The 61,091-nt window shown below is 45.5% G+C and overlaps 2 protein-coding genes across 3 annotated transcripts; one reads left to right on the plus strand and one right to left on the minus strand.

Moving 5' to 3' along the window:
- The first annotated feature begins 20,400 nt into the window (after positions 1 to 20,400).
- Positions 20,401 to 38,273, plus strand: GRM2 (glutamate metabotropic receptor 2). Of its 2 annotated transcripts, XM_066594670.1 has the most exons (5): positions 20,401 to 20,850; positions 22,540 to 23,377; positions 28,486 to 29,549; positions 34,702 to 34,870; positions 38,200 to 38,273. In XM_066594670.1, exons 1-5 carry the CDS (start codon positions 20,401 to 20,403, stop codon positions 38,271 to 38,273), a joined length of 2,595 nt encoding a protein of 864 aa, XP_066450767.1. The 2 variants fall into 2 exon arrangements, with proteins under 2 accessions (XP_066450767.1, XP_066450768.1); XM_066594671.1 differs by lacking the exon at positions 20,401 to 20,850 and having other exon boundaries at positions 22,672 to 23,377; positions 34,702 to 34,882.
- An 8,256-nt stretch (positions 38,274 to 46,529) lies between these two features.
- On the minus strand, positions 46,530 to 57,805 carry RRP9 (ribosomal RNA processing 9, U3 small nucleolar RNA binding protein). The gene is made up of 15 exons (XM_066596913.1): positions 57,698 to 57,805; positions 56,192 to 56,271; positions 55,992 to 56,101; positions 55,849 to 55,910; positions 55,295 to 55,336; positions 52,831 to 52,957; positions 51,931 to 52,055; positions 51,756 to 51,848; positions 51,573 to 51,673; positions 51,341 to 51,475; positions 49,848 to 49,910; positions 49,575 to 49,720; positions 49,403 to 49,482; positions 47,646 to 47,719; positions 46,530 to 47,556 (listed from the first exon to the last, which is right to left on the minus strand). Exons 1-15 carry the CDS (start codon positions 57,755 to 57,757, stop codon positions 47,466 to 47,468), a joined length of 1,389 nt encoding a protein of 462 aa, XP_066453010.1. The 5' UTR covers positions 57,758 to 57,805; the 3' UTR covers positions 46,530 to 47,465.
- Positions 57,806 to 61,091: the final 3,286 nt, after the last annotated feature.

A 61,091-nucleotide genomic window follows, 5' to 3' on the forward strand; every position in this document is an offset into this window, starting at 1 on the left:
AAACCCACTTATTTATCGCAAAGTGCCAACACGTCAGGGGGCTGGGCTTATCACGACGTTTGACTTTACACCGTCGTTCTAAAAAGAACAGGGCCGCTTCAAAATAGACAGGGTGCAGAGTTTGACTGCTTTTAGGATGCGGAAATACTGCAGAATGTCCTCAGCGGAAATTTCTGTGGGGAATTCTGCAGCATTTCCGCATCCAAAAAGCAGTCAAAATCTGCACCCTGTCTATTTTGAAGTAGCCCTGCCCATTTCCACCACATGTAAACATACCTCAGTGGTAATAGTGACCCCCTCCCCCAGCAATAATAGTGACCCCCCCCAGAAATAATAGTGACACCCCCCCAGCGATAATAGTGACCCCCTCCAGCAGCCCCATTGATAATAGTGACCCCCCCCCACAGCAGCTCCGGGGGTAATAGTGACCCCCCACCACAGCAGCCACTGCGGTAATAATGACCCCCCCCCCCCACACCAGCCTCTGCGGTAATAGTGCCGAACGCCTCCTCCCCTGCTCTCGCGGATCAAAGTAGTAGGAGTCGTCAGGGGAGGGGGGAGGAGGATCCCTGCTGCACACTGATGTCACAGGGTGGCTGGGATCAATGCTGCTAGCAGTGCAGCTGAGTGAATACCAGCAGGGGAGACACGGCCCCTGCAGTATTCACTAACGTGATGAGCGGTCAACGGCGATGCGTGCCAGCAGGGAGGGCTCTGCGCGCCGCCTCTGGCACGCGTGCCATAGGTTCGCCACCACTGGTCTAGTCTGTGGATGCAAGTTAGTGCAAGAAGTTCTGCTTGCAAGTCTGTCAGTGAGCTACACAGACATTGATTGGTCTGTGTATGGAAGGAATGGAGGAAGCTGAGCGATTCCATTCTGCTTAGCCTGGGACCAGTCTACCCAGGATATGCCAGTGCTACCACTAAGTACTGAGTGAGAGACAAGGACCGTTGCTTAGCTAGAAGAAAGGCACCAGAAGCGTAAGTGTTGACCGATAGGGGGTTGGAGAGAGAGAGTCGCCGAGAATCACACAGATAACTAGGACTGTGGATTGTCCGGAATACCCCGAGAATCCTCCGTCACACCACCTTCTCTTGTTGTAATTGTGCCAAACCATTATTGTAAAGTGGACTTTGTTGCACTTACAGTAAGCGGACATTACTGACCGTTCCCGGTTTTTCCATAATGTTTCCCTGTGTGTGGACTGTTTATTCTACTGTCAAGGTTCACTGCAGAGGATTGAACGGTGGCACACGAGTGACAAAGAAGACTACTGGTAACCTCTGATTACTTTTCCCTGTGACCTTCCCCAGCAGTAACTTGGTCGGACCCAGAGCTACCCCCAGGGGAGGAGATGGTAGAGCCCCTTGACAAGGCCTCAATCTACCCTGCTATCTCCTTGGCTGTGGACTCCTTGAACACTGCACATCCACACTTTAATACAGTCTTTACAATCTTGTAGGACTTTTAGCTTTAGCTTTATTCTCCTCAAAGGCTGCCTGGTCTTTTTGTAGCCTAGCAGACCGCAGATTCTCCCTTTGCAAAACTATTTGCTTTTCTGCAGTCTCAAATTCATTCAGGTTTCTTGCTAGCCGGCTCTACTACAGACTCTTCCTCCTGTCTGTCACTCCATTTTTCCAATTTTGGAAGTGCCCGCAACCTACCTTCTTTATTGCAAGCCCAGCTGCAAGTCACCATCTCGCTCCCTGCGCTGTCGGATGTGCAGCTGCACTGACAGATTGGGCCATGTCACTGCACCCCAACCTAACTCCATGTAACCGAGATCGAAGGGAGGAGGCTCAGGACTCCATTACAAGCAAACACCTAGAACAGGGCAATCTTCCTGGGATCCCAGCAAGAGCTTTACCTGAGCCTCATCACACCCTGGATCCTGTAAAGCTCTCCAATACACAACCTTCTCCAGAGCTGCACTGACTATTCTGCTGGTGGAGTCACTGTGTACATACATTACATACCCTGTGCTGATCCTGAGTTACTTGCTGTATTATATTCCAGAGCTGCACTCACTATTTTGCTGGAACAGTCACTGTGTACATACATTACTTATCCTGTACTGATCCTGAGTTACATCCTGTATTATACTCCAGAGCTGCACTCACTCTTCTGCTGGAACAGTCACTGTGTACATGCATTACTTATCCTGTACTGATCCTGAGTTACTTCTTGTATTATACTCCAGAGCTGAACTCACTATTTTGCTGGTGGAGTCACTGTGTACATACATTACCCTGTACTGATCCTGAGTTACTTCTTGTATTATACTCCAGAGCTGCACTCACTCTTCTGCTGGAACAGTCACTGTGTACATACATTACTTATCCTGTACTGATCGTGAGTTACTTCTTGTATTATACTCCAGAGCTGAACTCGCTATTCTGCTGGTGGAGTCACTATGTACATATATTACTTATCCTGTACTGATCCTGACTTACATCCTGTATTATACTCCAGAGCGGCACTCATTATTCTGCTGGGGGGATCACTGTTTACATACATTACTTTTCCCCCAGAATTCAATGTTTCTCAGCAAACTATGCTCTCCTGGAGACATGTTGGTTTTCCTGACAAGTCTGGTTTAGTAAATAATTGTATTACCCATAGGGCACTAATTTTTGAGCATCTGAGAACTCTGTATTGTTTTGTACTTTTGTTACTCTTCCTGGAAATATATGAATAAATTATTGACATGTTAGCACTAATTGAACAATGTCAGGCTGTGTAGGGACACACCACTTTGAATAGGAGAATGGTGGCACTCAGTTGTCAGTTTCTTCATACATTTCCAAGAAGAGTAACAGAGGAACAGCATAGTGCAGATTTTAAAAAACATTGTGGCATTGATTGATGGGCATGTGCCCACCTGCAGGAAAGTCTGGGGATAATTCTGAATGAGGTTATAAAAATTCACCTGATATCCTGTAAATTATCTAATGAATCCCATCCCCATCCTGGATGCAAGTAAGAGGAGATGCAGCAGCTGTGGCCGCAGGTGGCTGTGTTGTAGAAGGAGCATATTATGGCAGTCACGAGCAGGAGCTGATGGTAGACTTGATGCCACCGCAGGGTCTTCCACATGACAGCACAGATCCGGCCACTTATAGAGTCGCATCCATTCCCTGCATGACAAAGACACGTCGCAGCCTGCACCAGCTTGTCCCCGCGGCGCCCCCCAGTGCTGAGTTGCAGCAATTCCCAAATTCATTAACACTTTTCACAGAGAGCAGCTAGAACAAGAGGACATCCAGAGAGGTGACAGCCGGGGACATGAGACCCCCAGCCTGTGACTGATGGACAGGGAGATAGAAAGAGACAGGGACACAAAGGTAATACAGGCAAAGGAGGGAGCAGAAAGAGGTGACATCAGAAAGAGACACAGGGCAATAGCCGACTGAGGAGGATCCACTGGGTCAAGATGGGGTATTATGGTAGATTAGATCAGATAGATAGATAGGAGATAGATAGATAGATAGATAGATAGATATGAGATAGATAGATAGATAGATAGATAGATAGAACATAGATAGATATGAGATAGATAGATAGATAGATAGATAGATAGATAGATAGATAGATAGATAGATAGATAGATAGATAGATAGATAGATAGATAGATAGAATAAGAAAGAAAAGGAAAGATAGAGACATACATAGAAAGAGACAGGGACACAAAGGTAATACAGGCAAAGGAGGGAGCAGAAAGAGGTGACAACAGAAAGAGACACAGGGCAATAGCCGACTGAGGAGAATCCACTGGGTCAAGATGGGGTATTATGGTAGATTAGATCAGATAGATAGATAGGAGATAGATAGATAGATAGATAGATAGATAGATAGATAGATAGATAGATAGATAGATAGATAGATGATAGAGAGAACATAGATAGATATGAGATAGATAGATAGATAGAATAAGAAAGAAAAGGAAAGATAGAGACATACATAGAATCAGACGTGTAACTTGAAGCTCCTGGGCCCCAATGCAAAACCTGTAACAGGGCCCCCAACTATAATACTTTATTCATAGTACTTGGCTCCCTATATGGAGAAGAGAGGCCTTATGAGCCCTCTAAGGCTCATGGGCCCGGGTACAACCGCATCCCCTATAGTTACGCCCCTGCATAGTATAAGAAACAAAGAAAAAAATAAAGAAAGAGTCATAGACAAGAAGAAAAAAGGTAAAGAGACAGAAGAAGAAAGAAAGAAAGAAAGAAAGAAAGAAAGAAATATAGAATAGGAAAGAAAGATACAGATAAATAGACAGATAGATGGATGGATAGAATAAAAAAGAAAGATAGACCAAGAAAGAAAAAGAAAACAGATATATAAATGGAATAAAAAAGAACAAAAATAAAGAAAGCAACAGAGAATAAGAAAGAAAGAAAGAAAGAAAGAGAGACATACACAGACGCATGGACGGATAAATAGATAGATAATAAATAGATAGATAGATAGATAGATAGATAATAAATAGATAGATAGAAGAGTAAAGAAAGAAACCTGAATAGATAAGAAAAAAGTGAGGAAAGAAAGAAAGAAAGAGAGAAAGACCTAGATAGATAAGAAATAAAGAGAAAGAAAGAAAGAATTAAAAAAGAAAGAGACCTAGAAAAAAAAAGAAAAGAAAGAAGCAGACAGATAGAAGAATAAGAAAGATAGATGGACAGGCATGAGTTCTATGGATACAGGTAATTAGGTAGCAGTGGGTTGGGAGGATTTGCATTGGAATATCAGCAGGAGGCAGAGGAAGAGACGTTACATAGAAACAAATAGATATTGATCGGTGTGTGAGCTCCAGAGAAGAGACGGATAGGAAATATGTACAAAAGAGCCTACAATCTACACACAGAATTCTCACCAGGAAGAATATATCCTTTAGAAAATGTTAGCTACACCATACACATATCCAATGCATACTGTATATCACATATTACAGTCACATGCACTATTCAGTATACACGACAATCATATCCATTGATCAGTATCCACTCCTCAATATATACTACAGTTATATCTACTTCTCAGTGTACACTACAGTCATATCCTCTCCTCAGCATACACACTGCAGTCATATCTACTCCTCATACACTACAGTAATATCCACTACTCGGTATACACACTATAGCCACACGCCCTCATCTGTATATACATTGCAGTGATACTCACTGTTCATTATACAGCATAGGCATATCCACTCCTCAATATAGTGTATGTACTTATCTAGTTACACACTACAGTCATATCCATTCCTCAGTATACCTTACAGTTATATCCACTCTTCAGTATACATTACAGTCATATCTATTCAAATGTATACAGCCTATGGCCATATCCACTCCTCAGTACACACTACAGTCATATCCTCTCCATGGTGTATATTACAGTCATATCCACTCCTCAGTATACACTACAGTCATATCCACTCATCTATATAGACATTAGGGCTTCAACACACGAGCGTGTAATGTAATACACTCACTCATGCACAATACGGAGAGAATTTACGCAGACAACACTTGTTCACTTGGGGGTGGATAAATCACCCTACCCTGATCTAAAGGGCTCATTTGTCTACCAATGTGCCGGTGATCTCGGGTATGTGGTGCGTTTAGCACATACCTGTGTGGGCAGATGTGCATGTTTGCACACCTCCCATAGACCTCCATGGGGCTCTTTGGTGCGCGAACACGCACAAGATAGGAAGGTCCTATTTTTTTGCAAAAAAACAAAAAGTGTGAATGAACCCATTGAAATCAATGTGTTCTATTCTTCTGCATAATCACAGCATATCACACTAATTTGTTTAAGCCCTTAGGCATGCGTATCAACCTGCAAAAAAAAAACGAGACATGATTTATTTTTGTGCGCATTTGCACACCAAAGGTTCCCAGGTACTGTTGTACCTTGATGCCACCGTAAGCTAGACGTCTGTCCAGGCTTATATGGCGGAACGCCCCTGTCATGCTCCTAGCTTCTGATTGCCTGCGACCCAGCACAGCTCAGAGGCTGAGAGCAGCGTGGAAGGAGTTTGTGCTGGGATGGAGGATTAGGGTTAGGGCTTCTTTAACAGTTAGGCTTACATTATTAGCTGTAAATGCTTCCATGTGAGTGTTGGCCGTAGAGATGAGCGAGCGTACTCGGAAAAGCACTACTCGCTCGAGTAATTTGCTTTATCCGAGTATCGCTGTGCTCGTCCCTGAAGATTCGGGTGCCGGCACGGAGCGGGGAGCTGCAGGGGAGAGCGGGGAGGAACGGAGGGGAGATCTTTCTCTCCCTCTCTCCCGCCCGCTCCCCCCCGCTGCAACTCACCTGTCAGCCGCAGCGGCACCCGAATCTTCAGGGACGAGCACAGCGATACTCGGATAAAGCAAATTACTCGAGCGAGTAGTGCTTTTCCAAGTATGCTCGCTCATCTCTAGTTGGCCAGCATTTACATGGAAGCATTGACACCTAATAATGTAAGGCTAACTATAAAACTAACCCTAACCCTCTAGCCCAGGCAAAGGTCAGTGCACACTCCTAGGACCTTGCCGCCGGTGTCCCCTGTGGTGAGAACCGCAGGCCCCCATCTGTCGCCAGCAGGACCTTGCTGCCCATGTTCCCTACAGTCAGAACCCCACTTCCCCCGCCACTGCCAGCAGGACCTTGCTGCCCTGGTCACCTAAGTTCCCCACCACCAGCGCAGCTGCCACCTCAGCAACTATGGCAGAAAGGGGGGCTAAGTGGTAGCAGTTTAAAGGGGAGAGAGCAGGAGCCAATGACAAGGCACAGCGAGTGTCAGGTGGGGAGAGAGCACGAGCCGAGGACATGCCACAACAAGCGCCGGGGTTGGGAGAGAGCAAGAACCAAAGACAAGCCACTGCAAGCGCCACAGTTACTCACCGCAGCCCAGCAGAAGACACAGTGCCGGAGGGTTGAGTGCACCTTATCAGCGTCGGAGGGGTGAGTGCAGCCAATCAGGCACTGGGGGTTTGACCTAACTGTCAAGCTCCCTAAAACTTGGCCACACCCACCACTTCCAGTGGCGTCAAGGTACAACAGTACCAGGTTCCCATAGGAGTCTATGGGGGGTGTGCACATGTCTACCCCCATTTTCAACAGGACAAAATCACGATCGTCTAAAAAAGCTTTCACTGCACAACTAGTGCTTAAACAGACAAACATCTTTGTGCACGTTTTTGCGCACATGAAACTCACGCCCACAAAACATGACTAAGTGAACCTAGTGATTTCAATGGGCTAATTTTCATGAGCATGTTTCTTGCACGCAATTCCTGCACACGAAAAAAGATAGGACCTCCCCAATCTTTCTGCGTACTACACAGAAAGCTGCCATAGAAGTCTATGGCAGGTTAAAAAGACCAATGGCGGGAGTGTGACCCTACGGACAATGGAGGGAAAAGGAGACAGCTGCCCTTATTAGGCTTTAAATGGCCATTCTATTCCACGGAAAGGGAGTATCATGCGTGCGTATGAACTGGCATTGCGAGCGCAAAATTCACAGTATTATGAGTTGACATGCGCGTATCCGCTTTATTATTGGCATCTCCAAACCTTGTTTATGTGCAAATAAACTCCATTGTTGTGAGCGTATTTGCACATATGCTCAACTGTCAATAGTGTACAGTTTTAAATAGTCCAAAAATTTTTTTTAAAAACCCGGTTCATGCGCTTATACACTCTGCAAGGGTGAGCATATTAGCGCATGCCCCCTTGTGTTTTTTTCCCGTACAGAGATAATTACTGTTCATTATACAGTAAAGACATATCTACTCCTCAGTATACATTAGGGCTAAGAAAGATAAGGGTGTTAGCGCACGTTTTTGCGCACGTGAAACCGATGTCCATAAAACCCAATGAAATGAAGCCATTGATTTCAATAGGTTGGTTCTCATAAGCGTGTTTCTCACATGCCCTATCTTTATCACATGTTTTTTTTTTATACGTGAGAGAAAAGATAGGACTTTCTTTGTCTTTCTGTATTTTACGCAGAAAACTGCCATAGAAGTCAATGGCAAGTTAAAAAAAACGAAGGGGCCGAGTGTAACCCTGCGGACAACGGAGGAGAAAAAGATAGCTGTCCCAAATTTGGTTTTAAATAACCATTCTATTCCACAGAAAGGGAGTAACACACGCGTCTGAACTGGCATTTAGAGCGCAAAAAAGACATTACTGTGTGCTGGCATGCGGGTATCAACCGGATTATTGCCATCTTAACGAGCAAAAACACGCTCTTTTGAAGGAGCCCTCACAAGGACACATGTGCGCACACAATATGCCAAGAATAGAACCCATTGATGGATTCTTTCACATTCTGAGTTTTTGGACATTTTGCGGACGCAAAAATAAATAAACGCAACATGCTTTATCTTTGTGCACATTTGCGCACCAAAGGACCCATAGAGGCTCATTACACAACGCAATTTGCGGGAGATCTAACACATCTAGTACCAATTAGGCAGCACAGCCTTTTAAATCGTGACGTGGGTGTGTTCTGTGCCAATGTAAAGGTCCCCAGCAGTGCAAAAAGTACAGTCTAATGCACTAAAATGCATTCAAAAAGACCATGTGCATTTTTACGCTTGTGTGACGCTGCCATTAGGGCTTAAGCTAAAGAGCATATTTGAAGGTGTGATTCGTTTTCACTAGTGTGATTCTCGCATGTAGGTCTTGCCCTATCTTTCTCACACGTAGTTTTTTATACGTGCGAGAAAAGACATGTCTGGCCCTATCTTTCATCTTTTTCTTTTCAGCGTGCAATAGTGCAAAGTTTACACAGGAAAAAAAAGACTTTTGACTGGTTCATGTGCAAATACGCGCCATAGCGGTAAGCGTATTTGCGCATGTGATCATCGGAAGAAGCCAATAGCAGTACGGAATTAAAGCCTCTGCTCCTGCAATAAAGCAGAAACAGGTTGGGTCCTTGGCTGTCAGTCACAGCAGAGGACCCAGAAGAGAAGGGAGAAGTGGTTTTTAACCACTTCTGCCTTCTCCTTTCCAGGGTATATAGCGCTCAATAAGCGCTATGTACTAAAGAGTAACCCCCAGAGGCCGTGTGTTATGTCATGTAGGATATAGATGGTGAAAAAAATAGTTACAAAAATAAGTGAAAAAAATTACAAAATAAAATAAAAATATATATACCCCGAATAAAATAAAAAAATGGGGAAAAAAGGTCAGTGAGAAAAGATATAAAATAATAGCCTTATATGTCAAAAGAAAAAAATGCTGCAAAAATAATTTTGGTAGCTGAAGGAGAAAAAAATAGTACAGTAAAACCACCATATGTGTAAAATCCCTATAAAGTGTCTGTTCCTTTAGGACCAAAACGGCCTGGGCCTTGAGGGGTTAAAATCATATCCATTCATCAGTTTATATACACACTACAGTCATATCCATTCCTCAGTAAACGCTACAGTCACTTCTAGTCATCAGAATACACAGTGCAGTCATATACACTCATTTGTATACATACTACCGCCATATCTACTGCTCAATATCCTTACTACAGTTATGGGTTTAAACAGACGAACATATGCGCAAATGTGCTTGCTGCAACAGAGCGTATTTACGCATAAACAACCTGGAAGTCTTCGTCGATGTGGCAGATTCTTTTACTGCTCAAACCCAGCGCCATTGCGCTCAAAATTTTAAAAAAGCAGAAAGATAGGGCAAGACCTTTGTTATCTCGCATGTATAAAAAATATGTGAGAAAGACAGCGCAAGGTATAGCTTTTTATCGCACATAAAAATTGTGCACGAGAAACACACTCATGAGAACAAACCCATTGGAATCAATGGCTTTGTCGCATGTTGTTGGCGTGATTTTCACATGTGCAAAAAACTCTGCAAACACTTTCGACTGTTTAAGCCCTAAATCCTCCCCTCAGTATGCACACTACAACATATGCACTCATCTGTACTCACACTGCAGTCTTTGGTATACTCTACAGCCATATATATGCACACTTCAGTGTACAGTCATATCTGCTCAAATGTATACACTCTACAGTCATATGCACTCCTCAGTATACTCTATTCCCACCATTATACACACTGCAGTCCTATGGAGTCATGTATATGCAAACCACATTCATATCCATTTATCAGTATGCACACTACAGTCATATCCACTCCTCAGTATACACTACAGTCATATCCACTCCTCAGTATACACTACAGTCATATCCACTCCTCAGTATACACTACAGCCATATCCTCTCCTCAGTATACACTGTAGTCAATACTACTCAAATATATACACACTACAGCCATATCCTCTCCATAGTATACACTACAGTCAATACTACTCAAATGTATACTCTATGCACCCCTGTGACTATAGGCAATTTAGCTATATCCACTCATTCCTACACACTACAGTTATATCCCCTCTTCATATCTGCACATCTGCCTGTAGCTTCTCTCATACCAGATTCCGCCCAATTTCTGTTTCCTAGCAGTCTGTTGCCCGGGTGCAGGTATATGTGACTCTATAGAGGCTCAGGACCCCTCCTCCCCAATATTCTCTGATAAAGCCCCCTCTGCACAGGATGACTTGCTATGAGAACCTCAGTGCTGCCCCCTTCCCGCGGGACCGCATTCCTTAATGAGACAGGAGCCCCTCTCTGAATTATCATTCCGCTCCAGTGCAAGAAGCCGGAGCACCGGCAGAACAGAGGGAGCCGGGAGAGCAGCACCGGCAGAACAGAGGGAGCCGGGAGAGCAGCACCGGCAGAACAGAGGGAGCCGGGAGAGCAGCACCGGTAGATCAGTAACCGGGAGACCAGCATCGGGGACAAAAGAGGAATCAGCTCCTTGAACAGGGAAAACCGGGAGATCAGCACCTTGGACAGCGGGATCAGGTGACTATGCTGCAGGGAGCCCCGGTCTCAGAGACCTGCAGGAATCTCTTACGTGTAGAGGAAAAGTTAGAGAGAGGAGACGGCAGCACAGAGCAGGACTGAGAAGTTCGGGTGATAGATGACGGGTAATGTGGGAGCTGCGGGTGTTGGCATACAGGATATAGGTGCAGTATGCAGGTCTATATGTGTCCTCCGAGTGTTGTATACAGCTGCTGCAGACGGAGACAGTAAGGTGAGGACGGATTTGAGGGTCATATAAGTGTAATGTGTGCGTGGACGTGTAGACTCAGTGATACTATAGATAGCAGCGACTCTGAGAGGATCCAGGGGTTAATACATTACAAAGTATGGAGAGATCATAGCATGCACCCCGCAGTCTACTGATCGTACAGTACTTGCACCCCGAAATCTACTGATCATGACATGCACCCCACAATGTGCTGATCATATAGTGCACAGACTCCACAATGCACTATCACACAGTACATGCACCCCATAATTTACTGATCATACATTACATACCCCCCACAATCTACTGTTCATGCAGTACACGCTCCTCAAAATCTACTGATCATACAGTACATGTACCCCACAATGTGCTAATCATACAGTACACAGACTCCACAATGCACTTATCACACAGTACATGCACCGCACAATGTGCTGATCATACATTACATACACCCCACAATCTACTGTTCATGCAGTACATGCACCCCAAAATCTACTGATCATACAGTACATGCACCCCACAATCTACCAATCACACAGTGCATACACCCCACAATCATACATTGCATGAACCCCACAATCTACTGATCATATTGTGTACACCCAGCAGAAACTATAGAGTACCTAGTACATATACTTCACAATCTGCTGTCCATACACTCCAAAATTTACTGATCATGCAATACATAGATTTCACAATCTACTGATTATACAGTACATACACCCCACAATCTACTGATCATACAGTACATACACTTACACTTCACAATCTACTGATCATACAGTACATACACCCCACAATCTACTGATCATACAGTACATACACTTACACTTCACAATCTACTGATCATACAGTACATATACCCCACATTCTACTGATCACACATTACATACACCCCGCAATCTACTGATCATACAATCCTTACACCCTACAATTTACTGATTATAATGTAAACACACTCCACAATCTACTGATCATACAGTGTCCACCCAGCAGAAGCTACAGGAGTATCTAGTACATACACCCCACAATCTATTGATCACACAGTGCATACACCCCATAAATGACTGATTACAGCATATATATACCCTACAATGCATTAAGCACACAGTGTAGATCCTGCCGGCTGCCATCTGTCTCCCTCATAGAGGAGCATTAGTGTGGGCACAGGACTGCAGCTCTCTGTGGGATACAGCACATCTGGTTGTGTTGCTCTATTTTTCTCTTCATGTAGAAGTTCCTTCTCAGTGTTGCTTCTCTTTTGCTTCCGACAGAGTTTTTGCTTTATAATATATAATGTTTGGAGTTGGGGGTTGAGATGGGGGGGGGGGGGGGGGGGGGTTGCTCCATCTGTTTGTCACTAATTGCAGCCTCCACCTATCAAGAATCACTGAGTCTTGTAGATTCTTCTTAAACTTATGGGAAGAATGTCTCCAGTGTAATGTGAGGGGGAAGACCCCAAAGAATGAATGATCCTGTCCTGTGAATGTCTTACAATGGGCACAATCAGAACAGTACATCATGCACTGCGATGGAGCCACTAGAAGCAGCTCCCATGGTATGCTTGGACTTTTAGTCCCTAAACAGACTGAATATTAGTACAGTACGACACTATGTCAATTTCTCCATTCTCAGTCTCATGGCTGCCCCTGTAGTGTCTGCAGAGTCCTGTGTATTAGTGCACACAGGTGTCATGTTTTATCCGAGATGCACTGGAATCTTTTCCCACCCTAGATTGCAGAAGATCCCCCCTCCTGCATGCTGCTTCCAGGATCTGGTTTCCATGGCTACTCTGCGATTGCAGCCCCCTACCCCAGACACTGATCTGAGCGCTGAGCTGTTGTATCTATGGGAAAAGTCACACAGGATCCACCAGATGAGCACAGGAGTTGACTATCTAATAGTCACATGTCACCTAACACAGTTCATCAGCCCCAGCAGATGATATTTGTCCTCATCCTCTTGATACTTTGTTGCATCAATAACAATGTAACCTTAGCTGCAGTGACACAATTACATACTGCTGTCAGTATATGGGAGGATTTGCCTGTAGTTACATACAATACATGGACAACAGTGTCAGTGTCACCAATGGCAGGAAGCTACAAGTTAGAGGGTCAGGAGAGGAGTCAATCATTTTGCAAGATTCCTCGATCAATAAGATACAGTGTGAGAAATGACTCCTGTTATTATCTTATAGCCAATTTCAAACCTGTTAATCACCGCCATTACAGCCCAAAAACTGCGGAATCACAAACCAAGTGGCGAATTAGCATAACGTACATCAGGCAAAATGATTCATTGTTCTTGGGGTGAGCAGAGGGGGAACATACACTACGTTGACAAAAGTATTGGCTCCCCACAAATCCTGTGCTGTCCGGTGATGTGTGAGCAATAGGTATAAAGGAGAGGATCACACATCATATCCCAGTACACAAACCATCAGATGCCCACAGGTGTAGAGCTGACAACGGGGTCTGGTGGTGGGATGTCACCAACCAATCAGTACGGGACATCACAGCGCTCTGGGACCTTCCAGAGTCCACTGTTAGCCATGTTATTGGGAGATGGAAGCCATCTGGTGTGTGCAGTGCAGCCACGTTCAGGGAGACCTGGTAGACTGACAGAACGTGGACAACGAAGCCTTGTACCAGCTGTGAAGGCATCACGCACATAGTCTGCCCTCGTCAGGAGGTCTCACAGCCCATTGGAACATCCATTAGCACCAGAACCATCTGTAGGGCTGCACACAAGCCTGACATTACAGCAGTGAATGACCAGAGGTGCCTGTGATGGTGCTCGGAGCGTCAGACTGTAAGTGAGTAGAAGCAGGTGTTGTGGACAGATGAATCACAGTACACGATCTTCTGATCGGATGGCGGCACTTGGGTGTTGCGGTTGCCTGGAGAGCGGTTTCTACGTGACTGCATTGTCCCAACAGTGAAGTTTGGAGGAGGTTCTGTTATGGTGTGGGGGTGTTTCAGCTGGGAAGGACTAGGGCATTGGTTATAGTGATATCCACCATTAATGCCAATGGGTACAGAGACATTCCGGACAATGTGGCAACACCTACCCTGTGGCAAAAGTTTGGTACAGCTCCATGTCTCTACCAACATGACCGAGCCACATGTCATAGAGCACGAGGTGTTGAGGCTTAGTTTGAGGAGCAGAAGGTCTGCAGACTTCATTGGCCAGCCCGAAGAAAAGATCTCAATACCATTGAGCATCTTTGGGACAAACACACACCCAACACTCTCATCATCCTACACGTCACTATCTGAAGCTCTCCTCGAGGAATGAAGGCAAATCTCTCCACACATCGATGGGAATTTGGAGGAAAGCAGCCTAGGAGGGTTACTGCAGACTTTGAGGTCAAAGGCGGCCCAACACTGGACTGAAAAATGTGAATTAAATAAAATTTTATTACCTTCCATGAGCGTCCAGTACGTTTGACAACATGGTGTAAGTGTGTGTTTAGGCTGAGGACACCTCCATGCTACCATAATGTGGGATAAGAGGTAGAAGGATTTGGTGGCTGCTTAGGGTGTCAAGCAGCGGAGAACTATACACTTGATGGTGGGGTGGTCAGCAGACTCTACTCTGACGCCTGAACTCCTAAGGAGAGTAACGGGTGTATTAGCAGTGATAACGCCTGAGATTACTGGGGGCTATTAAATGTTTGATTGTCCATCCGACAGCCATCATATTAAACCTTAGAGGCTGAGGGTGACGGATCGGCTTCTGAACCCTGTTCTTGGGCACCAGAAGAGTTTGTTCCAGCTCAGCCATCTTTTCTGCCACTTTTCTTGACATCATAAATTGTTCCTCAGGCCAAAAAGCAAGTGAAATGTGTCACTAATGGGTTAACTGTTCTTTGGTTCGATAATGACTCTCTGGGGGTTACTAACAGACAGAAGACCCCTGACAGGTCATAGTGACCTCAGACTTCATCATATGGCTGCAATATGTCTTGGCTCCATCTTCTAACCCCATATTACTATAGGATCAAACATCATGTACTGAATAATGTCTTCTTGATTTTTTGTCAGGAGCCATAGCATCACCAAATCTCCTGCACAGACAGTTACATAATAACATTCTATCTATCTGCAGCCATCCACTAGAGGGAGCTCACTAAATACAGATATATATAGCCACCATTAAGGAAAAAAACACTGTATACAGACTTATACAACCACCACTAGGCGGAGCTCACTGCATACAGATATATTCAACCTCCCCACTGGGAGGAGCTCTCTATCTGTATATATATGTAGGTAGTGAGCTCCCCCTAATGATGGCTGTATATATCTGTACAGAGTAAGCTCTCCCTAGTGGGGGCTGTATATATCTATATGTAGAGAGCTCCCCTCAAGTGGTGGTTGTATATATCTGTATAAAGTGACCTTCCCTAGTGGTGGCTGTAAAAATCTATATACAGTGAGCTCCCCCTAGTCCTGGCTGTGTGTATATATATATATATATATATATATATATAGAGAGAGAGAGAGAGAGAGAGAGCTCCCTCTAGTGGTGGCTGTGTATATCTGTATACAGTGAGCTCTCCTTAGTGGTGGTTGTATAAGTCTGTATACAGTGTTTTTTCCTTAATGGTGGCTGCATATATCTGTATATAATGAGCTCCCCAAGTCCTGGCTGTATATATCTGTATACAGTGAACTCCCCCTAGTGGTGGCTACAGACAAGGAGAATGTTAGCATGTATCTATGTCTATGCAGGGGATTTGGAGCTTTCATGGGGCAGTTTTGGAGGTTCAGATGTTTATCTAGAGTCGGTCTTAGACATAGATGTCAGTTAGTGTAGATTGATCCCGCCGGTTAGCGTCATTTGGCATTGCTGATCTCTGGGTGATAAATGAGAGAATATCTGAGGAGTCGATTGACGTGCTGGTATATAAAACAGGTGCCACGAAGTGAATATTCTGTTGAGCCATTTAGTGGAAGTAATTGCCCCCATTCACGAGTTCAGTTATTCTATCTCCACAGAAGCTTTGTCTGCTTGCTGACAAGTTCCCTTTAAAATAACTTTGTGGAGCGATGAAGTTAAGAGTCACGGTTGGCAATCCTGTAACATATTACACATTCAGACTTGAGGAAATATACAGAGGGGATAATGATGGAGAGCAAGATGTGCAGTAGGTGGAGAGCAGCGGATTACTGCTCTTTATATAGGGTGGGTGTTGGGTTGCTCCATATTGTACAGGACAAAGACGTCCATGCTGCAGGGGTCCCTGGGTCCAGCCTCAAAGGCATTGCAGGGCATTCTTGGAAATTTGAGTCCAGCTGAACCTGGGGGTGATGTGTGGGAGAAGGAGAAACAGAGGCCTTCTGCAATGTAAGATTCCTGCCAAAAACAGAACAAATGTGGATTTTGTCAGTAAGCTGTTCACAGGGGATGGCCGATGCTGCCCCAGATGTGCCCAGGAGGCGAATTCCAATTCTGTAGAAAGTTCTGTGACACTGATCGGCGGATCTCTGCACTATGTGTGTGTAAGTCACTCTTGGTCATTTGTGATTTCACACAGCTATACGACATTTGTACTCGCATATACAAGTCTGACCCAACTGAGCTTTAACAGGGTTCACAGCAGCAGGGAGCTCCCTATCAGAATGAGAAATGGGCCAAAGGGGAGCCTCAACCTTTGGTGGGTACATGGTTCCCCTTCAGTAGCGTGGCAGTTGGTTGGCTCGATTTTCAGACTACTGGAGCTATAGAGCTACAGGGAGGCGCCCACCCATCTTATTTTGGCCATAGGACCAGTAAAAGACCACTGCGCAAGCCAATGCATAGGGTCTCTCTGAGGCCAAAAAGTTATTAATTCCAAACCACATCCTGTTCTTAAAGGGGTTTTCTACCCTTTTTTCAATTGATGATCTTTCCTCTGGATAGGCCATTAGTACTTGATGGATGGGGATCCTCATTAGCGGACAGGGGAGGAAGTGCGGGCGCCAGCCTTATTCCCATTGAAATCAATGGGAGCGCCACACTGCTCTTCCTCTTCCAGCCCAGGACAGGATGTTAATAACAGGAAGTAGATCAGCAGTGCAGTGCTCCCATAAAATTCAATGAGAGTGCAGCCGGCACCCACACGTATTCCCCTGTCCGCTGATGACAACATTCGGCCCGCTAGATTGGGAGGCCGGATGATCAGCTGATGGATGGGGATCCCGAGCAGCGGACCCCCATCATCAACTACTGATGACCTATTAATGGCAACTCACAGCTGTACTGGTGGTGCAGATGGCTCGATGAAATACCGGACAGTTGGGCGAACAATTTGCTGTCGCTGCCCCACAGACACTCCATTTACGATTTCTGGTCTTTAACTGTAGCCTGCAGTAGCAGAGTTGGATGGCCTTTGTGTCCTTCTACTGATGGGGGTCAGAGCCTAGTGCGAAGCGTCCTCTCCCGCTCTCGCTCACGCGTCATTACAAGATGGCGCTGCCTGTCCTCACTTCCGGTATACAGGCCCTCTACAGATCCATCACTGGTGTAGAGCCCTGCTTAGTGCTACGATTCTCCCGGATAATCCAGTGGCACTGAGTATTTCTGGATAGGTGGGCACTAACTGAATGAGAGGTCATAGACTGAGAGCATATGAAGGATTTTTCCATCCTGTTTCTGGACTGAGAAAATTGGACCGAAATTAGACAGAAATAAAGCATAATATTTTAAATGGTTTAATTCACACCTGAGTTGTTTTAATCAGATGAACAGTCCAAAGAGCAGCACAGAGTGTTTCAGGAGAAGAGAGTGCTGATCTCATGGGAGGTCACAGGCCGAGAGATACATAGTGGAAGAAAAAGGGTCGCAGTATCACAGAGTGTTTCAGGAAAGGAGCGTACTGATAGAATGTTACAGACTGAGAGTTACTGTACAGAGTAGATGGAGCAGGGTCCTCATGAGATGGGTCATAAAAAGAGACTCCCAAATGTTCTTTGCGGCAAAACAGGGAATTGCTGTATGAACCAGCAATAAGTAAAAGATTCAGGAGCAACCTGTATATAACTACATACATTGCTGCCAATCTATTTCTATATCTGACCAAACGCATTCAACTTAGAAAGAGTTATATAGGAACTGATGGTGCTGCTTTCCTGTTTCTCTCTGTAGATGATGTAGGCACAGATAGTAATGCCTCCCTGTCTCTCCTTGTAAATGATATTGGTACAGCTAGTACTGCCTTTCTGTCTCTTTTTGTAAATGATGTAAATACAGATAGTACTGCCTCTCTGTCTCTCCCTGTAGATGTGTAAGTACAGTAAGTACTTCCACCCTGTCTCTACCTGTAAATGCTGTGGGCACAGATAGTACTACCTCATTGTCTCTCCCTGTAAATGATGTAGGTATAGACAGTACTGCCTCCCTGTCTCATTCTGTAAATGATATAGGTACAGATAGTACTGTTTCCCTGTAAACGATGTAGGTACAGACAGTACTGCCTCCCTGTCTCTCCCTGTAAGTGATGTAGGTACAGTTAGTACTGCCTCCCCTTTTCTCCCTGTAAGGCTACATTCATAGGGCATCGACGTGAAAAACGTGCGTTGGCAAGCACAATATCAGGCCGAGTTTTTCAGGCCATTGTGTGTTTTTCACACCGATGTGAGTCGTTTTTAATTCAAAAACACCTTGCATCACTTCTGCATCATGTGCGTCAGAGTGTTTCCCATTGAATTCAATGGAAAACATCGCACCCGCATGCACATTGCATGGCATGCAAATGCCATGCAATGTCTTTTAAGGTCCCATTGAAAGCAATTCGCTAGGCATTACGCAGGAATGCCCAAAGATAGAATATGCTGCGACTTTTATCCTCACAGCATTGCTGCAAGGGACAAAAACCGCCCATGTTAATAACTCCATGCAAAAGAATGAAGTTTATATTCGTACGCGTTTTGTGCATCTTGCAACGCACAAAACTCATGCAAGATTCTCGCCCATGTGAATAAGCACTAAATGATGGAGGCAGAGATAGTACTACCTCCCTGTCTCTTCCTGTAAATGATATAGGTGCAGATAGTACTGCCTTCCTGTCTTTCTCTCTAAATGATGTAGGCACTGACAGCACTGGTTCCCTATTTCTCCCTGTAAATAACATAATTACAAATAGTACTGCCTCCATATTTCTCCTTGTAAATGATGTAGGTACATAAAGTAATGCATCCCCAATTCTCCCTGTAAATGATGTAGGTGCAAATAGCACTGCCTCCCTATCTCTCTTTGTAAGTGATGTATGTACAGATAGTACTGTCTCCCTGTCTCTCCCTGTAGATGATGTAGGTACAGTTAGTATCGCCTCCCTGTTTCTCCCTGTAAATTAGATAGGAACATATAGTACTGCCTCTCTAGCTATCCCTGTAGATGATGTAGGTACAGTTATTTCTGCCTTCCTGTCTCTCCCTGTAGATGCTGTAGGTAGATATAGTACTACCTCCCCCATATTCCTTGTAGATGATGTTGGCACAGATATCCTGTTTCCTCGAAAATAAGACCCACCCTGAAAATAAGACCTAGAATTTTTGAGGATGCTCGAAACATAAGCCCTACTCCAAGAATAAGCTCTAGTTACAGTTAATAAAAAAATAAATTTTATTATTGTCCAGGCAGCTATACATGTAAAAAAAGTTGAATCTTTGAAAACTAAAATTAATATAAGACCCTGTCTTATTTTTAGGAAGGTAGTACTACCTAATTTTTCCTGTAAATGATGTAGGCACAGTTAGTGCTGCTTCCCTGTCTCCCCCCAGTAAATAATGAAGGCACAGATAGTGCTGCCTCCCTGTCTCTCCCTGTAGATGATGTAGGTACAGATAGTGTTGCTTCCCTAATTATCCTTGCAAATGATGTAGGTACAGCTAGAACTGCCTCCTTATCTCTCCCGGTAAATTATGTAGGTACAGATAGTACTACCTCCCCGTTTCTCCATGTAAATGATGTAGGTACAGATAGTGCTGCCTCTCTATAGATCTGTGTCTATATGCCGATCATGCTTCCATATTTATTTCTATTCATTGATCTAAGCTAAGGAAAAGTGCATTTTCTTTCCTTCACCTTTCATCACTTCTGCTCTGACTCCTCTTCTCTTCTTTCTCTCCCCTTAGGATAAAGGTCCAGGAGCCCGTCTCTGGGTCCTCTATGCCTCCTCCATCCTTGCTTATTGCTCTCCCTGGTCATTTCCCAAGGTCTTCTAGCTATCTTGTCTTGTTTTCCGGCAGCTCCTGAAGCGATTCCTTAATATCGGACAGTTACATCTGGTTGAGCCAATGGCTAACCTCTTCTGGACGCTGTTCTTGCTTCCTGTTTTTACTACTGAGAAAAGCGGCAAAATTCCCAGACCGGAAATCCGTATTGAAGGTGATCTGGTCATAGGGGGCCTCTTCCCAGTCCATGAGAAAGGGGGCCCTGGTTCTGAGTGTGGACGCATGAATGAGCACAGAGGCTTGCAACGGTTGGAAGCCATGCTTTTTGCTTTAGATGCCATTAACAAGGACCCCAGAATTCTTCCAGGACTTAAACTGGGAGCCCACATACTGGACACATGCTCTAAAGACACTTATGCTTTGGAGCAAGCCTTGGAGTTGGTGCGAGGATCCTTGACTCGGGGTGACGGTCCTCAGTACCTCTGCCCGGATGGGTCCTATGCTATCCATGGGGAGACACTGACAGCAATTAGTGGAGTCATTGGAGGCTCTTATAGTGACGTCTCTATACAGGTAAATGTATATAAAAACATCTACATTGGTCCATTCAATGCATGTAAAGTCTATTCTCTGGCATATCAGCATATAATAGCGTGAGGCCCTTTCATTAAAGGGATTACCTGGTTTTCAAAACCCACTTTCATACACCTCATTAGGCATGTCTCCCAACCGTCCCGCATTGTGCTGAACAATCTCAGATTTGGGATGCTGTCCCAGTTCCGGTTGGCAGGAGGCATATCCCCCCCCCCCCCTTCCACAACAAGCATTTAGTTCACTTGTAGTCCCAGTCAGGCGGCAGTGGCTGTCACTGTTGTAATTAGTGTGACCCTGACCTCTCCTCCAGGTTCTCTATTACTACTAGGGCCACTGCGGGGATGATGGTTACTACTAGGGCCATTATTGGGATGGGGGGGTCACTATTATTACTGAGGCCACTATGAGTGTCACTCGTACTACTGGGGACTCTATGGGGGCATTAATACTATTGGGGCCATAATTAGGGGGTCGCTATTACTGTGAGGGGGTCACCAAAGGGCACTATTATTGGATACAGAGGGTGTGGCTTTACGTAAAAGGGACGTGGCCTGTCATTCAAATTTGCCATACCGCTTCTAGACTTCTTTTCCTTGTCCAAAATGGAGAGCTATGGAGTGGCTAATAAGAAAGTTTCTCTCTCTGGAGGACCCAGCATGTAGGTATATTTAATGACTGCCCATTGATTACCATGTAATACTTATTATCTCCTGTGGGGGTGCTGCAGGGAAATCAAACACTTTCTGCCAGATCCTGATCACTGCAGGGTTCCAGCAACAGGAAACCCCATGATCAGCTTATAAACAGGGGGCCCTTCTAAGAGAAATGACACATATTTGGGAACCCCTTTAATGTACAGTCAACCCTTCAGCAATAGTGAAGAGGGTTATCCAGGGGGGGAGGGGGGGGGAGAAACAGGTCCAGACTGGGGTAAACACTTACTATTCCCATTCCTCTGCTGGTCTTAACTACTGGTTGCACATCCTGACAGCCATGCAATGCGTGCAGTCAATCAGCGACTCTGCGAGAGAAGTCACATGATCCTGTATCTACTTTTATGTGTTTAATGGGTCTACTTTTATGTTATTGGGTCAGGCTCATGTGACCATATTGTGAAATGCTGCGTAAAAATTGCAGCGTTTCATTTACGTAGGGAATGGTGTATCCCCCTGTATCCTCCCATTTTCGCTCGTGTATGCCTATGCATGTACAGTGTTTGTTACGCACACTGTCCTGCACCGGCTTTCTAGTTTCTTCTTTTTTTACTTTATTCTCATGTCTCCTAGCAACATTTGTAAAAAAAAACGTACATACGCACTGCGTTCCAAACAAAACCCATAGAAAACAATGGGGTTGTATGCACATAAAACACAATAAAATAGGTGTGATTTTCATGACCGCATAACAGTACAAAATCACGGCCATGTGAAGAAGCCCTGAGACATACACATCTTCATTACCTAGCTTAAACACTTGGACTTTAGCTCTCTGTCTAGGACAGAAAAATAACTCTTTAGTTCATGTATGTCTGAGAGAAGCAAAATAAGATTCTAAATAATCACACAATTAGCATATTCCTAACAATGAGATAATATTTGCATGCCTCATGACTTTTCAACCTGTCCTCCTCCATCTTGTACCCAACCTCGTTTTCTCTGTTTCCAACAGGTTGCCAACCTCTTGAGGCTCTTCCAGATCCCCCAGATCAGTTACGCCTCTACAAGTGCCAAGCTGAGCGATAAGACCCGCTATGACTTCTTTGCCCGCACTGTGCCTCCTGACTTCTACCAAGCCAAGGCCATGGCAGAGATACTACGCTTTTTCAACTGGACTTACGTGTCAACTGTGGCCTCTGAAGGGGATTATGGGGAAACCGGCATTGAAGCCTTTGAGCAGGAAGCCAGGGCTCGTAATATTTGCATTGCTACCTCCGAAAAGGTTGGACGCTCCATGAATAAAAAAACCTTTGCCAGTGTCATCAAAGCCCTCCAGCAGAAGCCTAGTGCCCGGGTGGTCGTGCTCTTCACCAAGATTGAGGATGCCCGGGAACTACTGGCTGCTGCCCAACAACTCAACGTTTCCTTTATGTGGGTAGCAAGTGATGGTTGGGGAGCGCTGGAGAGTGTGGTGTCCGGCAGTGAGGAGGTAGCTGAGGGGGCCATTACTATCGAGCTGGCATCGTACCCGTTGTTTGAGTTCTCCAGATATTTCCAGGCTTTACATCCCTACACTAACACACGGAATCCATTCTTCCAAGAATTCTGGGAGAACAAGTTCCACTGTTGGCTCAATTCCTCCGACTGTAGTAAACATTCCCTGCAAGACGTCAAGTTCGAGCAAGAGTCCAAGATCATGTTCGTGGTGAACGCGGTATATGCCATAGCTCACGCACTGCACAACATGTATCAGGCATTGTGCCCTAATGCCAGCAGCCTCTGTCCCTCCATGAACCCATTCAATGGACGTCGCTTTTACCGGGAATACATCCTGAACGTGAAGTTCGATGGTGAGCGGATTCTCTTGTCCTTTGGTCGTACACCTTAATGTTCATATTTCCTTAGATCAAGGATGTCAAAGTAATTTTCTACGCAGGCCACATCAGCCTTATGGTTGCCTTCAAAGGGCCGTTTGTAATTGTAAGACTGTATAGTAATAGTAACAGCCATAGTGGCCCCAGTAATAAGGGACCCCTATAGTGACCCTAGTATACTACTGTACCTTATAGTGGCCCCAGTAATAATAATGATCCCCATAGTGACTCCAGTAATAATAGTGATTAGTGACCTCAGAAGTAATAGGGTTCCTCATAGTGGCCCCAGTAGTAAGTTACCCCCATAGTGGCCCCAGTAGTAATAGGGTCCCCCATAGTGGCCCCACTAGTGATAGTGACCTCCACAGTGGCTACAGTAGTAAGTGTGCCCTACATTGGTGGCCCCTGTAGTAATAGTGCCCCCATTGTGGATCCAATAGTAATAGTGTTCCCTTTATTGGCCCCAGTAGTGATAAGTGATCCCCATAGTAGTCCCAGTAATAATAGTGCCCCCTATTGACCTCTGGCCATGCAGAATCCCTACAAACATTCCACTCACCAGCCTGCAGCAGCGGTCCAGGGGGCAGCAGTTGCTTCTGAGTCTATGACTGCTGACCTATTCCCTTGGCATGTGCGCTGCATTCAGGACGAGGGGAGAAGTCAGCAGTTACAGACTCTGCACTGCCGCCGCTGGATTGGAGCTGCAGACTGGGTGAGTGTAGTACCTGTCAGGTTGCTGAACAGCCAGGTGGAGGGCACATAAAATTAGGTGTTGGACCGCAGGCCATCCACCGTCACTTTATATCCATCTCTGCTTGCTGTCAGTGAACGGGAACATTCCTGTTTGCCTTCAGAAGCTGAAAAGCTGCCTAGTTGATAGGTTTGACGCAATGTATCTCAGCGCTCTCTTGTAAGCAGTCCTCCTGCTTTGTGAGCAGCATATAATCCTCACAGGTTTTCAGTCTCTGCTTCTATTCAGAGGGGAATTTATGACATGATTTGCAGCAATTTTAAAGCATAATGGAAAGCTTTATGATTAGTGGGACCCTCGCCACTCAAGCACACGTTGGCTCTATTGATTTCAATTACAGTGTTGGAGATTGCCGAGTGCTCATTCTTGGCTATTTCTATCACTCCCATTAAGGTCAAAAACACATTGGCGCATGCGCTAATACACTCGCCGCTACGGAGTGTATTAGCGAATGAACCAAGTTTTTTTTTTTGGACCATTCAAACTATTGCACACGGGTTTGACAAAAAAAAAACAAAACGGGAAGATAGGTCCTGCCCCATCTTTCTTGCACGTAGAAAAGCTTATGTGCAAGAAAGTTAAGGCCAGTCCTATCTTTTCTCACGTGTAGTATCAGCGTGTGAGAATCCCGACAGTCAAAACGAAACCATTGCAATGAATGGTTAAGTTTCGTCACGTTATGTGGCCGCTATTTCCATGGCACATTCAGATGCAGGGGCATGTCCAACCTCTTACCTGTGAAGTGGATAAGGTTAGGACATGACGCAAGTTTCTTGGTCTGTGTGAAAAAACATCCATGTGGAATTACACGGACTGCCCACGGTCACAAAATAGGCAAGTATGCCAGCAGCCTTAATGGCGTAGAAAAGTCGTAAATTATGGCACATACCATATTGCTGCTATCATTTGTGACTTTCTCTACTCTTTCTGAGTGGCAGAAAGGGGTGGGGTTTAGCAGGAGGGGCGTGGCTAGCAGAAGTCCAACCAATTTTTTTAGTTCAAACCAAAATATGGCATGAAAGGCGGTGCCAATCTTTGAATACTCATAGCAGGTGTAGATTTAATTATATGGCTTTAGGACAGCATCGGATGCGCCAAATATACTAAGAGGCATGCAGTTCTTAATCAATTTGGCGCATTTGACTGCGATGCACAATTCTGAGCTGAGCTGATGCTAGAAATCTATGCCTGCTATAAGTATTTATAGATTTGCGCCATTTTTTTTTACTTAAAACTGAATGAATTTATCAGATTGCCACACCTCTCCACTAAATCACACCCACTATGGCTGGCACTATAATTTGCAATTTCTCTATGTCATAAAAATGGTGCAGATCACTTGATAAATTCCCCTCTCACCATTTTCAAGATCTAGTTTTGCTGTCAGTGAATAGAAACAGAGGCTGAGAACTTGTGAAGCTCACAAGTGGGAGGACTGGTTACAGGAGAGAGCTCTGATACATTGTAACAAAGTCATCAGCTGAATGGCTTTGGTTAGAAAGAAGAATGCTTTCATTCACTAACAGCAAGCAGAGATCTTAAAAATATAGAAATACTGCTTATTGGCAGCTCTTGATAACGTACAGGTCTATTTTTTTTCAACAGACATAAAGTGACTGCAGATGTGCGCCTCTTAATAAATTTGGTGCATTTTACGTCAATGCACTTCAGATTAAGACCGGTGCATGAAGACACGATTTTCAGATTGGATCGGCACATTAAAGTGTAAAGGATATAAAGGATAGGGGAAATCTTTATGATCGGTGGGGTTCCGACCGTTGGGATTCCCACTAATCACAAGAATGGGGGTCTGGTCGGTACCCAGGTGATTGAAGCGGAGGCCACGCAGGTGTGCTGCTGCTCCATTCACTTCAGTGACACCACTGGAGTTTACCAAAGTGCTTGAACTCAGTAATCTTTGGCGCTGTCATCAAAACGACCAACTGGACCCCCGTTTTCTGGATCGGTGGAGGTCCCAACAGTAGAACCTCCATCAGTCATAAGGTTACCTGTGGATAGGGGATAAGTTTATAACTTGGCACACCCCCTTTAACACCTTTATGCGCCAAGCCATACAGTTACGTCCTGGGCGTGTGGGGTTTGCAAGCAGCGGGTTGGGAGCTATCTTTGACAGCTGACAACCGTCCACAACAGCTGCAATCAGCATGAACACTGCTGTTAACCCTTTAAATGTCTCTGTCAATTCTAACAGTAGCATTTAAATGCCTTGATCAGTGTTCAGGGATCCAAAAAGTCCCCAACCCTCCGGGATGAGATCGCAAAGTGCTATTTGGGGTTGCCATGGCACCTTATGAAGATCCCCAGGGCTGCTATAGCTGATTGCCTATCAAGACATCCTTGTCAGAACACAGTATAAGGCTGGATTCACACAGGCGTATATCGGCCACATTTTCACGCCCGGCTGATATACGCTGCCCCTCTGATGCATTAGTTTACAATTCATCAGTTCACATGGGCGTATTTCCACGGCGTAAAAGCGCCTCGACCGGCCAGGATAGTGCATTTCGGCCAGCTGCGGCTGTATAGACTCCTATGGGAGCCTATGACACCTGCCGGAAAAGGGAGGTGGAAGGGAGTTTAGCAGCATGACTGCTAAACTCCCACCCCCTTCCCTGCTCCTCTCCGCCCCCGGCCGCGACTGTGACAAGGATCGGGAGCGTTGTACACTAGCTCCCGCCCCTTCCCAACTCCTCCCCTTGCAGACAGATGACGAGTGGGAGGGAAGGGGGAGAACTGCTTAGCAGAGATAAACTGTCTACCCCTGCCCAATGGCAATGTGAGCTTGGCGTATATGCGCCGGGCCAGGGCCATCTGAATGGGCGCATAAATGTTAGATTTGTGCGCCCGTTTACGTATTTTTACGGCGCCGGCGGGCGCACGTAAAATCACCAACGGTCATGTGAACGCAGCCTAATGCTTAGGTATTGCATTGTACTGTATGAGTAATCAGAAGTTCAGGTCCCCTGTGGGGACTGAAAAAGATGAGAAATGAGTTTTAAAAAGTTTTATTACTTATTAGAAAAAATATACGGTAATAAAAATAAAAAAAAACTTTTCCTTTATTTATAATAAACAAATAAAAAGGCATATTTGGTATTGCTGCATCCATAAAAGTCCAGTCCATCAAAACTACATATTATTTATCCAGCACGGTGAATGTTGTCAGAAAAGAAAAATACTCAACACCAGAATTTAGCTTTTTTGGTCACCCCGTCTCCAATAAACAAATTTAATATAGAGCAATCAAAAAGCCATATGAACTCCAAAATGATACCAAAAAAAATGATCCCTCACACAACTATGTCAATAGAAAAATAAAAAAGTTCCAGTGGCCAGAACATGGCGGCAGAAAATAATATATTTTTCCAAAGGTTTTATTTTTTAAAAGAAATACAGCAAAAACCTGTATAAATTTGGTATCGTAGTAATTGTACTAACACAAAGAAGAAAGTTATCATGTCCTTTTATTCGCAATGTGTACTCCGTAGAAACAAGATCCCTCCAAATATGGCAGATTTTTTTTCCATTTCACTTCATGTAGAAATTTTGAAGAGTTTTTCAGTACATTATATGATATATTAAATAGTACTACTGAAAAATACAACTCACCCCCCCCCCCCCCAAAAAACAAGCCTTTAGATAGTAGCATTGATGAATGGATAAAAGAAAAAAGAGCTAAAGAATAGAGATGAGCGAGCGTACTCGCTTAGGCAAACTACTCGAGCGAGTAGTGCCTTATGCGAGTACCTGCCCACTCGTCTCCAAAGATTCGGGTGCCGGCGGGGGAGAGCGGTGAGTTGCGGGAGTGAGGAGGGAGAGAGTGAGAGAGAGATCCCTCCCCCCCATTCCTCCTCTCTCTCCCCGGCCGCTCCCCGCCCCCCACCGGCACCCGAATCTTTAGAGACAAGCGGGCAGGTACTCGCATAAGGCACTACTCGCTCGAGTAGTTCTCTACTAAAGAACATTTCAGACATGACATTTCAGAGCAATGCTCTATTACTATGATATTACTTCTCCAGCATATCTTAAGTCAAAGTTTTCCAATCTGCGGCTTTCCATCTGTTGCAAAACTACACCCCCCAGCATACTCTGACAGTTTGTGGCAGAGAGTCGTCCTTTTGCAACAGCCGGAGGTTGGAGAGCATTGTACTGGCCCATGTTATATAGTGCATTCTGTTCACCTACAGACACAGTGGATGGAAAATCTGACCATCTTTACGTTGGATCCCTGTAGATCCCCTTCGCTTACTAGTTTAGATCCTCCTTACCAAATGCAGTGTTGAATTGTAATAATCCTTCTGTTTTCCTTCAGCTCCATTCCCTCCTCCGGACACTCGCAGCATCGTGAGATTCGACAAATTTGGCGATGGAATAGGTCGTTACAACATCTTCAGCTTCCTGAAAACAAATGGACATTACCGCTACCAGAAAGTTGGCTACTGGGCTGAAGAGCTGACGCTCAACACCAGCCTGATCCCATGGGCACGCAGCTCAGTGCCTGTGTCTCAGTGCAGTGACCCTTGCAAAAAAAATGAGGTGAAGAGCATGCAGCCTGGAGACGTCTGCTGCTGGATCTGCATCCCCTGCCAGCCGCACGAGTACCTCCTGGACGAGTTCACTTGTAAAGACTGCGGTCTCGGGTACTGGCCCAATGTGGACCTCAAAGACTGCTTTGAGCTTCCTCAGGAGTACATCCGTTGGAGTGACGCATGGGCTCTGGGTCCCGTCTGTCTGTCCTGCCTGGGTCTACTATCCACCCTGTTTGTAGTTTGGGTGTTTGTCCAGAACAATAATACGCCCATAGTGAAGGCTTCGGGGCGTGAACTCTGCTACATCCTCCTGATTGGAGTGCTACTCTGCTATGCCATGACCTTCATCTTCATTGCCAAGCCATCCACCACTGTTTGTACCCTTCGTCGGCTTGGACTTGGCACGTCCTTTGCTATTTGCTACTCAGCACTGTTAACCAAGACCAACCGAATTGCCCGTATCTTCAATGGCGCACGAGATGGGGTCCAGAGGCCTCGTTTTATAAGTCCAGCCTCCCAGGTTGGCATTTGCATGGTTCTCATCTCTTGCCAGCTGCTTGTGGTGTTGGTGTGGCTGCTTCTAGAGCCAGCTGGGACTCGTAAGGACACCGCCCCGGATAAACGCTATGTGGTGACGCTAAAGTGCAGCAGCGGTGATGGCAGCATGCTGGTGTCCCTCTCGTACAACGTCCTCTTGGTTCTGCTCTGCACCCTCTATGCATTCAAGACAAGAAAGTGTCCTGAGAACTTTAATGAGGCCAAGTTCATTGGATTTACTATGTACACCACCTGCATCATTTGGCTCGCCTTCCTGCCTATTTTCTATGTCACCTCTAGTGATTACAGGGTGAGAACCGTGCTCTACGTCCAGGGGGAAGAAGACTTGGGATATTCTGAAATTTAACCCTTTCCAATCCAATTTGTATCCCGGTTTTCCTAGGGGGCTTACTCTTTTTCTGCCATTATACAATGGCACTGTCTGCTGGCTAAAGCCAGTACTGCATGAGGTGACACGTTGGATAGGCTCCGACAGCAAAGAGACTGGCAATATACAGTAAGAGAACCCCGACGGACATCTTCCAACATCGGAGCTGTACAGTCTTAAATCATAATGTCTTTAGACGTCAGACAGTGGATTGGAAAGGGTTAAGTGGTGGATCTTTATAGAAAGTGTCATATGCATGTCTCCCAACCGTCTTGTATTCAATGGGACAGTCCTGGATTTTGGGTGCCGTCCTACCGTCCCCAGAGGCAGAAGACATGGCCTGCACAGGCAGCAAGGAATAGAGTACAATAGAAAAGAGCCTATACTCACCCCAAAGCTCCAGTCTGTGCCGCTTTGGCCCTCCACTCACTTTTGGGTAGTGCGATCACATACCACCTAGCATGTCATCACATACCACATGCTAGGTGGTATGTGCGATCACATACCACCTAGCATGTCATCACTGCGGCCAATTATGGGCCTTAGCTGTAATAATGCTGGGGCTGGGGATGGATTGCAGTAATGATGTGATTGTGTAACCTGGAAGTGAGAGGAGGACTGGGGTAGGAGAAGATGTGAGTATAGTCAGTTTTTTATTATTTTACTGCATAAATGGGAGCATTATTACTGTGTAAGGAACACTAGAGGGCATGATTGCTGATGTGAGGCATGTGGGAGCCATTATTACTGAGTAGGGATATGCAAGAGTATTATTACCGATGGGAGCATGCAGGAACATGACTACTGAGGGGGGCATGCAGGAGTATTATTACTGGAAAAAGAATTTAATGGCCTTACTACTAAGAGGGTGCATGTGGAAGCATAAGTGAGGGGAACATGCAGGGGCACTATTACTGTGAGAGGTCACTGAGGGGCACTATTACTGCAAGGGAGTCAATTAGGGGTGTTATTACTATGGGTGGTTCACCAAGGGGCACTATTACTGTAAGCGAGTCACAAAAAGGCACTATTACTGTGAGGTTGTCACTAAAGGTACTATTACTTTGAGGGGGTCACTAAGGGTCACTATTACTATGAGAAGGTCACTGAGGAGCACTATTACTGTGAGGGGTTACTAAGTAGCACTATTACTCTGGGAAGGTCACTGAGGGGCACCATAACTGTGAGGGGGTCTCTGTGGGCATTATTACTCTGGGGAGGTCACTGATGGGCACTATTACTGTTAGGGGGTCACTGAGGGGCATTGCTATTGTGAGGGCGTCACTGAGGAGCACTATTGCTGTGAGGTGTGTCACTGAGGGGCACCATTGATATGAGTGGTTACTGAAGAGCACAATTACTCTGGGGAGGTTACTGAGGGGCACTATTACTGTGAGAGGGTCACTGAGGGACACTGTTGTGAGGGTGTCACTGGGGTCACTATTATAATGAGGGGGACACTTAGGGGCACTATTCCTGTCAGGGATGTCACTGAGAGGCACCATTGCTCTGAGTGGACACTGAAGGGCACCATTACTGGAACAAAGTCACTGAGGGTCACTATTACTGTGAGGGTGCCACTGAGGGATGCTATTACTGTGAGGGGTCACTGAAGGGTACTATTACTGTAATAGAATCACTAAAAGGCACTATTACTGTGGGGGGTCCCTAAGTTACACTATTACCTTGAGTGGGTCACTAAGGGGCATTATTACTGTGAGGAGGTCCCTGAGGAGCACTAGTACTGTGAGAGGTCACTGAGGGGCACTATTACTGTGAGGCGTCACTGAAAGGCGCTATTACTTTAAAAGAGTCACTGAGGGTCACTATTACTGTGAGGGGTCACTAAAGTGCACTATTATTTTGAGGTGGTGCAAAAGGTGTTGCTTAAGAGTAAAACAGATGTGCTCAGCCTAACAGAAACCTAAAGAGGGAATGCGAAGGCCTTACTACTGAGAGGGTTTATGTAGAAGCATAAGTGAGGGGGGCATGCAGGGGTATTACTGTGAGGGGTCACTGAGGGGTACAATTACTGTGAGAGGGTCACTGTAGAGCACTATTACTGCAAGGAAGTCATTGAGGTGTTCTATTACTGTAAGGGGGACACTGAGGGGGCTTTTACTGTGAGGAGTCACTTAGGGGCACTATTAGGGTTCTATCACACTGGTGAGAAAATCTCGCTATTTTCTTGTGGTGCAAAAGTGAGTCAAAACGCATGATTATAGAACCAATGATTTTCAATGGTTTCATTCTCATTTGTGATGTTTTCAGTCCTGCAATGTTGCATATTCTTTTCTTTTTATGATATTGCCCATTGTCCCCAACGCTGCCAGCGGCAGCATTAAAAACAATGGGAGAACATCGTGATAGCTGTGACAGCCACAGTGGGGATGAAGGGAACCCCCATGGGGATGTGAAAATGCCTCACATCCAGGAATTTTCAGAAGGATTGCGAGGGCGATATCGGGCAGCGAATCACGGCCCAATATCCCCCTCGCCATTGTGCAGGAGCCCTTACTGTAAGAGAGTCATTAAAAGGCACTTGTAACGTCTTCCTTATCCATAAACTGCTGAACTGCAGGTGGGATTCACGAACAGACATAAAACATGACTGACAAATGCTCAAAACACGAACCAAGCATACCTGCACGCATAGCCAGATGAAATAACTAAAGAATGTAGTATTAGTTTGTGTATTGGCCAAGACACTTAAGCATGCGAGCACACATCATGGGTCCTCATTGTCTCGTGGCTCCTTACTCTAACAAGACAACATCCACAAGCAACCTGTCTGCAAGCGGGGCAATTGTCCCAATAAGGACGGCTCTGTGCTGGAACCTATGGACCTAATTGCCCAGGGTGGAAAATGAACCAAAGCAGGACAGGATGCAGTTCACACCAACACACTAGGGTTAGTATGCTACACAGAACATGACTGTTTATACTTAATGTTTGGCCACCTGCGCAGACCCACAGAACACATCACTGTTCACACACATATAGACTAAACATACCTGATCACGCCTTATGTCCAGCACCATACACACACAACACATAACAGCCATGCAAGAAACCCAAACCCTAGAGTGAAGGGACACTAGCTTCCTCTTGCAGAGGGACTGGTATATATATGCTGCAGACCAGTGGAGATTGGCTGGCTGGAGAAATCCACACCCAGCCAGCACAATTATTCCACACCTCTAAAGGTGTGCTCCTGGAAACCCATAGTACTACAGATCGCAGCAGCCCAACCTAACAGCACTATTATTGTGAGGGTGTCACTGATGGCTCTATTACTGTGAGGGGGTTTCTGAGTGGTACTAATACTGTGAGAGGGTCACTGCAGGGCACTATTACTGGAAAATGAGTCATTGAGGGGTCCTATTACTGTAAGGGGTCACTGAAGGGCACTATTACTGTAAGAGAGTCACTAAAAGGCACTATTATTGTGAGGGGGTCGCTGAAGCATATTACTGTGAAGGGGTCACTAAGGGGCACTATTACTATGAGGGGGTCACTGAGGGGCACTATTATGGGACTGGTCACTAAGGGGCACTATTGCTCTGGGGCGTTCACTAAGGGGCAGTGTTACTGTGAGGGGGTCACTGAGGGGCACTATTATTGTTAGGGGGTCACTGAGTGGCATTGTTATTGTGAGGAGGTCACTTAGGGACACCATTGCTGTGAATGGTCACTGAAAGGAACTATTACTGTGAGGGAGTCACAGTGGGGAACTATTACCATGAGTGGGTCACTAAATGGCACTTTTACTGTGAAGGAGGTCACTGAAGTGCACTATTACTGTGAGGGTGTAACTGAAGGGTACTGTTATTGTGAGGGTGTCACTGAGGGGCACTATTGCTGTGAGGGGTGTCCCTGAGGGGCACCATTGCTCTGCGTGGACACTGAAGGACACTTTTATTGTGAGGAGGTCACTGAAGGGCACTATTACTGTAACAGATTCACTGAGGGGCACTAATACTGTGAGGGGTCACTGAAGGGTACTATTAGTGTGAGGGGGTTACTAAGGGGCACTATTGCCATGAGTTGATCACTGTGGGGCACTATTACTGTAACAGAGTCACAGAGGGTCATTATTACTGTGAGGGGGCACAGAGGAGCACTGTTATTGTTAATTTTTTCACTGAATGGCACTATTACTGTAACAGAGTAACTGAAGGTCACTATTACTGTGAGGGGGTCACTGAGGTGCACTACTATTTTGAGAAAGTGAAAAGGGTGTGGCTTAAGAGTAAAAGGGACGTGCTCCGCCTAACATAAACCTTGTTGGGTGCCATAAAATTTGTCCCTCTTTTTATTGTTAAAAAGTAGTTGGGTGTGCCTGACCCAGCAGCTATGGAAATAGTGCATCATCAATAGGCTTCTCCGTCTTCCACTGTCTCTACACTCCTTACATCGTCTCCCTAGGGTTCTCTTGTGTCCTCTCCTTCTGCTGCATTCTCATGCTCTCTTCTCCATGGTGCTCTCCCTCTTCTCTGCACTCACCTCCAGCTGCTTCCTTGTGACAATCGGTCATGGTGGAAGAATATCTACAAGGTGCCTTCACTGTAACTTGCCGGAAAGTGTAACTGCAGAAGAGTACCTATAGAACGTCTATATAGGGTGTCACAAGGGGGGGGGGGGAATGCTGATTTATCAATTAGGCTGGTTAGTTAAGGGGGATGATATAGCCCCAGTTATGGCAAAAAAAAAAAGTTGTGAATGTTACCCATTTTCAAAATCCTCAGGGGGGACAGTTTTGCACTTTCTGGCTCGTGCCAATTGGGACGTGCAGTGGGACCTCTAATAAACAGTGCTCTGCCATTATTATGTATCATATTTAGGAGGTGGGAGCCCTGATTCGTATGTGTGCTCTCTTGGTGTCACATTGTAATAGGGGGTCGATGATAAGTGGGTGAATCGTGCAGAAGTTTTTGGATCTTTTCTTTGGTTGATGCTGGTGTCATTCATTCCTATAGTATGAGTATGATAAGAGTTGCTATCTTCTTATTATGATGAGAGTTTTCTGTACATGGACCCCCTGACTTTTCCTCCACCTTTTCCTCGGTTTCAGGTGCAGACTACTACCCTATGTGTGTCGGTCAGTCTCAGTGGCTCGGTGGTCCTGGGATGTCTCTTTACTCCAAAACTCCATGTCATCATGTTCCAGCCGCAGAAAAATGTCACCAGTCACCGCAGTGCCACCAACCGCTTCAGTGCCACTGGGGCAGGAGGGTCACATGGTAAGTATGAGGGTCAGCTCCTGAGAACAAACTTTTGTGCATCTCCAAGGTTTCCTATGTGATGATGACCATTAGTAGCAGCCATTACAGCTCCCTTTTCATTAACGCTGGACATCACAGATATCAGTATACTTATACAGGGTGTAGTTAAAAAGCCGGATCCAGCGCTATATCTCAGTACTGGTGTCCTATAGTGAAATAACAAGAGGGAACTTGAATAGGATGGCATGGATGCACTACACATGGATATTGTATTTTATCCCCTGTAAGAGATAGAGAGAAAAACCCAGTTGCAAAGTTGAAGAGTAGCATGTGAGAAGAAATCCACTTTCCATGTTTCCTTAAGTCCTGTAGGACCGCTGCTATGACTGAAGAAGGCTAGCATACTCACAGCATCCTCCTTCTGCTATGAAAGGGTCAATTCATCATAGTATCATATGAGTATGTAAGATCGAAAAAATACATATGCCCATCCAGTTAAGCCTATTACCCCCCAAAGGTTGATAAAGAGGAAGTCATTCACCGTGTTCTGCAGGAAATTCAGGTGCCAATCTGCACCAAGAATCCCTGGGATGAACACCAAGGTTCAACGATGGCTCCATGCATGTATCGTAGAAGAAGGCCACTTTCCAGTACACTTTCATTATTTTAGTTATAGCAGCAGTCCCACGGGACTTAGAGAGGCACAGAAAGCGGATTTCTGCTCCTCACATACTATTATTCAACTTTGCAATTTGGTTTTATTCTTTATCTCTTATGGGAGCCACAATACAAAATTAAAATCCATGTTCCAGGGGCCCAGGCGCCATACCATTGTGTAGTGCATCCATGCCTTCCTAGTCAAGTAGAGATAGTGCTGGGTCCTGTATAGAAACACTTTGCTGCTCTCAGCATTTGGGAAGTCTGGCAACCATTGACCAGCAATAGGACCCTACGGAAGGATTATTGGCCATATTGAAGGTTATACAGTGGTGCTGAAAAGTTTGTGAACCTTTCAGAATTTTCCATATTTCCAACTACATCAGATTTTCAGACAAGTCCTAAAAGTAGATAGAGAAAACCAAATGGACCTCATGTGGTGCAGAGTGTTAAGCTCTTACTCATAACCAGAAGGTTGTGAGTTCAATCCCCACACAGTTCAGGTAGCCAGCTCAAGGTTGACTCATCCTTCTGAGATTGGTGAAATGAGGATCCAGCTTGCTTGGGGGTAATAAATTACCTGAAAGTGCTGCAGAATAAGTTGGTGCTATATAAATAACAAGTCCCTTTAATAAAGAAGGGCTTTTACCCACTAGCATTTTTTACTGCAAATGTCAATGGGACTTTCTAATGTTAAAATCGTATCACACAAAAATCGCAGAAGCGCAAACTTGCGATTTGTCTGCGATTTTAACATTAGAAAGTCCCATTGACATTTGCAGTAAAAAAAAAATGCAGCGATATCACAGCAATAAAAAAACGCTAGTGAGTAAAAGCTCTTAGTCAGAATTATTAGACTTGGTCATTTATTTATTGAGGATCCAATATCACGTGTGAGTGGTATGTGGACCTTTAGGATCAGCAGATAATTTGAAGATGATATTAGAGTCAGGTTTTTCAATCAATGGCATGACAATCAGGGGGGAGCAGTTGACCTGTCTTAGAAGACTTCTATGGACTTCAGAAGAAGAGTTCTTGATGCTTATCAGGCTGAATAAGGTTACAAGACCATCTCTAAAATGTTTGGACTCCACCAATCCACAGTCAGAAAGATTATGTACAAATGGAGGAAATTCAAGACCATTATTACCCTCTTCAGTAGTGGTCGGCCAACAAAGATCACGCCAAGAGCAAGGTGTATAATAGTCCACAAGGTCACAAAGGAACCCAAGGTAACCTCTAAGTAACTAAATGCCTTTCTCACAATAGCTAATGTTAATGTTGATGAGTCCACCGTCAGGAGGACACTGAACAACAATGGTGTGCATGGCAGGACTGCAAGGAGAAAGTCGTTGCTCTCCAAGAAGAACCTTGCTGCTCATCTGCAGTTTTATAAAGACCACCTAGACAAGCCAGAATGCTATTGGAACAATGATTGTGTACAGATGGGACCAAAATAGGGCTTTTGGGCTTAAATGAGAAGTGTTATGTTTGCAGAAAGGCAAACACTGCATTACAGCAGTATCCTGGTTTGGGTCTATTCAGCTGCATCTGGGCCAGGACAGCTCACCACCATTAAGAGAACGGAGGTCATGCAGCAAAACAACAACCCAAAGCACACAAATCACTCTACAAAAGAATGGTTAAAGAAGAATAAAGTTAAAGTTTTGGAATGGCCAATTCAAGGTTCTGACCTTTATCCTATAGAAAAGTTGTGTAATGACCTGAAGCAAGTAGCTCATGGAAGGAAACCCACCAATACAACAGAGCGGAAGCAGTTTTGTATGGACAAATGGGCTAAGATTCCTCCAAGTTGATGTGCCGCACTAATCAACAATTATCGGAAATGTTCAGATGCAGTTATTACTACAGAAAGGGGTCACAGCAGATACTGAAACCAAAGGTTCACATACTTCTGCCACTCACAAACGTGTTATTGGATCATTGTCTAATATTTCTTTTTACCGACTTTTAGGACTTGTGTGAATACATAATGTAGTTTTAGGTCAAATATAAGCAGAAATATGACAAATGTAGTATCTAAACACCGCTGTAGGTGGCTCTATGCTTGCATTGATAGGTTTGCGGACAGACTGGTGAAGGAGCAGGCATGCTGGGCTGTGTAGTTACAGAATGACACAGGTTTGCCTGAGCTTGTTTTAATGAATTACTTGAAGATGAAAACAAGCCCATTGTGCAGGAGACCCCCAACCCCTCCCATGCATACACTGCATTAGCTCTTACGCTAAAGGATCTTCATTATTCAGGCTGCAAGCAGAAAGGGAATCACTATAGAGAGGTCCCCATATGTTACTGCCATTAACTACGGTTCAGATGTGGAGAAATGCAGGCGAAGGACTACAAGCCCCTTCTCCATTGTCATTTCCTCGCTGCCCACAATGCCCCAGGGGCTCTTTTAATGGGTTGATTTAAATTTATGTCCCTACAGAAGCCGGCGGCGTCCCATTAACCTGCAGAGACTTCACGTCCTCTCTAACGAGAGACTTAACAAACTGCTCATTAATGCTACCCCCTACAGTAGTAATAAAGTAGCAGAAAGATCAGCCCTGACTTCCCCATAAGAAGCAGCAAACCTCTAAAAAGCCTATAGAATAAACCTACAGAAATACCAGTCCGCCCCCATAAAGGCTCTGCAGAGGGTCCCAGGACTAATTCAGTTGTGTTTGCAGGTTCCACCGTGCAGTACGTCCCCACGGTGTGCAATGGTCGAGAAGTAGTTGACTCTACAACCTCGTCCCTGTGATGTGAGTGCTGGAAAGCACCGGAGCTGATGATGTAATGGTGACATCATGGAAGGTCAGGCCTCATCTGGATCCAACAGGAGAAGCCTGGAGAAACCCGGTCCTCCCTAGTGGCCATCAGGAATGGCTGCTGAAATACATTGGTCTTGTAGGACTCAAATCCGACACCAAACATTTCCGTACATCTCCTCGCCTTTTGTACAGAAACATGGGGCCACAATGAGAGGCCCCTAGCCAAGGAAGCAGAAAATGAGGCCGCGAGAAAATATCCATCTCCTTAGAGTGGAAATATGTACAGGACAAATGGTGGCTGAGAAGACCCCCTCGGAAGGAACACTAGACATGTACAGTATGTATCTGCAAATGTGGCCACCAACTGATGCAACCAATGACGTAGACATGAATGCCAGGCGGAGCAGCTGAGGGACCTGGTGCAGCTGGGAAAGTGGAGGAATCTGCAGAACCTATGGAGGAAAATCCACTGAAAAAGAGCGGAGAACCTAATATCCAGAACGTTCCTGTGTTCTGAACGGACGGACTGCTAATGCTGGTCATGGTGGAGAGGGGCCCCCGAGTAAGCTACGGGGCCCCAGTGGTGAATCCTTAAGGTCCCTGCTCAGAGAGACACAAAGCAGATTATGTAATAATGAGACAATATTCAGTATTTGCCCATTTTTATTTGCACTAAATCAGCAACGAGGAGAAATGAAAAACGGAAACATCTCCACGTAGCGGTTGTGAGCGCCAATGTGATGTAAATAAAATATCTGAGCCTCGACTAAACATTCTGTCTATCTGTTACAGACCCCGGCTATTTTGTCACAAGACTTAGAGGGGTTGTCCGTGACAAGGTGATGTTTAGGATAGGCCATTAGTTGGTGGGGTCTGATTAAAGGCACCCCCACTAATCCGCTAATCGAAGGGCCGAGGAGCAAAAGTGAGAGCTGCATCCTGTTCATAGTTTACCAGACACAGCTTCAAGCCTTCAATAATAGCTGTACCTGGTAATCGGGGATCAGAGTCAGACCCCCAAAACTATGATATTTATGACCTATCCCAAGTATAGCACACTTTCCTACCCAAGGATGACCCATAAAGGTGAAGCTCCATCCCTGCAATCCATTATACAGGTCACATATACAAATTCTATAATCAATGCAGTCACTGTGTACATACATTCCTTATCCTGTACTGATCCTGAGTTACATCCTGTATTATACTCCAGAGCTGCACTCACTATTCTGCTGGTGGAGTCACTGTGTATATTCATTACTTATCCTGTACTGATCCTGAGTAACATCCTATATTCCAGAGCTGCACTCACTATTCTGCTGGTAGAGCCACTCTGTACATACATTAATTATCCTGTACTGATCCTGAGTTATATCCTGTATTATACTCCAGAGCTGCACTCACTCTTCTGCTGGTGGAGTCACTATGTACATTCATTACTTATGCTGTACTGATCCTGAGTTACATCCTGTACTATACTGCAGAGCTGCACTCACTATTCTGCTGGTGGAGTCATTGTGTACATACATTACTTATCCTATACTGATCCTAAGTTACATCTTGTATTATACACCAGAGCTGCACTCACTATTCTGCTGGTGAAGTCACTATGTACATACATTACTTATCCCGTACTGATCCTGAGTTACATCTTGTATTATACTCCAGAGCTGCACTCCCTCTTCTGCTGGTGGAGTCACTGTGTACATACATTACTTATCCTGTACTGATCCTGCGTTACATCCTGTATTATACTCCAGAGCTGCACTCATTATTCTGCTGGTGGAGTCACTGTGTACATACATTACTTATCCTGTACTGATTCTCAGTTACATCCTGTATTATACTCCAGAGCTGCACTCACTATTCTGCTGGTGGAGTCACTGTGTATATACATTACTTATCCTGCACTGATCCTGAGTTACATCTTGTATTATACTCCACAGCTGCACTCACTATTCTGCTGGTGGAGTCACTGTGTACATACATTACTTATCCTGTCTCATACTCCAGAGCTGTACTCACTGTTCTGCTGGTGGAGTCACTATGTACATACATTCCTTATCCTGAGTTCCATGCTGTATTTTGGTCACCTACAGACACAGTAGAGGTGATGGGATACGGCAGAAGCATTGCAGACACTATTCCCAATGCACATGTAGCAGAGCTGTGCACTGGTCATGGTGTCTGTGTGGCTGGGATCAGCCTCCGGATCATGTTCTGTATCTGGGTCTCTCATGTAGGTCAGGGCTGAAGAATCTTCGTCTTGTGCGGAGATGATGGTCGCTGCCGGGTTCTTGTCCCTCACTCAGCAGTTGGAGGTCAAACAGTAGCTGGAAGCAGAACTCCGCTCATCTTCCTCCTGATACCAGCAGAGGCTGCAGCGCCCAACAGCCATTAATCAAGACATACTATATATACACAGTGTATATATATTTGGTATATAATAAATCTGACCGATCAGGAGCAGCCCTGCCCCCTCTCAGTTTTAGAAAAATGGTGGAGAGCAGAGCACAAAGGCAAAATGTTGCAGATTACAGTGTGCACAAAAATTGCCACCTTTGTACTCAACTCTGGCTTACACCCTAAAAATGCATCACTTTATCATTTTCAAGGTCTTTGCTTTCTGTCAGTGAATGGGAACATCCCTGTTTAACCCCTTCACAACAAAAAGCGTAGAATTATGTCCTGGACATACAAGATTTGCATGGACCAAAATCGGAAGCCGATCGTGCTCCACATACAGTGGGTACCGGCGGACACTCGTCCGCAACAGCCTTGATCAGTGTGAACACTAATCGACCGCTATTAACCCTTTCCAATCCAATTTCTACTCTGGTTTTCCTAGGGGGCTTACTCTTTTTCTGCTGTTATACAATGGCGCTATCTGCTGGCTAAAGCCAGTACTGCATGAGGTGACACATTTGATAGGCTCTGACAGCAGAGAGGTTGGCAATAGACACTAAGAGAACCCCGACAGACGTCTTCCAACATCAGAGCTGTACAGCCTTAAATCAGAATGTCTTTAGATGTCAGACAGTGGATTGGAGAGGGTTAATCCTTTAAATGCCACTATCAATTCTAACAGTGACATTTAAATGCCCTCATCACTGTTTAGGGCTCCCAAAAGGCACCCTCATGATGAGATCATAAGGTGCCGTTCGGTTGCCATGGCACACTGGGGTCTTCTGAAGACCCCCCAAGGCTGCCATGGCTGATTGCCAATCAAGGCATGACTGTTGCGTGGCTTGATAGAGTTCCTGTCAGAATGTGGTATAATGCAATACTATGGTATTACAGTAAACTGTAAGTGCAAGATCCCTGTGGGGAGTAAAAAAAAATGAAAGAATGAGTAAAAAAAAGTTTTAATATACACCTTTTCCCCATATTTATAATAAAAAATCAAAACAAAAAAACCCCCAAAAGATATTTGATATAGCTGTGTCCGTAAAAGTCCAGCTATCAAAAAAAAAGCTATATAAATCGGCTATCGCAGTAACCGTACCGACCCTCAGAATATAGTTACATCATTCCTGCCATAGCATGCACGCCATAAAAACAAGATTCCCAAAGATTTCGACATTGTTTTTTTTCCATTTCACTCCACTTAGAAGGCTTAACAAGTCTTCCAGCACATTCCATAGTACCACTGAAAAGTAAAACGCATCCCACAAAAAATAACAAACCCTCAGATAACCACGTTAATGGATGAATTAGAGTTATAATGTGAAAGTGGAGAGGAAAAATCCAAAATGGGTCATTAGGGGGTTAGAACTTTAGTTTTTAACTAATCCCACAGTTGAGAAGTTGTTACAATGTATCCGCATAGACAATATTCTGTGTGTGCCAACACAAATCCTAACAATATGCATTGTAACAGGCCCCCAGCTGTGTGAGCAGGAACGGCACAGGAGCCGACTTCAGCCTACAGCTATGTTTCCGTTCACTGACAGCAATCAGAAATTTTGAAACACTAAGAACATACGTAACAGAAAAGCATCAGAACTCTAAATCTCCATCACTCCTGGCAGCATAGTGTGGAGATGATAGAAATCACTGCCGGGATATTTTGGATGCCTATACAAGCCATATATACACTCCTCCTCCAATGATGGGTGTGAATGTGGACATAAACGAGAGTAGAAGGCAGGCTTGGAAATTTTAGGGATCTGTCACATGGCGCGACGTATTGCGAGCCGCGGTAATTTCCACACCAAAATCCACAGGCTTCTAGGGGATATTGATGCAGAATTGAGAATGGCTTAAAATTTGCCTGCAATTGCGCATCAAACGTTAGACCTGCAGACTTTGGTGTAGAATTCCGCAGATGGCCGCGTTCTGTGGCGTAATTCCGTCCTCTGTGTAAGGTCTCTTACAGAAAGGACAGTAAATGCAGACTCTCCTGGAAACCATCAGCTGACATTACCACCAGCGGATACTGAAGAGGTGAGTGAGTGGTTAATCCTAGGCACCATAATTTGTCAATCTGGTTGAATGTTTGTGATTACAAGACCTTGTGGAGCCACCTAGTGGACACTTTTAGTACAGCCCCTTCTATCATAAACCGAACGATTTCTGTGCATTGCAAGATGCACAGAAAGCTCATGGGAGAGAGAAGAAGCCATTATTTTAAAAAAAAGTGCATTTAATGTGTGATTTGTCTTTTGCAGCGCTGGGAGAAGAAGCAATGCAAAAGAAAAACTGCAACAGGTCCTAGGTTGGGACAATTCTGTTGAAGAATCACCCATTCTTCCATAAGGGGATGTATTTTTGCTTCCATAGAGACCAATGGGTGATTTTCACATGCGTGCAGCGATTGAATTTTTTCTCAAAAGGCATTGCATAATAATTAAGGTTTACAAGCGCAATATTGGTCCAAGTGTCTCAGGGCAATATTGCACTCTTCCGTGTAAATACAGGCTGAGGCTATGTTCAGGACAGATTCGCTGCAGAAGTTCCGCAGGGCAGTTAATAAACAGTCCTGATATCCGCAAGACATAAGTTGCTGTTTGTTGCGGATTTGATGCCGTTTTTATTGGCTAATGGGGCGGTTTTTGTTTATGCAGATTTTAGTGTGATTTTGATTTACGTTCGTTTAAGCGGGTTTTCCTCTACGTTATGATGTTCCTCTATATTACCTCTACGTTAAATTCTGCTGTGGAAACATGTAGAAAAAGCCGCTTATACACCGATTTTCCACAACATTAAAATCCGCAGAACAATTGCGCAGTGGATATTTTCCACTCCATGTAGACGAAAAATCACTTAAACTCATTCATATAGCTGGGATTTCAAAACGGTGCAGACTGTACGCCGGACATTCCGCAGCATATCTGTCCCGCCTGAGTGGTTCTGCACACGCATTTAGCCCTTTTGAATGGGCAAATCCATGTCTGAACTTGCCGACGCAGAATCCACATCAAGAAGTGATATATAGACTAGTCTAGACTATGGCGCAGCTTCCCATTGAAAGTAATGGGATGTGGATTTGCTGCAGATTCTGCACATAAAATCTACTGTGTGAACATACGCCAACAGTCCAGAGGATGAAGCAGCAATCGGTGTTGGCGCTGCCAATTACAGGGGGTCGCCCTCTGGCAGTAGGTAAAACGATCCCGCTGTTAATGGCAATCAACCAGAACATTAAAATCCCCTGACTAATGTTGTGTAGTTCCCCCACCATGACCCAGACCCTACAAGAGCTCTGAAACGTCCTGTGGTGTCAGCAGCGGATCCGGTAATTACTCAGTGCCGCCTCCAAGGATCAGAGTTCTTCCCTTTGATCAGATAAGACCTGGGAGGAGAAGTCATCACCTTCATCTCTGTCATGGTCCTAAGTAGTTCCCGCAGTGAGGCCGGGCACATTATCCTGCTGAGGACGCTGCCATTAGAGCATCCCGCTGCCACGAAGGGGGGGCTTGTCTGTACATTATATAGGTGGTACGTGTCACATCCACATGATTCCAGGACACATGTGCCCAGCAGGACATTGCCCATCACACTGCCCAAATGGCCTATTTTCTTCCCACCCTGGTGCCATCTCTTTCCTTGATAAGTGCCGCACCCAGCAGTTCACATGATGTAAACCGTGATTCATCTGACCAGGCGCCGTCTTCATTGCTCCATGGAACAGTTCTGATGCCAACGTGCCCATTGGAGGCACTTTTTGTGGTGGACAGGGGTCACGTGGGCACTCTGAACGGTCTGTGGCTGCATAGCATGTGGCGATGCCCTGTTAGATCTATAATCGGTGAACTTCAGAGGTAAAGTGTCCTTCATTCTCTCATCTGTGGGATCAAACCAGACCGATGGCATGCGCATACTCCCTCCCGCCATGGCGCTTGGACATCCATCACCTTGTCACCAGCTGTCTCCGGTAGGTACCAACCACTACATACTGGGAACACCCCCACAAGACCGGCCACGCTGGAGATGCTCTGTGTCTTCCAGTTGTCACAGCCCCTCAGATTCTTACACACATCCATTTTACCATCTTTCAAATACCAACTTCAAGAACCAACTGATTACTTAAGATATCCATAAATAATGTCCATACATCTTAAGGCCTGCAAACTCCGATCTGCTAACACACTCCGACTAAACGCCCCTCTAATGTAAACCTCACATTCCCCCCTCCAGGACTTCACTAGAGCAGCGCCGGTCCTCTGGAATGCACTACCCCAAAACATCCAGATAAGCCCCAAAGCACAGAACTTCAGACACGTCTCAAAAACGCATCTCTTTAAAGAGGCATATCTACCCTCCTGAACAAATCCCCCCTCACCCCCCTACAACATGCCCCTGACCCTCCCACAGCACACCTATGGCACCCCACATTCTCCACTTTGCCAACTGTGTACGTGTTCTGCATCATCTCGGCCTTGCTGTGGGTAAGCTCATTGGTGCAGGCCCCTCCATCCCTATTTCCTACTTATTGAACACTACATGTAACTGTTGTATCCTCTATTCCCCTGTGCTTTAAAAGTGCTGGAATAGGTTGGCGCTATGCAAATAAAGATGATTAAACAGATAGGGTGTAATGAACAATCCTGATCCAGCGCTTTATCTCAGTAGTGGTATAGTATAGAGAAACAACAATAGCATACGTGAATAGGAAGGCATGGCTGTGCTAAGCTGTAGTATGGCATACGGGCCCTTCAGTCCTAGCAGCGGTCCCACAGGGACTTAATAGAAACGCAGCAAGCAACTTTCTGCTTCTCACACGCTACTCTTCAGCTTTGCAATTGAGTTTTTCTCTTATAGGAGCCACAAAACAAAATTGAGATCCCCAGGAGCCCGTGTGCCATACCATCATGTTGCTCATCTATGTCTTCCTAGTCAAAGTTCCCTCTTGTTATTTCACTACAAGACACCAGTACTGAGATATAGCGCTGGATCCAGCTTTTTGACTACACCCGGTATAAGTATACTGATATATGTGATGTCCAGCGTTTATGAAAATGGCGCTATAATGGCTGCTACCACTGGCCACCATCATGTAGCGCATCCCTAACATCCTATTCAAGTACACTATTATTTCAACATAGGACACCAGTATTGTGTAAATGTTTTAGGCATAGATGGTGGTAGGGGGAAATACTACAAAGCAAAAAAAAAAAAATGTTCTTAACCAAAAGGCATCTGATTGGCTTCAAATTTCTTCTGCAGCAGGACAACCCCTCCAAATATCCAGCCAATGTCATCACGAACCATCTTCAGAATAAAGAAGAACAAGGAGTCCTGGAGGTGATGACTTGGCCTCACAGACCCCCGATCTCAGCATCATCCAGTCTGTCTGATATTACATGAATAGACAGAAGGATCTGAGCAAGCCGACATCCACAGAAGATCTGTACTTAGTCCTTCAAGATGTCTGGACCAAACTCCTTGCCGAGTTCTTTCAAAAACTGTGTGCAAGTGTACCGAGAAGAACTGATGCTGGTGTGAAGTTAAAGGACGGTCACACCAAATACTGATGGGTTGAGATTTCTCTTTTGCTCAATCACTTTGCATTTTGTCTATTGAGAGAAATACACTATTAACCCATTTATTGCTGGGAGCATTCTTACAATGCAGCATTTTTTTTCCCACTCCGGCCTAAAAAATTTTTACACACCACATTATGTACCACAACAAGTCCCCCCCTCCACCAGGCACCATTGTCACACACCTGGCAATGGTTTTATATTATAGATAATCAGTGATTATTCTATAGAGGACATCTTGATTAAGTGAACAGCTTGGGGTAGAGGAAGGATGTGCTCACAGAACACGTTTATTGTAGATTTTAAATACAAAAAAAAATTATAGAAACTTCTGAAAAATCAGCTGATCATCACAATATGGTTTCTATCTGCCGGATACCAGCATTGTACGAGTCGAACAGTCAGTGCGCTGCGAGCCCAGATGTGATGTTACCGCTAGACGTGACGCATATAGGCTTAATGAGACAAGTCCCTCCTCTCCACCGGTTGATTACTGAGGCAGTGCAGGCTGGGAGTTTTAACGATAGAGGCACTGGTGGTCTAAAACCTTATTATATACCCAGCAAGTCGGGCAAGGCATCAACCGTGGAATAAGTACTATCTCAAAGTTGCTGACTGCCCACCCATAATGCACCAGGGCTGCTTCTCTCTAACACATCAGTTTCAGATGCTGGTGGGAGTAACTGAAAAAACGACAGACTCGTAAAGCAAGAACCAAATATATGAAACAAATCTTAAAGGGTTGTCTGGGCTCGTTTGGAGCTACCATCTTGATGGGTGGTGGTCTGCCAATTAGGACCTCCATCCATAAGCTGATTATGTGGGCCACTGTCCAGTGCAGCGGAGCAGATGTTGTCATCAGTGGTCATGGGAGGAAGTGGCGGGGCATTGTATTCACTACCATTGAAGTCACTGGGAGTGCCATATTGCTATTTCACCTCCTGACATTGTATCCTGGGCAGGAAGTGGAGTAGCAGTGTGTTGCTCTCACTGATTTAAATGGGGGTGAAACCTGTACCCCCCTCATGTCTGCTGCATTGGACAGCGAGACAGATGAATAGGTGATGAATGGGGGACCCCCCCTCCATCAACTACTGGTGACCTATCCAGAGGAAAGGTCATCAGTCCAAACTAGCCCAGACTACCCCTTTAAGAGAGTCTAATCACATCAAAACTGAAGTATAGTTAGCAGAGGGATCAGGAGCCTTCAGTGAGCGGCTGCTTCCTCTTGAATGGAACAATGTAGAGGCCGTTCTTTGCAGGTTTTAATCTCCACCAGCGGCCGAGTCTAAGAAGGGGAAAAGAAAGAAAAATTACAAAAAGGGATTAGAAGGCAACGAGTCAGAAATCACGACAACCATTTATTCCGGGCTTTACCTGTGTTCTTGCCCAACTCCAGCAACGAGGAAGTCAGCTGAGCTGGAAAACTGTAAACTGTTCACAAACCCGACCTGCACAGAAAACAGAGACTTAAGATCCAATAGCAGAGAGAATCTCCCAAGAATTAGGTTAACCCCTTCTGGGCCAGAGATTTATCATGTTTTAACACCCCCCTCCTCTTTTAATGGCCATAACTTATTAATTTCTTCATTGACATAGCCGTACATACATACATACAACCTCAAGAATTGCCATTTCAAGCCCTGCCATGGGCATTATGATAGGAAGTCCCAGAAGACATGCTAGCCCATGGGCACCTCGCCAGTCGTGCTGCAGGAGGCGTCCCCCTCCCACTGACTGTTTAGGTGCCATGCTTAAAGCTGACTAAACAGTTAACGGCGGTGATCAGAGCAAACACTGATCGCTGCAGTTATCGGCACCTGTCAAAAACAGCTGATAGCCACCGTGTATGGAGCGAACTCTGCTACCGAGCCTGCTCCATACACTCATCAAGACTCAAGGACATTTATAGTAGATTTGCAGTTCTGAAGCAGTTAAAGGCTTATTCAAACAGGGGTACACATATTGCACCCCAAAAAACTCAGGCACAACACGCAAAGGACAGACATCCATGTACTGTTCAATCTCCACAGACTGTACATTGCGGGCCCTATTCTCAACCATAAAAACAGGTGGGAAGAGCACAGGCAGCAATTTTCTTATTCACTAGGACTATCGGTACAGGGGGGAAAAAAAAAAAAAGAAAAAGAAGAGAACACACACACACGTTCATGTGCCATCCGTGGAATTCATGGACTGCATACAGACCTAAAATTTGCCCATCTGATTTGGCCCCAAAGTCAACTTGTCATCTACAGGAATGATAAGAAGCTATTCTGTGGTGGAAGTAGCAATACTTGATGGAGGAGGAGGAAACAAATTATTCATTCATCTGAACAAAACTTTACTGAAGTCCACAGCTGGAGAGGGTATTGGAAGTTACCACCCTTAAAAAAGGGTTGTCCATGGGGGCCTGCTTTATTCCAAAAACAGTGCCACAGCTGTCCACGAAATAGGCAGCAGGGCTGCAACACAGCACCATTCACCTGAACGAAGGTTTCGCTAATCCTGAATAACTGCTTTTGAATGGTTGCCCCACCTACCAGAATAGAGCATTAATAACAGATTGGTTGGGTTTTGTTGCTGTTGATCTGCTTTTTTTACCCCCAAGGCCAATGCACAGAGCTGTCTGCTTCCAGTAGTAAAACCGTTTCATAAACTTAAGATAGCAGCCCAGGGTTATAGCCACCCGCTAGGGATCCCTGGCAGTAGAAGCCCATCGATCCATTACCCAGTTTTCCTTTAAAAAAAAAACAAACAACCTACCCCGAAATTAAGCCTAGCATGATTTTTAAGGACACTTGAAATATAAGCCCTACTCCAAAAATAAGCCCTAGTTAGTGTTTAAAAAAAAAGGAAATTTAAATAGTGACCAGGCACCTATACATGCAAAAATGTAAAATATTTTGGGAGCAAAAATCAATGCAAGACCCTGTCTAATTTTTATGGAAACAGGGTTGCTTTATTTAAAAAAAAAAAAAAAAAAAAGGGCCCCTTTCCTTCTGCACAGGAATCAATACAGTGAAAACCGCTGCACCTGCCGGACGGATAGGACAACTCTGCCACAGACCTAGGTGAATGACAGACAGAGAACAAGGGGCAAAGACCCCAGACCTCAAAAACAAACTACTCACCAAGGGAATCGTGCAGAGTGGCTGTAGACCCCGGAAGCCCTCGGCACACTGCCAGATCCGCACGTTGCCATCATGTGACCCTGGAAAACACAAGGACAGAACTTAGAGACGATCACGTATAATATTACACTAATACAACATAGAACCAGAAAACAACTTAAACGTTTCGTACCAGAGGCGATCACATCGCTATTCAAGGCTGCAGCCACAGCAGACACCCAGTAAGGCTGTTCCAGGCCGGCTTCTCCATGGCTGCCATGAGCACACTTCATTCGGGCAAGAGGCCTCTTTTTAGACACATTCCATAAAGCCAGAGATCTGATAAGAGAAATTAGCATGCAGTCATTTATTACACTCATATCACACAACTGCCACCACGAATATGGGGAGCCAATATTAAAGATTGGGAACACAGGCATCCCCTCCACCCACATGTGAAACTCACCCATCGTCTGCTCCAGTCACCATATGTTCCTCATTTATGAGCCGGATGCAATCTATGGAGCCGCTGGAGGAACAAAAACAAGTGATGTAAACAATCACGACTCAACGTCTACATATATGCTCAGCTTACGTATTGAACATTCACTACAATAACAACAGCTGGCGCGTAACATCTTATGATCAGTAACGCGGCACCATGTGAAGGGCATGTCATGATCTGTGCTCAGATAATGCGTCGACCTCTCCTCTGCACACCAGATGCCAACAACTGGCAGTCAGAAGTAAGCGTGGCGACTGACCGTGGGCAAATTGTTGGTGCTGGAGGTGTGGTGCTAAGACAGTTGCACTTGTTGGCAGTACCCAATCCACGATACAAAAAGAGAATATCAAGACTGGTTGAACCATGGACCTACAACTGACAGAAGATCACACAGCAGCCGGCCAAGTGTGGCTGATCCTAGAGGTGGGCTTCAGGTGGCATGTCTGGTATCTCAGCAACAACATGCCACACTAACTGGCCCAGCAGACAAATTTCAACAATGATCATGTAGTGTACCTTGTGTCAACTAAGGTTTAAAAGCTGAAGACCAGCAAGGGTGCCACAGATGACCCTGCATTATCGCTAATAACGCCTTGCATGTATGCAGGACATAAATGGACCTTGGACACATGGCAGAAGGTTGTCTAGAGTGAGGAGTCCTATTTCCAGTTGAACCATAGGATGAACAGATCAACATCTGGCGTAAACAGCATAAAGCTATTTCCCATGGGTGCACCATTGGGGCTCAACAGGCAGTGGCAGTACTATGATCTGGGGAGTGATCATACCACAATCCTTGAATGGTGAACACTACTGGTACCTGTTAGCTGACCATTTTCACCCATATCTTCAGGAAGTCTTTCCCAACCAGTGCCATGGAGCCCAGATCCATAGGGAGTGTTTGGAGGAACACGGCAATGAATTATCCAGTGTTTACCTATAAACTAAAGTAGTGGTATCTCACCTGTGATGAAACTACAACTCCCAACATGTTCTGACATCCACAGGTGGGGGTGGGTTTGAATCAGCAAGCTAATGCTGCATTTATATGTACCAATTATCACTCAAACAAGTGAAAGTGAACCATGATCGCTTGGTTTAAACACGAGCTAACGATCGGACGAGCGAGAATTGTGCGCTCCTCGTTAGTTGTTTAGTTACTGTAGGAGTAAAAGTCATCGTTGGCTTGTGGGGTTATCACTGCGTTTAAACACTCCCCGCTCAGTGTATAAAAGGGACGTGAAATGCTGAACGATTCTCAACGATGATCTGATTGTCTAGACAGGCTATACGAGTTAGTGGTGACGTCACTCGCTCGAGAGAGAATCGGTTTGTCTAAAAGGGACACTAAGCATTCTGGCCTCCGGTCCAAACATACAGTTCCATACACAAGGTCCAACATCCCCGACGACAAGCCACAGAACGGCTCGTCCTCATACAACGGCTCTACTTACTCATGTCCGCTGAACACGAGCTGCGTCTCCTCTACGATCTTCCATACCCTCACGGTTCCGTCCCGGCCCCCTGCTGTGACACAACGTTCTCTACTCAGACTGTCTAGGCCGGTGATACAATCCTGATGGCCAAACCTGGAGAAGGAGAGCAGTAGCCATCATTAGAGCTAGCGAGGAGCCCACCAGGTTACACTTCATCCACCGGTCTACTGCCATTACAGCGCGGACTCACAGGGTCTCTATGTACGAGTTCTCTGCCACGTTCCAGACCTTGATGGAACGATCGTGGGAGGCGCTGAACAGTTGGTACGTTCCCTTCTGGAAGGACAGTGCCTGCAAGGACATGAAGGGTGAAGAGATGAGCCGAAGCCAAGAGAAACCTCCCCATGCCAAGAGAAAGGAGAAGATGACATACGGACACAGCGTCCCGATGCCCCTGGAACTTATGGAGGTGCTGACAGGTCTCCGCGTTCCAGATGAAGATCAGTTTATTGCGATCCCCTGACGCCTGGAGAGAAACAAGAACATAGAAGTCACAGCCAGTCATACCCGCCCCCAGCTTGAACCAGACAGCCCCTTCTAGTCCTCACCAGATATTTCCCATCAGATGACAGCGCAATGCACAGGATGTGGGCAGTATGTCCTATGTGTCGGTCCTCGCAGCCTTTCCGGCCCCCAGGAATCTTGTGGACCTTCTTTCCATCAGATATGGACCCTACAGGATGTACAACCATGTCTGATTCACAACAGCTTATGCAGGTTAATTCTACAAGTAAGGAATCGCCTTGTAATTACAAGACATTACTTATCTTACACTCCAGAGCTGTAATTGTAATTTTGCTAGTTTCTATCCTGCAGTTTACCTGAGCTCCTAAAATGCAAAGGGCAGTTCATTTTTTCCAACACCACATGGCTGGACAAAGCTTTATGAGAAGAAGAGGGCATTTCCCAGAATGCTAGTCATCAGAACAAGATCTGCATACACAAGCAGGGAAAGCTGTGGGAGTTCAGCTCTGAAGCTGCAGGATAGCAAGCACAGCTCTGGAGTATAATACAGGACGTAACTCAGGATCATTACAGGATAAGTAATGTATGTACACAGTGACTCCACCAGCAGAATAGTGAGTGCAGCTCTGGAGTGTAATACAGGATGTAACTCAGGGTCAGTACAGGATAAGTAATGTATGTACACAGTGACTCCACCAGCAGAATAGTGAGTGCAGCTCTGGAGTGTAATACAGGATGTAACTCAGGGTCAGTACAGGATAAGTAATGTATGTACACAGTGACTCCAGCAGCAGAATAGTGAGTGCAGCTCTGGAGTATAATACAGGATGTAACTCAGGATCAGTACAGGATAAGTAATGTATGTACACAGTGACTCCACTAGCAGCAAAATAGTGAGTGCAGCTCTGGAGTATAATACAGGACGTAACTCAGGATCAGTTCAGACCCACTGACACCATCATAAATAAAATCTATACTCTCACATTTGATAATGGAGCAGTCTTTGGATCCAGAGAAGACATGTTTATCATCCGGTGTGATGACCAGGCAGGTGATTGGTCCCTGGTGGCCCCGTAAGAGACGAATCTCACCAGTTTCTGGAGGAAGTAACTAAAGAAGAAAGAGTAAGGAAAAGAAAAAGTAAGGAAAATTTATTGAGACTCTAAGGCTGCTGTCACACAAGTGTATTACATGCAGACACTTGCTCTGGGATTGTCACGGTATCAGCAACACTGTAACCTTTTTTTTTATGCATGGACTTCAGTCTTATGGAGTGCTTATGAATGAAGGTCACATGACAGGAAGCCCATGTATACAACAGTCTGTTGCTGCCCCCATGGCAACCCCAGAGCAAGCACAATACATACTGGGCTGTAGACATGAAACTACAAAATGAAAATTAACCCCTTCCCGCCCAGGGTGTATATTTACAATCTGCGGGAGATGGGGTTTCTGCAAATGGGTGTAAAGTTACATCCTATCGATAGCACGGGCTCCGAAGCTGAGCCCATACCATCCACAGCCAGCTGTGACTGACAGCCTCCCGTTGCAACAGTGGGAATAAATGTGAACATGCATCCTTGCTGTTAACCCCTTACATGCCACAATTAATGTTGATTGCAGCATATAAAAGGTTCACAAAGTGAGAGCGCTCCCTCTGTGACACCATCGGCCCTCTGCTAAGAACCTGCAGAACGCCAATGGGTTATTGTCATGGCAACTGTACCCCAGTAAATGGTGTCCTAGTCTGCTATGGCCTCTGATCACTATAAATGATAATTCATTGCAGTACAGAAGTACTGCAGTGCATTACGAGAAGTATTATAGGATTCCAGATTCAAGTCTTTTACAGGGACAGGGGAAAAAAAAGCGCACATTTAACACTCAACTTTTACCTTGTTTTATAAATAATTTTTAAAAAAATTAAAAAAAATATTTACTATCTTCACATTCGTCACACATGTTCCCTACAGGGACTTATTAACAAAAAAGGTAAAAAAGAGAAAAATTGATGATAAAAATAAAACAAAACACTTGTGTGCACTTTTCAATTTGGGTAAAAAATAAATATATTTTAAAAGCCACATTTGCCATTGTTGCATCCGGATTGGCCCATGCAATGAATTGAACACACTTTATCCTTTATAAAGTTATGGGACTTTGAATGCAAAATATTTTCCAATCCAAAAATGAAAACTAAAGCCTGTTTTTATTGTGCAAAAGATGAAAAAAAAAACTAAAGAAAGAAATTAGATAGATAAAACGTTGGTATTGTAATCGTATGAAACCGCTACGTGCTTAAAGGGGTTGTCCCGCGCCGAAACAGTTTTTTTTTTTTTTTCCCCCCCGTTCGGCGCGAGACAAACCCGATGCAGGGATTAAAAATAAAAACCGGACAGTGCTTACCTGAATCCCCGCGCTCCGGTGACTTCTTACTTACCTGCTGAAGATGGCTGCCGGGATCTTCTCCCTCGGTGGACCGCAGCTCTTCTGTGCGGTCCATTGCCGATTCCAGCCTCCTGATTGGCTGGAATCGGCACGTGACGGGGCGGAGCTACGAGGAGCCGCTCTCCGGCACGAGCGGCCCCATTGAGAAAAGCAGAAGACTGGACTGCGCAAGTGCGTCTAATCGGGCGATTAGACGCTGAAAATTAGACGGCACCATGGAGACGGGGACGCCAGCAACGGAACAGGTAAGTGAATAACTTCTGTATGGCTCATAATTAATGCACAATGTACATTACAAAGTGCATTAATATGGCCATACAGAAGTGTATAACCCCACTTGCTTTCGCGGGACAACCCCTTTAATGCTGTGAAATAGAAAGCCCAAAAAACAATGGCAGAATAGAGGAGTTTTTTTTTTAGGGCAGGAAGAGAAAGAAACTGTTTAAAAATTAACAAAAAATGTTATACAATATATTATATGTAACCGAAGAGGATACCAATAAAAACTACAGCTCGTCGGGCAAAAATCAAGCCCTCACACAGGCATGTCGACAGAAAAGTAAAAGTTATAGTTTTTAAAAACAGTGGAGATTAACCCCCTCCCCCCCCCTCAAAAATCGTTGTGTCCTTCGTACAAAAATAGGCCACATCACTAAGGGGTTAAAAGGATCCTTTTGGAGCTTTACAGTAGAATGTTCTAGAGAAAAGGCTTAAATAACAATTCCAAGCCTACAGTAGTGCAGCCCCCGATATCAGTCACAGGTTGATGGAAGGTGTAACGAACGCTGCGTTTACACGGAACGATAATCGTTCAGAAAATTGTTAAACCGAGCAAACTCTCAGCCCGTGTAAAAGGGGCATGACTGGAAATGGCTGATAACAGGAAACAATAGATCACATTTAGCTGGACAGGACAATAAAAGAAGTTGGACTGTGGAGTCCACATAAATCCATCCCACACAGTGTAGACACCGCAGGGGGAGCAATGAAAACGCTTACCTCCTTGGCCAGCGGACGCTGGAGTCTCCCACGTTGTTCCAGCTGCGGAAATAAGAGAAATGTGATGAACACTTTCCCCGAAACAGCAAGAGCCCCGCCGGACCTCCCGTCCCTTCCCGGCAAGAGCCCCGCCGGACCTCCCGTCCCTTCCCGGCAAGAGCCCCGCCGGACCTCCCGTCCCTTCCCGGCAAGAGCCCCGCCGGACCTCCCGTCCCTTCCCGGCAAGAGCCCCGCCGGACCTCCCGTCCCTTCCCGGCAAGAGCCCCGCCGGACCTCCCGTCCCTTCCCGGCAAGAGCCCCGCCGGACCTCCCGTCCCTTCCCGGCAAGAGCCCCGCCGGACCTCCCGTCCCTTCCCGGCAAGAGCCCCGCCGGACCTTCCGTCCCTTCCAAGAGATAGCAAGAGTCCACCAGACAGCCTGCCATGACAGTAAGAACCTGTCGGACATCTAAGCCCCCAGGACAGCCGGACATCTAAGCCACCGGGAAAATCCGGCGGACCCCTTCCTCCTCCCCCGGGGCACCAGGAGCCCCCAGATCCCCGTCACCCACTTACCACATTCTCCTGCAGTCTGTGGGCCACGACGTCCTCTCCTTCATCCTCCAGCCTCTCCTCCTCTACATGGGACAAAAAGACAATTACATCACAAAGATCTGGAAATGTAAGGAGGTCACTGCGATAAGCGGGGCCGGCCTCACCTTGTTCCTGTAGCTGCTGCAGGTACTCCTTAGCCAGGCGCAGCTTCTTCTCCTGAGCCGTCTCCTCCAGCTCCTCTTCCTCATTGTCTTTCTTCCTGCGAGTCGGGGCGCTGCGTGGGGAGAAACGGAAAACTGGTATAAGGAAAATCATGAAAACGACGAGCAGCGGGGTATTGAGGGGGGGGGGGGGTGCTACTCACACTTCAGTGTCCGAGTCGCTCTCAATTTCCTCCCTTAGATTCACCACTTTCTTCTTCTTTTTGATTGCTCCATCTTTCACCTAAAATCATTGTCAGCGTGAGTGGAGAAAGTGACCGAGAGGGGAGGGGTCACATTAAAGAGAAAACAATGGCTCATAGGGTGGGGACATGCTATCGAACTACAAATGGAACTTCGCTGAGAGGTCAGCGTCTATCCACAACCTTACTGACTGTTTCCCTAACAATCAGCAGAATAGTGAGTGCAGCTCTGGAGTATAATACAGGATGAACTTTCATGGCCAGTGAATGGCCATGTTATTAGAGACCCCCCTCTGGTAACACACTGGATCTCCCTTGGCCTCAAAACTGCAATAATTTGTCATGGCATCCATCCACGGGCATCCGAAGAGCCAAGAAAACCTTCCCTACACCATTACTGCACCTTTACTAACTAACAGGAAGGGGTCATTGATTCATGCTGCTTGCACCAAATTCTGACCTCCCATCAGCACGGTGCAACAGAAATCTGGATCCATCTGACCAGGAGATGTTTTTCCGCTGCTCAGTAATACAAGTTTGCACTCTTTCGCCCGCTAGAGCCTCACCTTTTTTTTCCATTACATACAACGGTGCTGGAGCCGGTTGTCTGCCGTTATAGCCCCCCTGTATTAAGGAATGGCGAGTTGTGTGCTCGGACACATTAGTTGGAGCACCAGCATAGTATTCAGCTGCTCCTGACTGTGCAGCACCTGTTGGTCAGAACAATTCCTGACATCCTCCTCTGACCCCTTACAGAGACTAGTTGTTTCTAGCCACAGGATCCCCTTTTGCTGGATGTTTTCCTTGATCACACCAATCTCAGTATACTTTAGACACCATTACACGAGAAAACCCCACACGGTTGCAGTGACATCTTGTCCCAATCTACTCTATCACCGATGACCCGGCCTCGTTGGAAGTCGCTCAGATCGCTGGATTTTCCCATCTAATGTGGATCCACACAAACTGATCCACGGAAAACTTGTCACGGGATTTTATGCTGCACTCAGGGAAGCGCTAAATATTAGAGGGTCGGGGCTCTTATAAAGGGGGAGGGGGGTCTGTGTGGCATCCCTGCACAGACACCTCATCTGCAGGCTGGTGCTGCAGTATATTCAGATACATATTTGGCGCTGGGCACTCGCCATCTCTGCAGCGGTCAGATCAGGTACTTATTACACTTCTCGCTACCGTCTACGTAATACCATGGCGGTTTCTCTGCACGTCTACAGTTTTCATACTGCCGCTCCCCCAATATCTGATGACAGGGGGCGCTATAGAGGGGTAGGAGGACATTGGGGGTCATCGGTCGCATATGCAAACCCCACCGGCCACCACGTGAGCAGCACTCAGGGGGGATTATAGCTGCGGCACATGACACACGTGATACAATGTACCAGCGACTGTACTATCATAACCTCAACCAGGACTTGCAGTTCTCCAGCCGCCCCCCTCACCGGTACACACCTGTCCCCGCCGCTTGTTCCCTGGCCCCTCCGGTCTCTTCTTGATGAACAGGCCAGACATGTTCGGTGGTACCGGACCCACGTGTGACCCTCACTGCACTCTTTCCGGTTACACCCACTCCACCCCCATTGGACAGAGACGCGCAAACTCCGCCCCACCAATGCCTATTGGCTGTGGCCCGCAGGCTCCTTTCCCAAGCTGTGATTGGTTGAAGGACTCGCAAAAGAGACCACCAGTGATGACGTCACTACATAGCGCGGATTTTCCGGAACTCATTGCTATGTAGTGTCTGCTGTAACCAAGCAACCGGGTGTCATGTGATCTACGTCACTGACAATAATGGGGGAGCTTAAAAAAACTGTTTTAAGATGAAAACTGCCTATGTTGCCCCTAGCAACCAATCACAGCGTGGCTGTCATTTTTCAAAGGCAGAATATGAAATGAAAGCTGCACTGTGATTGGTTGCCAGGGGCAATAACGACGGCTTTAAATTTTAGACAGTTTCTTGTGTTGGAGATGGAAATGATAACGAGCGTCCGTTATAATGATGGACACCAGGACAGAGCAGAAGATCTCAGGACACAGTCTGGAGCGCTATTTGTGCCCTTTAAAAAAGAAAAACGGAAGCATGACAGGACAGAATCAATTAAAAGCATTCCACTTTTTAAAAAAACCTTAAAAATCAACAGGGCAAAAATTAAAATGTTAATTTCAGTTTTAAGGGGAAAAAAAAAACATCCGTATGCGCAACTACACTCGCCGCTACGAGTGAACAGGATTTTTTTTTGCTCAGACTTTTTAAACTCCGCTAGTGCATATGAGTTTGAATAAAATAGCGCAGAGATGGTCCTGCCTCTATCCTTTCTTATTAACGGGCGAGAATACCGCTAATAAAAGCGAAACTATTGAAATCACTGGTTTTGTTTCGTCCTGTTATGCGGCCGCCATTACACGCCCATGTGAAGAAGCCCTTAGGGGTCCTCCATACGGGTGGAAGTGTATTTCGGTCTGTGAATTTAAATACACGACATGCAAAAAATACAGTAAAGCGCACGGCGTGCGCAAAAAGGCAACCTCCATCGTGCAAATACACAGAGCAAGTGCGGTTATGTCCATGTGAAGCCGGCCTGGAGCAGCGTATCCACCTTATTTGCGTTATACATTTGGGGGCATGGCGTTCTCCATTTTGGACATTTGCTCCTCCCATTTGTCCAAGGCTGATGGTAACTAGCGCGGGCGGTGCTGGTCCTTCCTCCTGACGTAATCATCAGCTCGTTCTTGCTCGGGCCGCCTGTTTAGACTTCATGATTCTCGTTGGCAATCATGCAGGTCTCACTTGCTTGCCGATCAGCGTTTAAACTGCACGAGCCGCCGCTGATTTTTACGCCGGCTTAAGCCCCATTCACACGGAGCAGTTCAGTTGAAATAAAAACCGTACCAAAAAGTGCATTTGCAAAACTGCGTGTGTTTTTTGCCACATTTTAGTACAAACATGGTAAAAACATGAATTCAAATAGGCCAAAAATGGATAGTTGATGTTTCGTGAAAAAAAGCCTTCATTAAATAAGGGTTTCACATAAAGTCCAAGACAAAGAACGCATTTCCATTCAAAGTTGAATCTTGATCACCACACTCAATTTATGGCTGCATTCAGACGAACGTATATGGGCTCGGTTTTCACGCCGAGCCGATATATGTCGTCCTCATCTGCAGAGGGGGGAGGATGGAAGAGCCAGGAGCAGGAACTGAGCTCCCACCCCGTCTCTGCCTCCTCTCCACCCCCCTGCACTATTTGCAATGGGAAGAGGTGGGACAGGGCGGGACTAATTCTTGGAACTTAGCCCCACCCCTGTCCCACCTCCTTTCATTGCAAATAGTGCAGAGGGGCGGACAGGAGGCAGAAAGGGGGCGGGAGCTCAGTTCCTGCTCCTGGCTCTTCCACCCCACCCCACCCCCCCTGCAGATGAGGACGACGTATATCGGCTCGGCGTGAAAACCGAGCCGATATACGTTCGTGTGAATGCAGCCTTAGGCAGACATAATTTAAAATCTAATTAAAAACGAGGTGTGGTGCTGGACTTTTAACTCATGCTTGACTGGTAATGATTTTAAGTTTAAAGCAGGGTAGAATGAAACAAACCTTCAACCCTTTCCAATCCAATTTGTATCCTGGTTTTCCTAGGGGGGCTTACTCTTTTTCCGCCGTTATACAACAGCGCTATCTGCTGGCTAAAGCCAGTACTGCATAAGGTGACACGTTGGATAGGCTCCGACAGCAGAGAGGCTGGCAATATACAGTAAGAGAACCCCCCAACATCGGAGCTGTACAGCCTTAAAGGAGAGAAAAAAAGGGGGGGAAATTTTTTTAGGGGGGGGGGGGTTGGTTGGTGTGTCATTCAAGCTTGTTCACCTATGATTTAAATGTATAATGATTGGTCTGTAATTCATTTTAAGGGGCGGTACCATGTGAATTTGTTAGCTATGATTAAGAAAGAAGTGTTTTTCGAAACGCGTCAGAGCGTGAACATAGTGTCACATGGTACCTACTGTTTGTAATTTTATGGATTTTTTTAGCGCTGTCTGCTCTATTTTACAGCTTTTAGCGCATCTTATCACCCATCACAATGATTGAGTGCACCAAAACCCGCTGTCAGAGGCAGGAATCTGCGTCCAAAAACTAAAGTAAGGTCGCGGAAAAATGCTGCAATAAAATCGCAGCATTTTGCCGGCCACGTCTGTGAGAGCGGTCTAAAAGTAGTGTTTTTAAGGATCCAGCTTTTCTCCCTTGTTGTTGCTATTTAAGCCCTTTGACTCATAGTCAGCCGGATCAGCTGAGAACCTTCAAGCTACTCCGGGGTAAATACCACTTACTAACCAGGTGAAGATAATGTGGTGTTATGTAGCATATGTTTATTTTCATGCTCGTGAATATAGCACATCTAGGGAATGCAAGGCTTTTTCCTCACACACTCTTCTCCTCGTTAGATATTTCCATTTAAATTACATTTGTTCCATTTTTGGAACTAAAAAAACAGCATTGAAACAGAATTAATCATTTCTCATTTTTTCCCCCATTGATTTCAATGAGTTTTTAAAAAACAGACCGCTGTCAGTTTGATTCCGTTCCATTACGGTTCCAGATTGGTTTTTAGCGGAACAAAGAGCACGATCTGCAGCAGTATTTGTTCCATAAAAAAGTGTGGACAGATATCCGGAATACCCCTACTGTCACCAGATGGCTACAAGATGGCACCTGTGAGTAGTGGGAATAAGCACCATACAGAGATTGATACTCAGAGGGTCATACCTGGACCTATCCCCTCCCCTCCTTCCTTCTTGTGTTTCCCAGATTTCCCTGTCTCCCCATGCTTGTGGTCATTGTGTATAGTTAGGT

This window comes from Eleutherodactylus coqui, chromosome 3 (assembly GCF_035609145.1).
Source record: "Eleutherodactylus coqui strain aEleCoq1 chromosome 3, aEleCoq1.hap1, whole genome shotgun sequence".
Lineage (NCBI taxonomy): Eukaryota > Metazoa > Chordata > Amphibia > Anura > Eleutherodactylidae > Eleutherodactylus > Eleutherodactylus coqui.

What these genes read in the sequence shown, in the direction of transcription:
- GRM2 (XM_066594670.1), top strand. Translation starts at nt 20,401, where the DNA reads ATGGCTAACCTCTTCTGGACGCTGTTCTTGCTTCCTGTTTTTACTACT. An exon ending in TCACCTCTAGTGATTACAGG is followed by an intron (nt 29,550 to 34,701) that starts GTGAGAACCGTG and finishes CCTCGGTTTCAG; the next exon opens with GTGCAGACTACTACCCTATG. An exon ending in TGGGGCAGGAGGGTCACATG is followed by an intron (nt 34,871 to 38,199) that starts GTAAGTATGAGG and finishes TTGTGTTTGCAG; the next exon opens with GTTCCACCGTGCAGTACGTC.
- RRP9 (XM_066596913.1), bottom strand. Translation starts at nt 57,757, where the DNA reads ATGTCTGGCCTGTTCATCAAGAAGAGACCGGAGGGGCCAGGGAACAAG. An exon ending in GGCATCGGGACGCTGTGTCC is followed by an intron (nt 51,674 to 51,755) that starts GTATGTCATCTT and finishes ATGTCCTTGCAG; the next exon opens with GCACTGTCCTTCCAGAAGGG. An exon ending in GTGACTGGAGCAGACGATGG is followed by an intron (nt 49,721 to 49,847) that starts GTGAGTTTCACA and finishes TTCTCTTATCAG; the next exon opens with ATCTCTGGCTTTATGGAATG.